The sequence below is a fragment of the Ananas comosus genome, linkage group 17 (assembly GCF_001540865.1).
Source record: "Ananas comosus cultivar F153 linkage group 17, ASM154086v1, whole genome shotgun sequence".
Taxonomy (NCBI): Eukaryota; Viridiplantae; Streptophyta; class Magnoliopsida; order Poales; family Bromeliaceae; genus Ananas; species Ananas comosus.
In genome coordinates, this window is record NC_033637.1 from 828,446 (window position 1) to 883,085 (window position 54,640).

The following is a 54,640-nucleotide window of genomic DNA, read 5'->3' on the forward strand; positions in this document are numbered from 1 at the left end:
TAATTTCTTAGGTTTCTCAAGTAAACACGTTTTCCCCAAGAGGTGTAAATAACTTGAAAAGGCTTAAAGTTTTCTCTTCTTTTCAGAAAGAAAGGAGAGAGAGAACAACTTCTTTTGGTTTAATTATGCTTACACAAAAAATTTCACTCATTAGTTTTTTTTCGTCATTTTACAAAATTAACTACTCAAGTTTCTACAATGTGCACCGACAGGAAAGAAGCAGATTATATATTAATTTTGAGACAAAGGAAAGCTAAGCACGAAATCCAAAGTTTCAAAAACTAAGTGTAACAAAGTAATTTGACCGCTGTGTATTTTATCTCTTAATTTGTCCATATCAAAAGCTGAAGCAGGACAATGTTTTCTTCCATCACAATCGGTTAATTGCATGTTTGGTTTTCAAACTGTAAGACATGTGATATTTTAGTTCTCAAACTCTAATTTATCGTAATTTTTAACGTCAACTTTCAAAATTATTACAATCAAATCTTATAACTTATTTTATTTGATTAAATATTGACGCATTACTAAAATAAAAGTGATATAAAATTTTAGTTATTGGTGCATCACCAATCAAAGCAATGCTTTTTCACTAATATATTAGCGGAACATCTATATTTAATTAATTAAATTGGGTTATAAAATTTAATTGCAGCAATTTTAAAAGTTTGAGCTAAAAATTATAATAAATTTTAAAACTAAGGTAGGTATCAGCTGCCTCATAGTTTGAGGACGAAACATGCACTTTATCCATCAAAATAAGATAATGCGTTTTGGCAGGCCACGGTTGAAGAAGGTAACCATTTTCTACTGGTTGAACTGCTGAATGTTGATAACCAATGGTCTCGAATTTGCAAAGAGAGTCACTTGCATTGAAGAGTAGTACCACATTCTCTCTTTCTTGTTTTTCGAAAAGAAATTCTTCCGACGAGATTATCGTAAACTCTCTGGAATTAATAATCTACAAACAATCCGAGGCGATTTTCCTGAATTTGAATCTGATTACCTTCACTCATGATTCAACAAACTGTGGTAGAGAGAAGCGAGTTTAATACAGATTATCAATGAAGAATATTTGTGAATTCCTAGAATCTTGGTATCTGTAATTTTTCCTTTGCACAATCAAAAAAAGGGGAGAAACTATTGTAAAACAAAAGAATGCCACTAACATACAAACCCATCAGCAACCAGGCGCTAGACTAGTTTTCTTCGGAGCAACGTCGTCATAAACCCGCTTCCAACTAGGCCAAAACATATACAAGAGACTACAGTTTACACCTGTACAGTTTCTGAACGTGAACGTAAGTCCCACTCGCCAATCCAAGATTCATCTCTGCCTAAATGCAAAACGGCAAAGCCAAAAAAAGTGCTGACCAGTAGAGAGCATGCAAAAGTGGCTTGCCGAGCCGTAGCTCACCAGCTGCTCAGCCGGCTGTGTATTAACTGCATGACCGCTGATGCCTTCGAGAATAAAAAAAGGCAAATCTCCTTTTCAACTCTGCCTGTTCTCTGAAGTGTGCTGATTACGCGCGTTCTCATGGATATCCGCAACTAATTCGCGTAGCTCTGGGAATACCGTTACGAGCACGAGTTCCAGCATAGTATATGCCAGCTGCTTAACGCAAACAGTGGACTGCAGTACATTGTACAATTGTCAGGGATCAGGATGGAAGATTTTAAGAGTGACGAAGGTGTTATGTAATTTACCTGGAGAAAATAGTAGATGTCCCTCGCACAGCGCCGGTATTGTTTATGCCCAATTAAGCTCACTAGTGCTGTTGGAGCTCCAGCTGAAAACAAGCATCGATCATGTCAGTTCAATTTGTAAAATATACCATTGATAGTCCCTAGAATGAGAATTGCTGAAGTTCAGCTTGGTTTTGGTCAATCATCATGTCACTTAAATTTGTCAATAGTTAGATAAAAATTAAACTGATGTGGAGCCGTGGAGGTGAATAACTGATGTAAAATTGACTAAATAAAACACCGAGAAACAAGAAAAGCATGTTGTCTTACAGAGCAACAAGTTCTTGACATCACTTGCTCTGCGAGATGCCTCAAGCTGCTGCTCAAAAGAGCTCGGCCTACTGGCTTTATCGCCATACATCCTATTTGTACTTTGAACTGGTCCCGAGTTAGGTTGGTTTTCTTCCGTTCTACTCTGAAATCCTTCCAACCTGGTAAAGAATGTGCCGTTGGGCCAGAGAACCTGAAAAATTAGAGAAGCCCCTATTAATGATAAAGAAAGATAGAACAGAACATTTGTCGATTTTGTAGAGAACTGTACGATAATACGCAAATCTACTGTTTCATCGTTCAGCTTGCTCTTAGTGAAAAACGCGCACTTGCACGCATGCACGTACACACACACATACAAAAGTTAAACATAGAGATATTGCAAAGGTCTTATTGAGAAGCGAACCGTTTTGCCACTAACAATGACTAACAGTTTTGGTTTGTTTATACTTACTATTATAGTTATGCACTTTGCATCTTTCTTTTGAGATATCTCATTTATACAATCACCCAAAGATTTTGGAAAAACTTAAAAAGTTCAATAATCTTGAAAGTTGCAAAATCTTCCGGCCCATATATGCTCCTACCTATCTAATGCGCGATATGAGGTCCCTTCACCTCTTTATTACCATTTCCACCTTTCAGAACATTGCATTTCATGTGCGATTGTATAAACATCATTTCTTGCAACAAAATATGTTTCAACTACTAATCAATTATTTAATCCTAAAAACTGTATAAGACAAATTCAAGGAGAATATTTTGTAAATGCTGGAACACGCCATTTAAAACATGAAAAATTCAAGAAAGCAATTGAGATTTTGAACAGAAAATTTCCTCTGGACAACAAATTTGAGGCATGTAATAGGTTTGCCTTACATCATGTACCCAACGAATCCCTTGCGCAATAACGTCATCCCTTCGAAGCAAATGGATTTGCCTTAGAATCCAATCATCAATTGCATCTTCCATCATCAGCTGCAAAATTTGCTTTGAAATCCAATAAACCTGTCTCCTGTAGAGTATACAAAGCTACATATAAACATCTCATCCTAGCAGTTCAACATAGTACAGCTTAGTCATTTTCCCTGTAAATACACAAGACATGCAACAAAGGTTCTCAGAGCTAACCTTAACCAACCTCTCTGCTTTAGTTGGAATATCTTGTCAACAAGATTTAATAGTGGCACACTTACATTTGGTGGCGTCCACTGCACAAAAGACACTACTATTGTTTAGTTCTCCACTTTGTACACGAACCTGATCGACATATTGAGATCAAGAGCAAATTTGTCAAGAATTCAAATGTTTTTTTGAGACATCATTCTGATCAATTGTTATAAGATTTATATTGCAACAATTGTCAGTGATTACTTCGCAATTAGGTCCTAAACAATATTGCCAACCTTTCATTAAGAAGGTGAATAACTCTTGAATGATGCAAATGCAAGAGAGAAGAAAGACAATAATCAAGAGTTGGAATAAGGATTGCTTAGAGTACTAAAGATATGAGTAAAAGTAGTACCTCAGGAGGCATTCCAACAGGATCTTGAAATAAATCAGGAGATAACAATGCACTCGGACCATCAAAACTAATTCTATCTAATTTATCTAACTGCTGGTTTCTCTGAGATTCCAAACAAGTTTCTTCAATGCGCTTAACAACGCGAGGAGGAAACTCTTTGGAGTTCAATTCATTGTCCGAGTGCCACCCATCATTTACTGCCAAAGGCTTGCCTTCATAGTGGCTTTCGTCATCAGACAAGCTGTGAGAAGTTTTGACATTACTAAAAACACGATTATGCTTATTTGTATCCTCCCCGTTCCAGGACAGTGCCATGCTCTTTTCCCCCAGTGGTGAAGAAGCTACATAATAAGATGGTGATGAGTTAACAACTTTGCGCTTGAGGCCATCTGAAACGCCTTTGAACTGACGAACAATGTCGTCCATAGCATCGTCCACATTAACTGTTGCATGATAAGTAGCTAGTTAACTTACACGACCAGATGAAGCAATCATCTACTATGAAAGCATATATATTAAAGGATATAAAAAACATATGCTGTTTGATCTGTGCAGAAAGTACGAGTATCGGCTTCTGAGTTCTGAGGACACTTCATGGGAGAGAGAGAGAGAGAGAGAGAGAGAGAGAGAGAGGGTGCATTAAAAGGACCCTGACATGCAGTATTAGAAAGGAAGTTTGCATACAAATCCCCAAAAAATATCTACTGACGTATATACCCTTGCAAAACTTCAGTGCAAGTGAGCACACAAACAAACATACATAGATGCATAAACTTGTGTGCACACACATACAGCAAAATACAAATTAACCAATATTGTGCTTTTTGAGCCAAGCTCAAGTAATTCATGTCCTGCTCAAGTTAGTCAAGCTGATAAATTTTCTCTCGAGCTCAGCTAATTTTATTAAAGAGTAAACTCAGAATAAGTTTGATCAACTCGCAAGTCAACGAGCTCATTTGATACATCCTACATACATTAGTATGTGATTGCAAATTGAAAGAAAAAAATTGCGTACCTGCCAATGTCTTCATCACTGAGGTAGATTTTCCAAAAGAATAATTCTGTTAAACAGATACAGAAGGAAAACAATAATAAATTGGACAGTCTAAAGATGAAACTATCGCATTTTGATATGAATAACTAAAATTCATACCTTTGAAGAAGCACATAAAAAGTCCCAAACTTCATGCTGCTCTGCAATATTTGCTATAGACAGAAGTTCCTGACCAAATGAATTAGACTAGCATCAACTCAGCAAATTGTTACATAAACAGAATGCGGGAGGCTAGAGACTGTCAAACCATACTTGGAGATATTTGTCAAGAAGGATACATCTCTGGTGCACAAGATAATCATCAATACTGGATGATAGAAACCTCTTTGGAGGCAACTGTAATGAATAATTGGGTATCTCTTTCAGATAACGGTGCAAGCGCTCAAAATTTCGATATCTGGAAAAAGAAAAAAGTTGAAGTTATTAGAATATAGCACATATGTTCCTCAAATTGGCTATAAACATCAAAAGAGTGTGTGTGTGTGTGTGTGTGTGTGTGCATTTATACACAGACACACTAACAATATCATATATCATTGGTTTTCATCTCCTTACATTCTCCTTACATTCAAACCACAAAGGAGATATTCTATGTGCTCTAGGAAAGAAAAAAATGTTCAAATCTCAAGAAAAAAGACATCACAAGGACTAAACAAAAGCATCCTGGAAGCTTCATTAATGTTTAGTCTGTGCGTGGGAATTCCTGATGCCAAACCTGATGGAGAGCTCGCATCAGTTGAGCATGCAATAGAGACAAATTATATAGTTGTTTACAAATATTTTTTCCAGAATAAATGGATGGCAAGGATATATCTGAAGCACAGAAGATGCATAGTGAAAGCATGCCTTCTTTTCACAAACCAGGTCTTGTTGTCTGTATCAGTTACAGCAATTGAATAAACTGCAAAAGATTTTGATCCAGTTTTCTCAAAATATGCGCCAACAACCTGCGGAGTCATGTAAAGCACCAGAATAAATTTTAAGAAAAGGAAACGGTACAAAGTAACATAAGCTTTTTAGCTTTGACCATTATTTCCAGCAAATAATAGCATATTGGATATTCGCCGACTAGAGGATAACGAATCAACAAAAAGGTACAAATTACTAACATATTCTGTAGGTAGAATGAGGCAAAAAGATCCTTTGTGGAGAATTATGTGCAAAGGCTCTAGCTGGGATTCGTTCGTCTACTTACCTATTTAAAACCTTATACACAAGCATCAACAATAGGATGACCATGCTTGAACAGCATGATACAAAGCATAACATGGAGGAAAACATTAAGCCCAAATATCAACTAACAGATGAATGTAAAAAACTGACATAAAAAAGCACTAAGAGGTGAATCAAAGCCAAAATGCATAACTGGCATGGGATACTGTAAGAAATTCTCACCCGGCACCTGAGTTTTGGGACACTCAACGATCCTTCACTATGCAAAACTATTGCAGCACTGTGTACTTCCTTCTCTTTGCCAGAATTTGGGCTTTCATGTGAAGCAATAGTTTCGCCACTTTTGCCCATAAATGCTATTCCAATATCAGGAGTGCTACTAGATCGTTTCATTTGACTTCGGCTGCGTTTAGTAACTTTTGATGCACTTTCTAGACTATCAGAGCCAAAATAAACCTCCTCATTTGACTTCCCTGCTGCCAGATCCTGTGATGCATGTGGCCTACTATCTACTGCTGCATTTGATCGAGTATTAGGGTTGGATCCATGCATCAAGTTAACCATATATTTATCATCTATATATGTAATCCTTTCATTCAAATTGGTCAATGAATCCTTCTCTGTAGTTCCTGTGTGGGTTATAGTACCTACTCCAGGACTTCTAACCAATCCTGAAGATTTTTCTGCTTTTAAAAGATTGACAGTTTTCTTTTGGTAGTTTCTTCCTTTTGTCCACATGTTATCAAGATTCTCAGGTGCAAGAACTTGAGATCTCCTTTTAGTAGCAGCCTCCAATACCATTGCCCAATCAGCTGGCCTCTGCTGAATATGACTCTCAGAAGCATCGTTTGACTTAGGGTTGCCATGCTCAGAACTAGTAAGCTTGCTTTCTCCACTACTTTTGACCAGTGTTAAATCACTCGATTGAATGGAAGATGTATGTTTTGATTCAGGTTGAGAACCCCGAACATCTCCTTTGGAAACAGGGTGATCATGAGAAACACTAGCAGTAGCATGACTTGACCTATCAGAGTCACCCAATCCGCCGTTGTTATGTTTATTGGATAGGAAGATGTACTCAATTAGCTCATTTATGTACCTGAAAAAAAAAAAATTCATGAAGTTAAAACTTGTGCAAATGCTGCGGATAGCTTATAGAAATTAAAGACTGACTGAACAACAAAAGAGAAATTATTGACTTTTTATGGCTGCATATACTGTCATGTATAGTTGTACAAAGATGAGGCGTTCTTGAACTGGAACACAAAGTGCAGTCGTAAGTTCTGGCCAAATGTCTTTTCAACATTGGATTAGTAATATGCCTTGGTCCATTAAATGCTAGGAGTCAAAACTCTTTAGCAGTAACTTAAATTTCAGCCAAAGAAGCTAGACTATTTCTAGCCAATTACAGAGGTTTTTAAAGGTGGTCACAAGATGGATCTGGAAGTTACAAAGAGCTGTCTAAACTGATTTAAGAGCTTACCCAGGGCTTGCAAAGTTCATGACAGGCTGCAAAACTAGGCATGTCAACAACTCTCTGCTGAAGCAGTGAACTAACGGGCATTGAGCTTCTTGTGCTCTCAGGACTATAGCCAGTATTCCTCCAACCATTCGTTGAAGAACCTGCAGACTTGCAACAATGAGCCCACAGTACTGCAGAGGTTTCATTTTAAGAGAGAATGAACTCAAAGGGTTTAGGTCATACCTTGTATTCATTCTCTGAAGACAACAAAGCAGGGTGAAGTTCATGAGAAGCTATTAAATGATGCTTCAGTCTCTCATCCCTTTCCTCCAATGATAATGTCCCCATGACATCTGCACCTATCTCTGATTGATTTTTTCTGTAAAGGTCCAGCTGGTTTCCTATTAGGTCAACTATATCCCTGTGGATGCATGTTAATAAGGTTCCAACAGAATTTACATATTCTCACAAGCTAATAAAAAGCATGCTGAATGCTAAAGACAAGTGCTGCAAAAGAACCTTGTTAGCAAGTCTACAAGGTTGATCTCTTTGACTCTTACTGAAACTTCACCAAGAACATCGAGAATTAAGGCGCGTATTAGAGCTGGTGCCTCCTTGTCAGGAGTTATAGATGAGTACCACAGATCAACGACAAAATCCTGTAAGATCTTATCAATAAAATTCTCAATCGCAGCCTCAATAGAAGGTGAATCAATCTTCCTCCTCCGTCTTGAAATCGGCGGCATAGTTGAAAGACGATAGTCGTTCACAGATAATTGCCTTCTTGCCAAATGAGATAGATATGTCTGCCTACGCACTGGCGGTGTCCTCCACCGAATCTCCACCTCATAGGACAGATAGCGGAAGAACGTGAGTATGAGAATTGACATTGGGATATTTGTCCACATAGATTTACTTGTATCTGTAAGAAACAAGGATAATATACAAAATGAAATGAAATGATTAAAGAAGCATGTATAACATGCACCACGAATAGAAAGCTGCAGAGGCGAAATGATAATGCCTTCCTCATAAAATTATAAAACAGAGGAAACAAAATTTGTTCTTCTATTCGAAATCATATTTTACAACTCTTTTAGTTTTCAGATAGGTGCAATTACTATGGCTCCTTAATAAACAATACTAAATTTGTGCCTTATCTTCCTCAGGCGTGCACTTAGCGCTAGGCTCCAGGAGCTCTCACACCGTGATACGCCCTATGTCTTTCAAAACTACAAATTGATGAATGATTGACACAAAAATAATGAAGATTTATCATGATTTCATTTGTAGGCTTTGAAACTTCCGACTTTGCAATCTTGACCATCTCCCTTGTGACAAAGGAGATACAGCATATTGACATGTCTATTACACAGTGAAATCTTATTTGGAAGCAACTACATGTTGCACCTCGAGTTTAAAGTTTCCCTAGACCCAACTTAAATGAGGCTAATATTTGTTAATATAAATGAACTAGCCAAAAGATTGAAGCTTCAAGTGAAACTTAAACAACAAGAACCGGATAAACTTGATGTCCAAACCGTAGTTTCGCATTCTAACTCTCTCTCTTCTTTCAACATTATAGGGTGCAAATAAATGGTGCGCCACTGAACTTGTCAAACAAGGACCCCAAATAAGCAATTCATCGTTCTTATTTTCTTTTCGACATTCCTCTTTGGAATCCTAAAGCACAACCTCGTGCCAAACTTTCCAAATTCACTGCTACACTTGCCAACAAACATAATCTACTAAATTCCGCTTGAAAAATCGGCTCGGTGAGTTTTTTCTTTATTCAGAAGTTTTCCGCACACAAGTACAACCAATCTCCGTAAAACATAAGCATATGGTCCTCATTCTTTTCAATTCAACTTTTTAAACAATGGAGGCTAAAATGATCCATATGCTAAATTTCTTTCAATATCTAAAAAAATGATTTGGTTTTTGTTTTACGGAATCAAATCAAAGGGAGAGAAAGAAGCAACTTACGCGACAAAAAGTAGGAGATGACGAAGACGCATATCCCCCACCACACTGTTCGAACCTTCGCCTCCTCGATCAGATCCTGCAACGTCGCCATGGGCCTCATGGCTCGCACACCGCTACGAGATCCCACTCCCGAATCAAAGGAAAAGGCCCTAGGGCTTGACGACCCAAATCCCCTCCCTCGTCGACGCCTCTCGATTGATCCGCCCGAAGAAACAGAAGAAACGGCCTCCTCTTAGAAACCCTGGATGGAGAATTAGGGTTTTTTACGAGCGAATGCCCTCTCAATTTACGAAGAAGACGACCCAGAACGAGGAAATGAGGGGCCGAGGAGGAGAAGGAGGAGGTGGCGGTGATGAGTTCGTCGGACCTTAGAAGCATCCAATGACGAAACTGCCCCCACTCTCCTGAATGAATTTACCTATCCACGTGGAAAATTCCTATTGGCCGAACCCGAGAACCCCCCTCTCCGGTCGTTGTAACACTCAGAGATCATCACGACCGTCCGCTTTATGCACAATCGGTGATCGGACGGTATCTGGCGGGAGATATTCATTTTCGACGCGATCGCTTTAACTGTCGCAACGAGTTGCGTTGTGTTGTGGTTGAATTAACGGTGTTGAATTCTCGTGCGTAGAATATACCACATATGAGAACACGGTCAATAAATACTTTTATATTTGGATTTTATTTATTTTATTTTAGTTAGTTCAAATGCTTGATATTATTGAGAATTTAGGCATTTTCTATGCGCAAGTTGAGATGAATTGTCGCATATTCCGGGTTAACCGATTGTCAATTTTTATGAATTTGGCGGTGTGATGATAAGAAGATTTTAATTTTAATGCTTCGCAAACATGACAAGTGAAACTTTTATTTATTTTTTTTTTTTAGAGAAAGATAGTATGCTACCCGCTTTGTTTATTTCATTTAGAAAGAAACTTTGCTGAAAATGTGAATCAATTAGGATTCGAACTTGGGTCTCGAGTACTAACCATCAAGACTTTTGCCACTTGTTCTAGGGACGGTCGGTGAAACTTTTATTAATTAGATTCAAAATGTGAAACTTTTATTATTAATTAGGCTTTCTGATAAGCAAGCCGTGCCTTACAAATTGTAACCTCATGGAGATCAATTATGATCATAATTTATATTAAGATTGATTTTAACTTTGCAACTCCTCAATGCACGTTCCTACATGTTGCACTCTATCAAAATAATCTTCTACCAAATATTTTTATTTCAAACGATTAAGCCCACTGCGTTGTCGACATGGCGCTGTAGCTGAAAAATTTGTTCTTTGCTCACATTGTTCGCGCTGCATAAAACGCTAAGACCCATTCATCGATTTTTTTTCAGTTTACATTAACCATAAATTATATTGAAGAGCGTTGTAAATGATTTAACGTTCAAAAAGGGGATTAGAATATATCAATAAATTTTAAATCAAGATTAACTTGGGAAGAACTCATAAATATGAATACATACAAATAAGATTGACTCCCGAATACCAACATTGCTTCAACGGTGCCTTAGTAACCAGTATAGTGAGCAAAGATTAGATCTTTTTGTCTGATTTATAAGATTATGTGACAAATTCGACATTCAATGTTATGAAATAAGTAAAATTAGAAAGGAAAAAAAAAAGCAATAAACACATTGAACTCTTAATACAAAAGCCACTTAATAATGCACCGTCCCTAGAGCAAGTGGCAAAGGGCTTGATGGTTGGTATCCGAGACCAAAGTTCGAATCCTAGTTGATTCACATTTCTAGCTAAATTTATTTCTAAATAAAATAAACGAAGCGGGTAGCATGCTATCTATTTCTCAAAAAAAAAAAAAAAAATAATGCACGAATATATGTAACATAAGAGCAGACAAAAGTTCTTCAAGAAGGCCACAATCATAATTGTAACAAATTCTTATTTACCCAGAAATCTTGGCACGATTACTTCGCATCAAACACCTGACGAGCTTCTCTCTGACGAATTTGTCTACTCCATTGATGTTAGGTTAGGATCTCAAAAAAGTGATGAAAAAGAAGATAAAAAGTCAAATTTAACCAAGTTATCAGTGATGTACCCTAACATTCTGCATCCAAATGATTAAAGAGCATTTAATCTCTCTCTCTCTCTCTCTCTCTCTCTCTCTCACACACACACACACACACACCAGAAAAAAGGACTAGAAATGCCAATTAATTCAAAAAAAAAAAAAGAATTTCAGATACAATGTTGAAAACATGATAAGGCAAAACTTGCATAAATAATAGCCAATGGATCACTAGTTAAATGTTGCGACTCATCTGATCCTAAACTTGAAAAATGGATCAGTATTACATTAATTTTGAATTATGAGGCTCTAAGAACAAAAATTGTAGGGCTCTTGCTATGAGAAAGAATGGGTGCTTATCTATGCAAACTGATCCTTCCATGCCCAGAATTTTCTACATGCAACAACAGGTTATATTTTATGGCCTAGATAATGAAATATATTAGACAAAATGTTGAGTAGGGTACTCCTGCTCATACCCATTGTAGTCATAATATAACCTTTCACCGCTAGAAATATTCCGACAAGCAACCAATAATACTCGGCACTCACCGTCTACATTGTACCTGACACACTTGAGATTCTGCTTCTTCCTTCCCTCTCTGCGAAACAAATGGGCCATTTCGAACATGATAAACTTTGAGATTCTACTGGAGATGGAGGAAGTGGTATTCAACTAGAAAGAAGATACACATTTGGAGGAAAAAGGGGGGGGGGGAGCCATAACGAAGAGTTCTGTGATGCTTACATCAATTTTTAAAAAAAAGAGACGTTCATATACCCTATAAAGATATTCTTGTTATGTAAACCCTTGCAAAATCTGTTTTTCGTAGATGCCATTCAAAAATTTCCTGACAAGTATGGCCTTGTACTTTCAGAAATGCTCCATCAAGAAATTTCTTATAATATATTCCCAAAATGAAAGCATGAAAGCATAATTACAAGGGTAACATACAAAAGTTTGATTTTGCAAGGGTATGCACATAAGTAAATGATGTTGCAAGCATCCATACAGCATCAATGCTGATAAAGAGAAACAAAGTGAACTTACGGAGTGTGATTGTTTATGCCATTAATGAAACGAGCAATATTTCCACGTTTATCAGGGCATATAACCAAACTATCAGAGGGATTTTCTGCAAGAAGAAGAGTCATCATACTGTCACAATCATCATGTTCCCTGTTTTTGAGATAATCTACATCACCAGTGTACTCAGAGATAAGTGTCATATCCTTTATATTTCCATCAGCCTGTACGGTGAAACTGCAATGAACAGATGGAACAAATTATGCCAATAAGAAAAACAAAAACTTATCTAACTCACTACAACAATAAGAAAAATTACCCTTCACGTGAATCAAAAACAACACGGAGAGGTGGGCATTCTCCTCGTTTATGCATAGTTCTACAAAGATCGAGAGTTTCTTTATCTTCTCTTGAAAGAACCTTAAAACATTTGGGGTAAAGTTAGCATATACAGAGACAAAATCGAAGAAGGGCCTATTAAGCCTAGCTAGATCTTTCTGCGGTGTTGTTTGGGTAAAGTTGTTCGAATAAGCTCTAATAGTCTTTTTTTAAAATCAAATATCTGCCCGCTGCTTCTTCCTATAGTGGAAGTAGAAGTTTCAAATTGAAGCTTCTAGCGTTAAGGCTTACAAGCACAAGCCTAATTTAATTTCCTGCCGCGGCAAAAACTAGGAATATCCTATTTGCCAAAACTACTACAAGAAAAGAAGCTAAGCCAGGCTGAACAGGCATGAAATTATTGCACAAATGCCAAAGAAATTTCTAACCTGCATTCCACCCTTTTCTATAATCGCCTGGTTAGAAGATCTAGGGACCATTCCGGGCATGTAAGTTAGTTCGTTACTGAACTCCATTTGCAATGCTGTTAATGCAGTGGCAAGGGAGCCCATTTGTTCGAGTCTTTGTGCCGGATTGTCAGTTGGAACAAAGGGCAATATTTTTCTCCTCTTCTTGTACATAACTAAGGAGCGTTTCCTGCGTTTCTTTCCATCTGACAAGAGGATTTAGCAATAAATAGTTAATATCAAACATGAAAGTTTTCTCTGTTCAATAATTTCTAATTCTGAAGAGATGAATGATCTGTCTATAATAATAGAGTTGCATGAAAGCCCCGGATTTTGTCCTTACTTGTTTCAGTGCTTGTAAATGAATTAGCAGCAGATGTGCAAGATGGGTTTCATTTTGCATGCTATTTATTACTAATATCCATTTGATTGATAAAATTTGAGAGGGATTTACTTTAAAAAAACAAAAATACATAGTTAGGACCAGAAAAGATAGATGAAGATGGTTTGGAGATGTCCAGTAGAAACAATCAATTAGTATAAACACCCGTAGCAGATAAGTTGCACGGAGATAGATATGGATGGTTTGGACTTTCGAGATATCCAGTAAAAATCACATATTTAGAACGTGTGATTTCATTCATCTCAAGAGGGACGAAAACAAAAAATAAATCAAAACAACTCAAAAAGGAAGCAGCGAGAGATATGAGAGAGCTGAATAAGATATTGTATCACCGAAACTTGACAAAGTGAAGGAATGTGATCCAGTTACCGAACCGAATGGCTTAACTGCTATTGCTGTTTTTAAGTCTTCGACGTAAAAAGAATTGGAATTAGTTAGAACACGCATGCCATCTATCATAAACCAACCAGACAAGTTACACATTATCTGAAGTTTCGAAGATTAATAAGTGGTAGATACATTATACATTAGCATGATAGCGGAACAGCCGAAAACAGAAAGAAAATTCTGAAATTTATGAAAATGAAACAGCAAAAAAGGGCGGGTAAATTACTCATTCAGCTCCTTAAAAATCAAAGTAAGCTGATTGGAATTAGGAGATAATAGCCACATATTTCCCGTCTATCACCTTGTGAGGTCCCACATTTCATCTCCGCGACAGCTTCGGAGCACTTCTGAATCCGGAAGAAATCTACGATCCTTCTCTGCATCAGTGGAAAACCTAACAGTCCCAAAACCACGGATCAAAACCCCTTCATCTCCGTGACTACAAATTTCATACACAAAAACGGATACCCTAATAACGGGAACCACTCATTCATTCATTCATGCATTCATGCATTCGTTTGTTCATCAGAAAAGGCGATCGAGTAGAAAAGCGCTAGCGGAAGAAGCGATTACTTTGGAAGGGTTTCTCCTCGGCGCAGCTGGGGCAGAACCACGCGTTGGACGGAACCCTAACGACGATCGGGCGGAGGCAGAAGAGGTGGTAGCCCCGGTCGCAGCGATCGCAGAGAAGGATCTCCTCGTCGCGGTCGCCGGAGCGGCACTGCTCGCAGAGGACGTCGGCGTAGTAGTCGCCGGTGATCGGCGGCGCCGCCTTCGCCTCGCGCATCACCTCCGCCATGGACCTATACCGCCGCGGCGGCGGAGGCGGCGGCGCCGCCGTGCGCTTCCGCACGGAGCCGTTCCGCGGCGGCGTCCGGGGACGCATGGATGGAATCGCGCCGTGGAGAAGGGGGACGATGAGGGAATCGGAATCGGAATCGGGGAGGGTTTCGCGGAGGAGAATTGGGAGGTGGAGAAGAGGAGGGAGGTGGTCGCGGGAACTCGAGTGGGGTGGGGTGGGGGGCGAGGAGACGGCGCACGATACGGTGACGTGTCACGACGGCGTTCGGTATGCTAACGTGCGCGGGACGGGCACGGTGAGAGAGGCCGCTTATTTGGTTTTCTTTTTTTTTTCCCCCCCTTTTTTTTATTTTTTTGGCCCCGGAGCTCTGTGACTCCGCAATGAGAATTGGACCGTTGGAAACGGTGGGTACATTTTTGGGATTTCCTTTTCTATTTGGTAAACTCTTGTTCTTTTGAAATAATTTCTATTTTATCTTGTTTCTTATTATTACTTTACAGATAATTATTTGGGTAAGATAATTTTATATGTAAAATTATTATGTTTTCGAAAGCATAAAAAAAGTTGATATTGTCTACTTTTTGATTTTTTAAATTTTTTAACAATAAATTTCAGTGTCCTATATTGAAATAATAATATGATTTAAGCATGACAAATTGGTTGTTTAGAATAATCTTGGGCTCACTTGTTGTACCAAAAATGCATAGAGAAGTGAAGAGATTTTTGGCCTTAAATACTACTTGTTGTTACTCGGCTCATCGTAAATTAATTTCAGCCGTAACTAAATTTAAATATAATACTGTAGTTATATAATTTCACCAGCCATGGAAAAATAAATAAAAAGTTATTTGTTGTGACTTTTTTTTCAATTGACACCTTTTTTGTGTGTATTAGTGCAAATTTTTAGCGAAAAATAAAAGATATTTAATTATGAAGTTAATGACTTTTTATTAAATAAACAATAGTAGAAAATTAGTATTTACTTAAACTTTATTTTAACTAAAAGTCAATTTCAATCTAAAAGATTAGTGTTTTTCTTTTGAAGAATACAGCAAGTTACCCGCTTTTTTCATTTTTTTCAAAAACGAACTTGGCCAAAAATATGAATTATTTAACAACAAATTTAGAACCTTGGTAGCAACTATAAAGTCCTTAGCCAACTACGTTAGATATGGCCGGTCTTTTAAAATTTAGTTACAAATAAACAAATATAGTCTTACTATTAGGTATGCAAATGGATTCGAATTGGTGGAGCACTGGAACTCTCATTCCGATCCGTTCTAAATGAGATGGTAAGTAGGGGCCAAAATAAGAAGAAAATTTTTTTTGACCCGTTCCAAATCTATCCTGAACCTCTAAAAAAATAGAGCAGAAGGTCATAGACTCTTTTTTTTTTTTTTAATATGTTTCGATTCATCAAAAATTCGCTCTAATCCTAGCCCGTCACAAATAAAGTGAAAAATAGAGGTAAAACGCATAAAAGGTAATTAATCCATTCCAAATTCGTTCCGACCAACCAAGGAAATGGAGTAAAAAAGATGGAAGACCGACTGCTTTCACTCCCGGATCCGTTCTGTTTGCATTTCGCGTAAAATCCTGAGAAGCTTTAATTTTACAGAAATATTTATGCAAAGATGAATAGTAAACACGGACCTCATCTACAGGACTGTTTTATTTTTAGAACTTCTTTCCGGGTTCCTTGGAAAGAAAGAGTCTTCGAATATTTATGTTATATATTGAGGGTGAGCCGCCCAGGCTCCGTATAACGTCCCTGCCCCGAATTTGTTGCCTTTGTATAAGGCGTTCGCTTCTTTCTATTTCGTGATAGAGATGGATGTCGACTTCCCCTGTATCTCCCTTTCCAGGAACGTCGGGAACTCGAAAGCCTCGTCTAGTCCGTGGACCGGGTCTTTGCAACTCAAGCCCATAGTCCTTGATATGCCAAAAAACGAAAAGAAAAAAAGGAGTGGTTTCGAACCATAGCGGCCATGGACCGGGTATGTACATAATCTAGTCCATGGACTAGGTTTAAAATTTAAATGGGCCATGCAGGTTTCGAACCTGCCACCTTCGCGTTATTAGCACAACACTCCATAGACCAATTTAATTATTATTTTAATATTCTAGAATAATAAATAAGATTTTTTTTTTTTTTTTGAGAATAGGTAGCACGCTACCTGCTTCATTCATTGAAAAAGTGAATTAGGCTACAGGGGTGAGGCAACGAGGGCCTCGTCAACACGAAAAAAAATAAAAATTAAAAAAAAAATTAAAAAAAGAAAATAAAAAAGATAAAATAAAAGTATATATATATATATATATATATATATATATATATATATATATATATAGAGAGAGAGAGAGAGAGAGAGAGAGAGAGAGAGCTATTAAGGGAGATCGATCCAAGAGTCCATCAAAGACTTGAGCCTGCGCACCACAATTACTGGGTCAAACTGTATGAATAAATAAGATTTTCTACCACATATATATTGATAAAAAGGCTCAAAATTAGCATAATATTCTAATCATGGTAAAGGAGTGATAGAAATAGAAAGGATGAGAATACTGAAAAATCTAGATAAAAGGGTAAAATTCTAATATTCTAAATATGGTAAAGGAGTGATAGAAATAGAAAAGACGGGAAAGAAAGGAAAAATATGGTAAAGATGTAAAATCTAGATAGACGAAAAAGAATATGGTAAGGGAGTGATAGAAATAGCAAAAAACTAAAAGGGGGCATTCCGAGAATTGAACTCGGGACCTCTCGCACCCTAAGCGAGAATCATACCACTAGACCAAATGCCCTGTTTGAAACAATAATTTATTATTTAAATTATTAATTTCTAAACAATATGCTAAAGAAAGCTCCAATTCAAACTTCCTTTGATTTACTTACCCAAATATTTTGCTTCATGGTGAGAAACTCACAGGTTAAACTTATCTGTGTTTCTGAAAGAATTTTTCCAATGCAAGAAGCTGAAACTAAGCATTTAATAAATACAAAGCGTTGGGCGAGTCCAAAAACTAATTAGTTTATAAAGTGATGCTTTTGCTATAACTACTACAAGGATAGAACAGAATATTGTTGGAAAGATATAGATAGAGAATACATCAGATTTTTTTTAAAAAAAAAACCAACTCTACTAAAGATAGAAAAAGAAAAAACAAAAAGATAGAGGCTAATATTAATATTAAGGGCCATGTAACAAAAGAAATTCAGGCATTTTGATTCAGTAAGATATTCTCTGCATATTTCCGCAAAATCCTCAATAGCATGCAAGCTGAAGAATTGACACTTTAGTTCTTCAGTGTTTGCCTGAATTAAACTGTAAGCAAATAGTATATAATGCAAAAGAAACAAGTGACTGAAATTTAGGAAAGTAGGAACTAGCATAATGGAGACCTACTGACTAACCTGTAGGAACTAGCAGAATATCTTACTGTACAGCCAGCATAAGATCTCATGTAAGTGCTACTGAGGCAGCATATCAGAATATTCATCCCAACAGACAAAAAAAAAATGTGAATGAATATACACTACCAAATTCAGATGTCACCTAAAGAATAGATAGCTGATAAATAAGACTGGCAGTTCTTACAGCAAGATAAAATAAAATAAAATAAAAATAAAAGCTGATTCGTCAAGCAAACATGCATTACACTCTAATTACAAACTTCTATAATAAACTCAATAATTATGAGTGTAAAATAACCGTCTATGCAACATCATAGTGAATGTTAAATTGCCAGTCGTATTTTGCCTATAAAAAATAGCATCTTGTAAATATAGTAAGTTAATGCAACAACAATGATAACAAAAACTCAAAAAAAGATAAAAGAGAAATAAAAAAGACGGTACAAAACTTGATGATCCAAACTAATAACCAGCTTGCTGAATACAACTTTCTCATCCAGATTTCAAGACAGAAATACAGTGATAGCTCACAATAAACATTGCTTTATGCCGGCCTTTCCTAGAATTCTAAACAACAAGATATGCCCAATTTTAGTTGATTATACAGAACAAAAAGACGTGCTAAAAATGCATTCCATTGAGTTACAAAATGATCAACTAATCATAATATGAAAAGCCCAAAAAAGATGTTAATGAAAAAACTGCAAGACACTGATCAATGATGACACAATTGCTTCTTCCGTGCTATCCTGCTCTGCACTGATGCAATTGCTTGCTGTTTCTTGAGGACTATTTCCTTTATTGCCTGCTGATACTGCTGCTCTATAATATCCCCAATTCCAATTTCAATTCTAAATCATAATCACTTTCCTCAGCCAAAACCACAGGAAATCATTGCTTACGAAACCAGAAAAGGCCGGCAAATCACTAGCAATCAAGCTATTCACGTCCTTCATATCGAAACACAAACTACCATCATCAACTCTAGATAATACCTCCTTAAGATCCCATTCAGTCACAAATTGTTTATTATCCATATGGGGTAAATACGTAGCAGAAGCTGCAGAATTCTCTTCATTTCCTTCGTAGGAGATGGCGGAAAAAGAGGACATTTCAGAACAACACTCATCCAAATGAATAGCATCCAAGGATATGGGGTCAGTACAAGAAGAAAGTTCATCAAGTTTCATATATGATGGAACATCAAGTATCTGAACATTTTCAGCATTACTTTCAGAAGACCCAAGAGAGCTTTCCCCAGCCTTGACCAATTGGAGATCCTTTGTTTCATCTGTAGGAGTTTTCTCTCCATTCAAATTGTCTGATTGTCGAACAGTAGCGCACAAGGTTTCCATCCGGAAATCAAGTTAGTTAATAATAAATCAATTAGCTTGGAGATAAAATTTACATTCACCCTAGCGAGTTGAAGAACCTTAACCATTTCGGTGGCAACTAAAAAAGAAGTATCAGCGTGCAAGTAAAATGGGAAAGAGATGTTGGTCACACGACCTATATCACCTGAAAAACAAAAAACAAGAAGCCTGAGAACAAAAACAAACATTTGCATATATTTCTGCAAAATCATCTATTACATACAGTTTCAGATGCTAGATATGAAAAGCCTGATTTCAGGAGGCATAAATGTAAATAGATGATTTTGCAGCAGTCCACAATCAATACATCAATGTAAGCCACAATGGAATGAAAGGAGAAATTCATAAAAATTATAATTACCATCCAGATCAGCAATTCTTAGCACCAATTTTACGGTATTGGCATTATCTCTCTCCCCCTTCAATGCAAATTCACCATGTTCCCTTCTCATATGAACCTCCAAAGTTGGTATGCACGAGCCTTTCTCAGAAGAGGTACTAACTACAGAAATAGTAGCAGGACTATCTTCCACATCAACGTCCATGTGAGATGTTGAATGATGCAGGGAAGCGCTTCTTTCTTCTTTGACAACAGAATCATCCCGAGAGTTGGGTATTTTGTGATTGACAGCATTTGATAAACACACAGAATTTGTTTGAGTTCCGTTTGGCCCGTTTAATTGAAGAAAAGGTTCCTTTAAAAGCTCCTGCGCTGATAACCTCTGAGAAGCTGGAACCAGACATTTCTCTATAAAAGCTTTCACTTCAGAATCTTTTACCTTCGAAAGGGCAGCAAGCTTTATCCCCTGTAGAAGCCATTCAGGAACTAAGACAAAAGAAGCAAGTTCAAAGCTAAGCTCATCTTGTTGCAGCTACCCAGCACTAGCTCTATAGTAAGCAAAAGAAAAGGGACTTTCACTTGCAGATAACACTTACTAAAATAACCTTTTTATATACCTGAGCAGAATTTGTGCATTCGCTGTATGGGTACTCGAAGGTAATCATTTCTAGCATGCACATTCCAAAGGAGTGTATGTCTACCAACTCGTTGTATTCCTCATCATATAATTCTGGTGCCATAAACTCAGGAGTCCCTGCATTAATAAATATTAAAAAATAAGAAACATATTTTTACCTAAATTTTGATTTTACAGCCTAATATTACATTATATTTGATTGAAGTACTATCTGTGAGAACTTAATTATATTTTAACTTTTATGATGGGAAAGCATGTAACCTAATGGAGTACTCTGAATTTGATGGGCATATTCCATAACCTTTTGATGGAAACTAATAAGTTTTGACAGAACTAGGTGGAATTTTCTTAAATAGATGACAAATGGCATTACTACTCAATAACTTCCAGCACAAGAAAAGAAATTGGCAACCGGACGGAAAAGTAATACTTTCATACCAGTCACGCTCCTTGCTTTGGTATGTTGCATGACAGTGGCCAAACCAAGATCACCAATCTTCACCTCTCCATGGTTTCCGTTGATAAAAATATTATCACACTTCAAATCCCTATGGATAATAGGAGTGTCCCGACAGTGAAGATAAATTAATCCGTTCAATATCTGTGTAGCCCACCGCTTCACTGCTTTCATATCCACCTTCTTGTGTTTTCTCCGATACCTATTGTACATTAACTGAGTCACCAGGCTGACAAAAATGAATAAAAAGGGGGTAAAATATAGCACCAGTCCCTGAATGGTTGACCAGTTGCATTTAGCTCCCAAAACAATAATTTTTTAACTTAAATCTCCCTGAACTAGACTCGTGTAGAATCCAACCCTATCCCCGTTTGCCTTCGATAGGGCGTAACAAAATTTACTGCAAGTGACAACAACACATAATCTTTTATTTTCTGAAATACAAAAAAGGGTTGTAACAAACTTAGATTTAAGGAGCACCGAATGTCATGCAAACTTGGATTTTGAAACAAAAGACTGTAATGCAAAAAAATTAAGTTCATGAAAGAAAACTTCAACTATTTCCACAAAATCTAAGTTAGCATAACTTTCCTCATGACATGTGCATGTAAAGAAGTCGCACGTCATCCAGTACCAACAGTAGTTAGTGAAGTTCAGGGACCTTTGGGCTTCAAAATTAACTTTCAGATGATCATGCGAAAGTTCAAGGACATGCGATATATTTTATATGTCGATCACAATATTTTTAACAAAAAGGAAAAAGAGGCTGTACTCTCTCAAACTGCCGGAGTTAAACAACTCCGTGATGATATTGAGAGTCTTCTTCTCATCATCGATCCACGAGTTGTAGTATTTCACGATATTCGGATGCTTCAGGGTTTTCAGAAAGTGGATCTCCGAATACAGCCTCTCCAAGTCATTGGAGGACTGCAAAGCATCATCAATCCTAACCTGGTTCCAAGCTACCTCAATTCCGTCCACTTGATCAAATGCCTTGTAGCTATAATCAGTATCAGCATTAAGGATTACCAAACTACATACAACTGCATTACCTAAATTGAAGTAACCTACAATTAAACAATCTAAAAAGAAGAGTATAGCAAATTATGGCAAGGATACACAGTCTTGAATGCTCCTTTCCCTAATACCTCCTTGTACTGTTCAAAAAGATAAAAACTTTAGCTAATGCAGAGGACAAATAATCAAATTAAACACAAAAAACATTAAAGGAGTGCGGAGAAAAAAATTCTTACACGAACGTAACGCCGAGTGGGATCGACCTCGATTACGTCAGGATCGGGCGGCTCCGGCGCCGCCGCCGCATCCTCCACCCCTTCCGACGCCACGCGAATCATCGCCGCCACGGCCGCAGAACTCTACGGAGCGGATGAACACCAACTTCTCGTCGAATTCTACACGATGAAAGAGAAAAACCGATCAGAAAACGCAGGATCGAAGCCCTAACGTCGATCTCATCCAATTGTGGATCGATCTAGGGGTCAAATCTAATCCAAGAAAGAGGAGAAACTGAGAAGAAAGGGATCCAAATCGCGAGAGAGAGAGAGAGGGAGAGGTAGAGGAAGAGGAAGAGGAGACGAACCAACGCTGCTACGAAACCCTAGAGTTCGAGAAGCGATTCTCCGAGACGCAACAAACCGAGAGAGAAGGGAGGAGAAAAACGCGGGAAAGCAACCGAGTTTGCTGTTACGAGCTTATCCTTTTATCTCCATTAGTATTCAACATGCAGGAAAATGAAAAAAAGGAAACAATTCGGATTTGATTAGGAATAGTTTTAATCCAATGGATATAAATAAGTGGTAATGAAAATTAAGAGTGGTGATATAATCAGAGGAAGTAATTAAGATTTTGTCGAGTTTATTTTTAAGAAACTTAGTTGGCAGTATCAACTAATATCTAGTTAATTAATTTTTTAATACGATTATTTATTTGGTCTAAATCTAATTATTATTTATACACTTTGATGTTATTATTTTTATTAGGGATAACTTCAAAAACCTACCATGTGGTTTCGCACTTTTTCACTTTAGTACTCTGTGGTTTAAAGTGTATCAATTTGCCTCCATGTAGTTTCGTTTTTCTCTTTTTATTATCAATTTTATTATTATTTTTTCTTAAATCAGTGACAAAGTTAAAATTAAAGGACACTAAAGTAAATATTCGATAAATCTAGGTGGGTATCTAAAGTTTTTTTGTATATAATTTAATGAAATATTAAGAAAAAAACTGCCGAAAAGATAAAAACAAAACCACAAAGGGGCAAATTAATACATTTCAAACCACATGATACTAAAGTGAGAAAGTGCGAAACCACAGGGAGATTTTGAAGTTTTTCCTTTTTATTATGTCTAATTTAAGTATAAAAATAATAAAAATATCAAATGCAATATCTTAAGTATAAAAATAATAAAAATATCAAATGCAATATCTTATCTTGTGGACCGACTTACGTATTTGAATAGTCTTCATTTTTTTGGGTTATACATCTCAACCTTTTCTCATTTTAATTTAAATTATTTCATGTAGTTGAATTGAGATTACCTTAATTGTGGATTTCCTGACTAGTCTAGTAATACATAATGGATCTATTTGCTTTCTAATTTCAACAGAATCTCCGTTTTAATCGACCAAAAAGAACGTCATTGTAGACCCAACAGAGGACTAATTTGGAAGCTTTTTGTGCCCCACTTCTCAAGAGTAAGAACCAAATTGAATGCTTTTCCCATGTTGTTAATTAAGTAATAAAGCAGTTTACCCCATCTTCCTTATTGTTGCCGCAGCATGTAGTTCATGTACATCACCTGCATTATTGAAGATGACTCCAACTTGGCGAGCCTATTGGGCAAATTGATACATTTTAAACTCAATAAAAAGTAATATGCTTCATAAACAGTATCCTCTTCTCACAAAAAAACCCAAAAAAAAAAAAAAAAAAAAAATTCCCACTTGAACCCTCTGAAAGAATCAGCTTTGTAAGTAGAGAAGGTAATAGCATCATCAGAGAATGAAATGAATAAAAATAAAAAATAAAAAACTGGTAAGTGAGAAGGCGGCTTCATCTGCAATTACCTTAAAATAATGAGGGGTGTACAGCTAGAAAACACCTCTGTTCTACTCTTATACTATTTCCATTTTTGACAATTTTCAACACTCTACGATTCAGCAGACAAGGGGAAACCAGAGAAGGTGAAATTTAGGAAGGAATCAAACAAGCATGAATAGATAATACAAATAAGTATCACCTAAACTCCCTACCATCGGTTCCTTTTTTGGTGATCAACTTGAAATCCTAAGCTTTGATTAATACTGTGTGTGCATATACCTCAGGCCATCGATGAGGCCGTGCAGGACCCACGAGCATTGTATCTCTCGAAAACCTTTTTGCGGTTCTCAGACCACCACACTTCCGCTTGCTGCTCTTTAAATCTTCTTCGACTGCAGGATGGAAACAAACATATTCGAACTACTAATTCTCGTACATTGCATGAAATTAAAACCAAAAAAAATCCACAAAAATGAACATAGAATTGAAACCACGTAGGAAATCAGAATTTCCCAATTACCTGAAACGAACCCTCTTAATATCCCGAGTTCCATCATGTAGGGCCGAGAGAGTAATATATACGCCCGATTCATACTGTTCGATCCACTCTGCCCCGACTTGATTACTAGTTGAAATTGAGCTTTGAGACTTGGAACCATTTTCACCGTCTTTAGTGAACTTAGCTTCCCTGCAAACATTGTCATCTGCAGGACTGTCTAATTTTAGCATCTCTTTGTCACCATTGGACTCACTACCCTTCATTTGTTCGTCTACTCCATTTTGAATCATTGTTTGGATCGATCTGTTCATACTAGCGTGATGAGTATTATATGCCTCCATGCTTGATTTTCTCTCCTTACCTTCGACAACACCTTGAGGCGATCTTTCTGCCATATCTTTAAGCTACATCAGGGAAAAAGAGAAAAAAAAAAGGAAAAAGAAAATTTAGAGACTCCAACTATTAGAAGATTATGGCATTGGTGAGCAAACAACAAGTACTAAATATTATCAAACAAATCGAGTGTTATGAATCAAGTTACTGAAACTCCTAACAAGAAAACCGACACCATGAAATAACTGAATATTACCTGTATTGTTAGGGATTTTATAACTTCTTTCGCAGCATTGGATTTAGCAGATTCCTCTGCAGCCACCACCATAGCCTCTTGGGCTTTCTTTGCTGATTTCTCCAACTCAATTTCTTGAAGATCACAACGGTGTCTCAAAATATCAACCTAACCATATACACTAGATAGTCAGGTAAGCTAGTATTGCTTAAATTATAGACCCATCTGTCCTGGATGAACCTTAGGTCCCATTTGATTCATGGTTTGTAATATTCCTGTAATCGTCCATATTTTTTTTCAATTGAAAATTATTCAAATAATTACCATTCAACTCATGTTAGGTAATTGTAAAAAGTGTTAGTTAAGTAGTGGAATCATTGTAGGTTCCTCGGTTGTAGAAATACTAGATTATCATGGGTTAGGAGGTATTCTCATTTCCATACTTGATGGGAATCATTAGTATTCCATAAATAAGAATATACTAGCTCTTAACAATCTCCTAACCCAAGTGACTTGAAAATTTACTAAAAAAAGCTTGTCATTCCAAATATAATATATACAACATTCTTGAAATATTACAAACCTTGAACCGAACAGCACCTTATGTAAGTGCTGTTGGTGTTCATTATAACTGTTTAAGAGAAGCATGAAGAGCGCTATTACTAAAATCTCAACAACAGCTTTTCCCAACAGCCAGAAGTAGAAGCTTTTAAGTCAGAGCACTTGATTTTGGGCATAGAAGTTCTTTTTAGCTTCCTGCCACAACTCAAGTTTGTTTCATTCTCCTACTCCAGTAGAAAAGCAGCTGTATAAACCAGGCCAAACAAGCACCAAGTCCCAGAAGCATATGGCAGAATGCAAACCTGAGCTTGCAATTTTTTGATTTCTTGCTCCAGGAGCTCATTTGCTTTTTTAAGATTATCAGCGGCACTTTTATAGAAAGAAAGGTCTTCATTCAAGGGAACTGGTGTTGCAGAACGCACAGGGCTAGGATTTTGTGAGAAGGGCGAAACAGCTCTTGAAGAATTTACAGATTGACCAACCAGTGTCCAAACTGCTTTCGAATCCGCAATTTTTGAATCAATTCCACCTGCAAAAACTATGTCTTTTAGTTGCAACACTGAACTAATTTGAGGAACCAGGATAATAGTTCTCTTCCAACTTTTAGCTGCCTTCATATCCAAATTCTTCATCACATAATCTTTGTCAAGCCTCTCTTTGCTTGAGATGTAAGGAGTAGCATCTTTCTTGTTATTGAAAGTTCCACCAAAGGCCACTACTTTATTCAATTTTACATAACAAGAGTCACAAACACGATATGGTTTTCCAGGGTTAGGAGACAAAGCTGCTCTAAAAGACTTATTGGAGGTGCATGGATGGCAGTAGACAAGTCCGCAGTTGTAGCAATTATGCCTCTTTCGAGTAAACCCAAATGGCTGTCCACATAAGCCGCACCGAGACTGCTCTGAACCTGAAACCCATTTGTGTTGGCAAATAGCAACAGTGAAGTTTGCACCACAAGCTATATATCTAACAGATCTATCCCTCAAAGCCTCAACTTTTATAGGTGTTTTCCTATCTTCAATATCGCCATGGCCCAACCTCCCATTGGCTCCTCTTCCCCATGTAAAAACTTCACTCTTAGTTGTCAAAACTGCAACATGGTGTGAGCCACAAGCAATTTCTGCAACAGCTTCCCCAAGAAGCTCATCTTCGACTAAACAAGGGAGCTTCCCATCAGAACAGGGGTCTCCAAGCTGCCCATAAACAGCACTGCCCATGGTAAAGACTTGTCCATAAGTTGTCAACCCAATAGTGAGATTATGCCCACAAGCTACCTTGTGAAAATCGCAGTCAACTATTGAAGCAACACAAGTAGGCTTAAACCGTGGCTCCCTGTCGCCATGGCCGAGGCGGTACTTGTCTCCATCTCCCCAAGTAAACAACTTTCCAGATGAAAAATTCACACCGGAATTAGTACTTATACCCTCTACAACGGCAGCAGTGTGCCATACACCACAGGCAACGGAAATCGTCTTCAAACCCATAAAATATTCTACTTCTTTTGGATACAAAATACTTTCTTGGCTTCCATGACCTAAAGCACCAAAAGTTCCATCGCCAAAAGTGAATAGTCGCCAAGTTGAAGTGATCAAGGCTGTATGCCAGGTGCCACATGTAACATAAGCAACATGAAGCCCATCAAGTGGTCCTGAAACTCTCTTGGGTATCCAATGGCTTATATTAGTACCATGACCCAATAGCCCTAGATTGTGCGTTCCATCTCCCCAAGTATAAAGTTCACCAGTTATGGTAACAGCACAAGTGTGGAATTCTCCGCAAGCAACAATCTCTACATTACAGTCCGATAACGATTCAACCAGATGAGGGTGAATAACATCACTTCTAACTCCCTGGCCAAGACAGCCGCCAAATTCTTCACCCCATGTAAAGACCTCTCCTTGTTTTGTAACAAGGGCAGCGTGATGTACTCCACAGGCCACGTGGTGGACGTCTAGAAGTAAGTTTGATTCCAAGGGCTTAGGTAAAAGGAAATCTGCTCTACAACAGGTAGAACTGCTAATTTTGTTAGAAATATTCCCAGTGGAACTATTACAGAAAACCTCACCCCACACATATACATCTCCTAGAGATTCGCAGTCATCTTGTATAGAACCATGACTGGATGTGCTAGGAGCACTAGAAACACTCGCTCTCAAAATATCTGATGACTCCCCTTTTATGTGCATATTGTGTCACATTGGGTCTTTCTAAATAGTTAACATTTTACTGCTCATGTTTCGCTTGTTGTAATGGAACTAACTGAGAGTACAATGCTAACGGAGCTGTTGCTAAGAATATCGGAAATTACATGTCTTTTATCCTGCAAGAGTAATATCGAGACAATGTGAACCACAAAATGCAACAAAGAAACAAACTGAAAAGAACTTAAAGAACAGAAAAAAAAAAAAAAAAAAAAGAAGTAAATCCTGAATAGCTAGTTATATTTCATACTATATGGCTGAGCAAGTTATAAAGAGGGTACAATTATAGTAGCTGATCCAGTTGTTGAGCAACTTTGCTACATACCTTCCTTACTATCATAGAATCAATAAACTCAAATCCTACAATCATGTACGCTGGCAAACACAATAACACAAGATCTACAGTAAATAGCTAAAAGATCATCACACCTTCCTTACCTGCACAATTTCAACAGGACGATAGCACCATCAATACCATCAAGTTTAACATCACCAACCACAAAATTCTATAACCGAAGTCGCCAAACCAACTATTTTAGGTCCTCCAAAGCACATTCTCATCAGCATCTAACTACATTCCTAAGTTTTTCAAAAAAACTTCTACTCAATACACAAGATAACACATAATGGTACTCAAAATTCACACTCACAACACAAATTCATACTCTGAAAAGCTAAACTACTCCAAGCATCCACTCGTCGCTCCACATTCACATGGTATCATCTCAAACCAATCAAATTCACAACACAAAAAATTCTAAAAAAATAAAGGACAACGAAGTAGAACTCAAAGGGAAAGACTTACCCCGCCATAGATTTGAGATCCTTCCTCTTAATCTCAATTAAAGCCCTAATTAATGTCGAAGGAACCCTAAGGGTCCACACGAACACTGCTCGAGGAACGACGAAGAGAGCTCAAACAGGGAGCTCAAGCACTCCGCGAGCTTTTTACAGTGGTAAAGCGCCGCAATGCGGGACAGAGTGGAGCGGCTCCGCCGCCGCGCTTCCGCTGCGGCGCGTGGCGGTGACCGGAACGCAGCCGCGGTGGGCAGAACGCGCGGCGGCGTAACGGAGGCGGAGCACCGGATTCGAGTCCGTTACTAGTAGTTAAGAGGGGGTCTCAAAGAGGAGTTGGACAAATAGTGGGGTACGGTCACCGTGAGGTCAGAACACGCGTTCCGATGAACCCCTATTGGTAATATCGACCGTTGGATCTCGTGAACTCCTACGACCTGTACGGTCAAATTGAGTGACACGTGGGCTGATCAGTTTTGGTGAAATTGCTCTTGATGAGCAGAATAAAAATTTTAAATTACGAAAGTACCCTTCGATGTGTTGGTGCTGACGTGGCTGCAGGCTCCGTACATGTCCGGCGTAGTCCACTTGCGGACGAAAAACGTGGCATTTTCAGCAAACCAAATAATTTTTTAAAATTTATTTATTTTATTATAATAATTATTTATTTTAGAATTTGGATAATTCGGTGAAATTATCGTGCGAATGTGAACTCAGGCTCGACGAGAGATCGAGGTCCATCATGTGCTGGTCAATTTTTTTTAAAAAAAATAACTTTATTTTACTCGGGATGTAGTGTAGCTCCATAATAGATACCACGATTAATTTAATTCGGATCACGGGTGGTTAACAGCGTTGCGTACAGGTAGTAATGATCACACATGTTGAAAAAAGTTTGCAATGGGTGGTGTTACCTAGATGTTAGATTTGTATCTAGCTAAGCTTGGCTCTCCAAGTAACTTATTTTTGGTTAAATTGCACATTTGGTTCTTAAGTTACAGGATACATAACATTTTGATCTTATAATTTAAATTTATAATGATTTATAGTTTAAACATTTTAAACCAAAGCAATAAATCGAATGGTGACGTATCTACTACAACAGCGATATAATAATAATATTATAGTTGATGATGCAATAATAATTAATATGCAACATCACTGATGCATCATAATACGGTTGAACTATAAGACTTATAATAATTTAAATATTTCGAGTCATAAATTACATTTCATTTTCCTCAATTGGATCGGAATTTTTTTTTTTTGTAAGAATTCAAAATCCGATGTGAATGAGGTTTTCCAAGTTTGGACTCCCTTGTGAATAAAATGTTCTTCGTAGATCGAACCAACAATATTATCACATGAACTGCAAATTCAATCAACATAATTTTTTGTTTCAATTTCTTAACCGATTTTACTTTACCCAACTTTAGCTTAGACTTTACTTTTAAATCAAACAAATAGAAATAATAGCGATTATTTGTAATTATACTTCTCAGTTATTACTTACTATTGGGAATTTAGACAGTGTATTAATGGGCCGGAGCCTTATTATAAATCTCAGAAACGGAATCTTAGTTTGATCTGCAACTGTTACTCTTTACGGCCCAGTTAGTGTTTCTTTTAGCTTAGACGTTACAGTTACAGCGAAAACCTAGAATTATAACTATAAAAGAGGCCAAATATAAAACCAAGTCCATGCTTTAAAAGTGAATATGAACCACCGACCGACCGACCGTTCCTAGGTGGTTGGTGCTCGAGACCCAAGTTCGAATCCTAGTTGATTCACATTTCCAACCAAATTTATTTCTAAATAAAATAAAGCGCGTAACAGATAGCATGCTACCTATCTCTCCAAAAAAAAAAAAAAAAGAGAGTGAACATGAACCACAAGACAAAAGAATATAAACATTTTCTCCAAGCAATTTTTTTTTTTTCTTTTTTGCTAACTTAAGGAACAACTGTTAGAATGAAAAGTAGGTGAAGATTTTTGCACCAGCACAATCAACTTCTTTTACGGGTTAAGATAAGTAGTCTTTAGGTTAACACTTTAATAACTCATGCTAATATCCAAACAAGCTCTTAATTGCGTGATGCATGAAAGATTATATTATATATATATATATTATATATATTATATATATTATATATATATATATATAGAGTCCGACTATGGTACTTGTAAAAGTACCAAGCACTTTGTGCTTGTGAATTTTTTACCGTTAGATCTACGACTTTGATCATTTTTATCCGTTAGATTTATCTATTCAACCAACCACCCACTTAACCCAAGGGGCCCATATCATCCTAACCGTACATCTATTAATCCAAGGACTAAAAACTTACAAGCACCAATGACTTGATACTTTTAAAGCATAGAGGAGCTCAATTATATATAATATAATATATATATATTATATATATATATATATATATATATATATATTATAATATATATATAGAGTGGGGCTACTATGCTATCGAAGCACGAGCCTTCCGTGCTTTCAGCTCGTTTTCGATGTTGCGACTTTCGAATCGTCGATCAGCTTCGTTAAACTTGATCTAGAGTATTCGGAGTACCTAGAAAACAATTTTATTATTTTTCGATATAATTTGCCTAGTGATCGAATGGGCTCAAAATCAACAAATTTCAATGGTCGTAGTGAGCCGTTTGCAAGTTTAACAGTGTAGAAATATCCAAATCACGTGAAATTTTGATACAAAATTCTTCTATACTATATAAAACAAGATCAATATCTTTGATTTAAAATTTTAATGTCATATTATTACATTTTGTAAGATTTTTATTTTCAGCCGTTGATTTTGAGCCCCTTCGTTCACTAGGCAAATGATATTGTAAAATCATAAAATTTATTTTCTAGATACTTCAAATACTCTAGATCAAGTTTAACGGAGCTGATCGACGATTCGAAAGTCGCAACTTCGAAATGAGCTGGAAGCACGGAAGGCTCCGTACTTCCCATAGCATAGTAGCCTCACCTCTCTCTCTCTCTCTCTCTAATATATATATATATATATATATATTAGTCGCATCCGGCGCCTTGAAAACGAGAGATAACAACGACCTTAAACCAGGAAACATCAAGATGGGGGCATATGAAATGTAAAATCTTTTCCTTAAACAATTGACTTCAGCATTTTCAACTTTAGTATTTTAACACGTATTCAGAAAATGATTGACCCAAACCGATGCAGGATCCGTCTCCAACCGCCGGCCCTCACACGTCTCCTAATAGATTTATGTGTCGTAGGCATGTATGACTTGTCGTATTTTCCTCTTTTTTATATTCCTTTTTTTTTAGGATATATATTTCAAATGTCAAAAAAATACAAAAACAGATATGAATGATGATTGAAAATAAATTTTTTTTTAGAGAACAATGGCATGCTATCTTTTCGTTTATTTTCTTAAAAAATAAATTTAGCTAAAAATATGAAATAATTAAGCTTCAAATTTTGGAGCAATTGAATATTTTTTTTGAGAAAGAGATAGCACGCTACCCGCTTCATTTATTTAAAGTATGAACTAGGCTACATAGGTGAGTCAACCTAGGCCTCGAGAGAGCGAAAAAAAAAAAAAGGAAAAAAAAAAAAGGAGAAAAGGGAAAAAAGGAAAAAAAAAAAAAGGAGGGGTAGTTGTTTCATAATACACTAGAAAAAGAGCAATTGAATGTTACTTCATAATACACTAGAAAAAGAGAAGGAGAGAAGAAAACAAAATAAATCGATTAATATCCTTCTCCGAAGTTCAAACAAACAATTTCTCAATAAAATACTCCTCCGGAGCTCTACATAAAGCTCCATGCTCACAGCAGTTTATGATTCTTCAAAGGGGTAGTTTGAGATTCCCAAGAAATTCAATGCATCATGGTTTATGATTCTTAGATTCATACCAACCGGTTGAAGCTAGGGGTGGAAACGAGCCGAGCTCGAGCGAGCTTATGTCAGCTCAAATTCGCTGCTTAAAATTAATTTTGAGCCTAAATCTAGGCTCAAGCTCGGCTTGAAATTAATTCGAGCCGAGTTCGAGCGAGCCTAATTTCGAGTCGAGCGAGCTCGAGCTCTAAACGAGCGATTGAAATTCTCGACATTATATAATCAATATGTTTAATTTTTATAGAACATTACCTATAATTTGATGCAACATGTTCAATAGTTCAAATACAAAATATTATAAGAAATGTGAGCTAGGGTGACTGTCTGACTGGGTGAGGGTCAGAGAGAGAGAGAGAGAGAGAGAGAGGAGGGGAAAAAAATTAGGGATTTGAAAATTTGAATGTTATCATGTTTTTAGGTTATGTGCAACAGTGAAAGTCTGAAAAAAGAGTGTGTTATGTAATTTAGAGTTGGACTCAATTGCACAGTTGTACTTGTTGGATTTATTTTATAGCAACAATAATGGCCCAAATTAATTAAAGCCTATACATAATTAATTATATATATATATAATTATATATATATATATAATATATATATATATATATATAGAGCTAGGCTGGTATACTATCGGTAGCACGGAGGTCTCCGTGCTACCAAGTTGTTTTCAATTATGCGGCTTTTAATCGACATCAGCTCCGTTAGACTTGATCTATACTATTAAAAGTATTTGGAAACTAAATTTCATATATTTTCGACATCATTTGGCTAGTGATCAAAAGGTTCCAAAATTAACAATTTAATGGTAGATATGATGCGTTTTTAAGTTTAACGGATGTAGAAGTATCCAAATTAGATGAAAATTAATTAAAAATTCTACTTAACATCAATAGCAAGACCAATACTTCGATTTGAAATTTGAATTCTTTGTCACTGTTTTTTATGAGATTTTCATTTTCAGCCGTTCATTTTTAGACTACTCGTTTGATTGGTAAATGACGCCGAAAATTATGAAATTTAGTTTCAAGTACTTTCAATAGTGTAGATCAAGTCTAACGGAGCGATCGTCGATTTTGAAGCCGCATCATGAAAACAACTTGGTAGCACGGAGGCCTCCGTGCTACCGATAGTATACCAGCTCTATATATATATATATATATATATTATATATATTATATATATATTATATATATATATATATATATATATTTCGAGCTTTCGAGCTTTTCGAGCCTAATTCGAACGAGCCGAGTAATACTCAAGCTCGGCTTGAAATGAATTTCGAGCCTTTTATTTTGTTCAAGCTCGGCTCATTTAATTTCGAGTCGAGCTCGAGCGAGCCGAATATCGAGCTGAACACGAGTCGAACGCGAGCCGGCTCGCTCGTTTGCCAGCCCTAGTTGAAGCAGTCAAAATATTGCATGAGTGGAAATCAAGCATTCCAAACAAATAAATAAATAAATAAATAATGGAACAAATAAATTTAAGCTGCACAAGACAATGGAAAATTGGGCAGGGGGGTGGGTGAGTCCAACTTTATTTTTAAAAAATTAGCATTTAGATTTGGGTTGCTGCTTTAACCTCCTGCTTTCTCCACTGTAGAATGCTTCCAATTACATTTAACCAGCTATTAATTATTATTTTTCTTGTTCGTGTTCACATCTAACCATGTTGTACTCTTTTATTTTCCTCCCACATTATCGTTCTTTCCGTATCATTGAGAAAGATCTTTCATCTCCTTCATTTATGGATGTGCTTTTCAGATGCCTCACACGCCAAAATTGTTACAGCTGTTGCACAGAATTATAGATGTAATCTAGCGTTGACCATTAAAAGTAGAATAAACTTAAGCAAACTAGTTTTCACCAACATAAACTCTAATGGGCATTTACTGGACAGAGATGAGAAAAATTCAACAAAGATGGATCAGAGTTTTAGTGTTGAAGAATAGAAATATCCACCTAAAGAATTAGGTGAAGATCATGTATACAACGTCGGGGTTTCCTAGAGACAGATGTCCTGACCTCTTTGCGCCTTTTTTCTTCCTGTGAATTTTGTCGCTTTTTGAGAATCCCCTTATTCCGGTACTGTAATCTAATTCATTTGTGTAATAAACGAAGCAGATCGCACACCACCTTTTTTTCCCCCTAAAAAATAAAAAATAATCATGTATACAATGTCAAACAAACAGACACTTTTAGTTCACAGCTAGCACAAACACGGAAGCAATGAACAATTTAAGTATTTAGCTCAAAATTGTTTCAAAGAAAAGTTAAAAAGAAGTATAATGAACTCAAACCAATTAGTGAACCACAATCCAGCCTATTAAAATGGACCCGGAATTCGAACAAAATGGCCGAGATTAAGATTCGAAACCGGGCCATGTTTCTTGATTGTGAGTTAGTTCGCGACCCAGTTCTATTTGATCTGATCAGAAACACAAAAAACAAAAAGATCTTAGACTTGAATGACTTAGGAATAGGTCATGCTAAAGCTGGGCCTAAGCATAATGCCGTGGGAATCTCTCTCGCTTCTCTCTACCTGTCTCAATCCACTGATCAGGAATTCCACATTGGTCCTTTTAAACAAATAATGAGGTCCCCGTCATTGCTAGTTGCTATCCGACCTTTTAAAGATCAAGCAAGTTTTCACATGATCCAACAATGTGGCCATTACTGTTTATGACCTTCTCCCCCTCATCTCTTACATCTAAGAAAGCCATGGCCTTCATTGTTCTCTCCATATTACTACTCTTAACCTTAGTGAGTGCTCAAAACAAACAGATCAATATAACCTTAGGCTCCTCCATCACGGCCGCCGACGGGGCCGGTTGGCTCTCGCCATCCGGCCGATTTGCCTTCGGATTTTACCCCAAAGGCCTGACAGGCTTTGCCATTGGAGTTTGGCTCGCAACGTCCCCCAACAGGACTATTGTATGGACGGCCAGCCGTGATGATCCTCCCCTCACCGACGGATCCATCACCTTAACTTTCGATGGACGGCTCCTCTGGGGCGCCTCTGGTGGCCAAGAGAAGGCCATATCCCAAGCCTCCGAGCCGGTCACCACGGCTTCGATGCTCGACAACGGCAACTTTGTTCTTTACGGTACGAATCAACAAGTCATTTGGTCTACCTTCAGTTCTCCGACAGATACACTCTTACCAGGACAGAGCTTAGTATCTGGATCAGAGCTATACTCTAGTGTCTCCGAAACCGATCGGTCGACCGGAAACTACCGACTCAATAACCAAAATGATGGCAATGTTGTGTCGTACCCCGCGGGCACGCTCGATGATGCTAACAATGCATACTGGGATACCGGTACTTTCCAAATTGGTTTCCCCATTACCCTTGCTCTAAACAGCAATGGCGTCCTATACATAACGGGAAATAACGGTAATTACAGTAAGAATTTGGCACAGGCTACGACGTCCAGTGGAGTCGATGTTTATTACCGGGCGATCATCGATGTAGATGGGATTCTTCGGCTTTACTCGCACACCTTTGGAACAAATAACGCCTCTACTACAAAGGTTGAATGGGCAGCGCTAAATGATCGATGCTTAGTCCGGGGCGTTTGTGGGCTTAATAGTTATTGTGATCTCGGCCCTGATGGCGAACCCAATTGTCTTTGTCCACCGGGCTTCGAATTTATCAACTCTAATCAAATTTCCCTTGGTTGCACGAGTAACTCCACCAGCGTTGGAGACTGCTCAATGATAAGCTCAAACGGAGGTGAAGCCGGATTAGTGATGGCTACCATGAATAACATAACATGGGCGGACATTCCATTCTTCATTTTGCCATCAACAACAAGCTTCGATGACTGCAGAGCCGCATGCTTGGACGACTGTTTCTGTGAGGCAGCACTGTTTCGGGGAGATGAATGTTCGAAACAAGTGCTTCCGTTGAAGTACGGACGGGTGGGGAGCAATGATACGCTATTCATCAAGGTAGGAACAATGAATACCAACAATCGAAGTACAACTAACGATAAGAAGAGACAGTTCAGTTCGAGAGCTCTGATTACAACAGCAGTTTTAGCTACCTTCCTGGCGGTTGTGCTCACCATCTGCGGATTTCTTATCTATAGAAATCAAAGGGTCAGGAGGTATAGAAGGCCATTGGAGTATGACAACACCAGTTTTGATGAGGAGACTCCATTGAGATCATTTTCTTTCGAAGAGCTAGATACAGCAACAGATGGCTTTAGGGAAATGCTAGGAAAGGGAGCCTTTGGGAGTGTGTTCAAAGGGGCATTGGCAAAGGGAGAGAAGGTTATTGCAGTGAAGAGACTAGAAAAGATGGTAGAAGACGGGGAGAGGGAGTTCCAAAGAGAGGTGAGAGCAATAGGGAGGACACACCATAGAAACCTAGTGCGTTTGCTCGGCTTTTGCAACGAAGGCTCTAACAGGTTGTTGGTTTATGAGTTCATGAGCAACGGCTCACTCGCGAATCTTCTCTTCAGGTCAGAGAACTGCCCAGCTTGGAAGGAAAGAGTTAAGATCGCATTGGATGTGGCCAAAGGGCTTCAATATCTTCATGAAGAGCTCGAGAGTCATATAATTCATTGTGATATAAAGCCTCAAAATATTCTCATGGATAGCTCGGGGACTGCAAAGATAGCAGATTTCGGGCTCGCAAAGTTGCTGATGCCAAATCAAACAAGAACCTTCACCGGGATTAGGGGCACAAGGGGGTACCTCGCACCAGAATGGTACAAAAATGCGCCGATAACTGTAAAGGCCGATGTGTATAGCTACGGAATCGTGTTGTTAGAGATTATATGCTGTAGGAGGAGTATGGAAATGGAAGAGACAGGGGAAGAACATAGTTTGCCAGAGTGGATGTATGAATGCATGACGGCCGGCGAATTAAGAAACGTAATCAACGATGAAGTCGTCGACATCGCTGAGTTGGAGAGGACGGTGAAGGTGGGGCTCTGGTGCGTTCAGAACGAACCCGTCTTCCGGCCTTTGATGAGGAATGTGATATCGATGCTAGAAGGTAATATGGAAACTTCAATTCCTCCAGCTCCAGCTTCTTTTTCATGATGTCAGAGCGAGCCGTAGTCATGTAGAGTAGCAAAATTGTGTGAAAAAGAATGAAAACTTCGGTAAATATATACTTTTTAAATACTTATTTTCACGCGCTTGCAGCAAACATATATACTGTTGATTTAGGATGTAATTTTAGTAACGCTACTCTAAGATATTAAGGTTTAAGCTTCCTTGATAAATTCCACTTTCTTTTCTTTATTAGATCCCATATACTTGAGCAAAATATATACTTCTTTTCCTTACTTTACATCATTTTATATAAACAAGTTTGGTGTAGTAAATTCAAGCAGTCTCGATATGATAATGTCAATTACAAATTCCAGGTTTTTTTTTTTTTTGTTCCGAGCTAACAAAAACAGTAAAAGGCCACTTCAGAATGCCAACTAAGAATATAATTGGGGATTATATGCAGTAAATTAGCAAAAGTCGTCAGAATAAAAACTTATCCAACCACACAAATCGATATTAATTCCGTGGATTCTAAAGAGATACGGTGATTACCTCACGCGTCGTAAGAACAAAACCGAACGAAAGGAAAATGGGAGGAGATTAGGGTTGGGAAAAGGAGTTTGGAATTGGGGAGAGTCGTGGGATGAGGGAACGAAGGGCCCCGATGTCGTCTTCCCTAAATCCAACGGACAGCTCCTAAACCGTACTATTTGTGTCTCCTGCCTAATACGAAGTCGGCGGAGCGCGAACGTTCAACCGCCGACTAATTAATGCTGCAGTTCTTTTTTTTTTTAACTTTTCCGCTACAATTGAGGCTTTACAAAGCCAGGCCAAGCCCAATTGGGGTGTTAATCGGCCCAGCACACTAAAGGCCCAATACCAGCCCTGGGCCGTGCACAAAGCTGTGGGCCCGTCCTGATCCGGAGTCAGTAAGTACGTGGCATAGTACCTGCAAAAAAAAATTGCGGGTAGCCCGCATACCCACCCGCCCACCCACGGGCCGGTATGGGTAAAGATTCCGCATACCCACTCGCCCATCCGTCGGTGGATATGAATAAAATTATTGGCTATTCAAAATTTTATAGATAAATTTTATTCATGCCTAAATAATCCGCGGATATAACGATCCGTCCGCGGGTTATCCACTTCGCCTGTTTATCATGTCTATATATATTATGTAGAGGATGTACACGCACTATGCCACGTACTATAACTAGGTAACATCAATATCATTAGGATAATGCCATGCTCTCTTTTACATAAACAAATAATCTCGCGCGGAACAGATAGAGAAGCATGCTTTTCGCTCCTAAATTTTAGTTGCCAAGTATAGAGGTGACTTAATGATGCTGTAACATCTTAATTTTGCTGTCTCGGACACAATACTCTAATTTTTTTTAAGAAAAACAACGCAACTGAGAATGATACGGAAGATAAATTTATTGAATATACTAAAGATTCAATAAATATGATTTGTCGTTTTTTAATTACTAGTGTCTCTGTCCATAGAAAAATAGTAACGAAAATATACGAACCACCACCTTATCTTATCGCCCACTCTACAAATATATATAAATCACCTCCCCCGCCACCTCTTTACCACATGATCAAGACACTACCTCCACTCCATTAATTCTCCTACATTTCCCCATCACATCCTCCCCCTTACAAGTCACCACCACCAACCTACTACGAGAATAACTCACCACCCCCTCCTAATCTCCTATCTATCACTAGTAAGCTTCACCTCCTTAGGCAAATGTTCAAGTAACAATCCTTTTGCTTTTGTTAATCTTCCTAGTAGGTTAGTAACTGGCGCTTTACTCTCTCTCCAGGATTTGAAGATACTCTTCAATGTGGCTCTTCATGATGCAAGAGCTTGATAGCAGAGTGCAGAGACATAGAGATCGTCAATTACGGTTGGTAGATATTAACTATCCGAGTGAGGAAAAAAAGAAAACAAGAAAAAAGGTTATTATTTTTTTAAAAAAAGAAAGATAGCACGCTACCCATTTCATTCATTTAGCATATAAATGCAGCTACAGGGGTTGAGGCAACACGGCCTCGGAAAACATTAAAAGCAACCAAAATAAAAAATACAAATAAAAACTAAAATATAAAACTATAAAAAATTGATACTTGTACTCCTCACTCAAACCCAAGGCACTAAGAATTGCAAAACTCAGTACATTTCTCTACTCACGTCCCGTATTCGTCTAATAGTCAAAAAAAAGAATCAAATGATTGGCTCTTAAAAATAATATTATTTTTTTTTCCGCCAGATCGTTCACCAATAGATTACGTCCCTTGCTAAATCCCTCGCAGCTGCCTCTTGGCGGTGGTTTTCATCCAGAAGCTCTCAAACATTCCTGACCTCCATCTCAATTTTGGAATGTGCCTATTTTTTAGGATGTTGTACATAAAAAATCTACTGATTACGTATCTAACCGACAGATGATCAACAGTTTTTAAATCGTTGCCACACATTACGTACTGTTGATTCCTTAGCGCAAGTGGCAAAGTGCTTGGTGGTTGGTACTCGAGATATCAAATTCGAATCCTAATTGATTCACATTTTCAGCTAAGTTTATTTATAAATGAAATAAACGAAACGAATAGCATACTACCTATCTCTCTCTCAAAAAANGGCGCTTTACTCTCTCTCCAGGATTTGAAGATACTCTTCAATGTGGCTCTTCATGATGCAAGAGCTTGATAGCAGAGTGCAGAGACATAGAGATCGTAAATAAAGGTTGGTAGATATTAACTATTTGAGTGAGGAAAAAAAGAAAACAAGAAAAAAGATTATTATTTTGTTTAAAAAAAAAAGATAACACGCTACCTATTTCATTCATTTAGCATATGAATTTAACCACAGGGGTTGAGGCAGCACGGCCTCGGAAAACATTAAAGACAACCAAAATAAAAAATACAAATAAAAACTAAAATATAAAACTATAAAAAATTGATACTTGTACTCCTCACTCAAATATAAGGCACTCAGAATTGCAAAACTCAGTACATTTCCCTACTCACGTCCCGTATTCGCCTAATAGTTAAAAAAAGAATCAAATGATTGGTTCCTAAAAATAATATTATTTTTTTTCCGCCAGATCATTCACCAATAGGTTACGTCCCTTACTAAATCCCTCGCAGCTGCCTCTTGGCGGCGGTTTCCATCTAGAAGCTCTCAAACATTCCTGACCTCCATCTCAGGTTTTGGAATGTGCCTACTTTCTAGGATGTTGTACATAAAAAATTTACTGATTACGTATCCAACCGACAGATGATCAACAGTTTTTAAATCGTTGCCGCACATTACTTACTATTGATTCCTTAACGCGAGTGGCAAAGTGCTTGGAGGTTGATACCCGAGATATCAAATTCGAGTCCTAATTGATTCACATTTTCAGCTAAATTTATTTTTAAATGAAATAAATGAAACGAATAGCATACTATCTATCTCTCTCTAAAATAAAAAAAAAATTATGTTTCATGTACTTCTCTCGAGAAAAGATCTATACTTCTTCATCCTGCCAGAAGGCCTAAGAAATAACACATTAATCATTGTTATATGACAGTAACAGGTTTTGGCAAAATTCTCTTCCTCACTCTTTGTGTTTTCTAGCTCTAATTCCACATTTCCGGGATTGCGCTTATGGGCCAAATCACAAACTAGAAAAGAGTGAGTAGCCCACAATGACAGAATCATAAGAATCCACCAGAGTACAGTACTGTATAGTACTGTGTTACTTTAATAAATTTATAATTACGAGAATTGTATAAAGTATATTAACTAAGCTTATAAAAATAAACAATGTATTCAATTTTAAAAGTAAAAATATCGTTAATTGATTCAAATCAAACAACTTGAAAAATAAAATATGCATAGTAAATCACAAATTAGAAAAGAGTAAGTAGTCAAATTAAAATGATTTATAGTTCAAGTAAGTTCAATACATTTTTATTAAAAAAAAAATCAAAAAAGCCCAAGTGCACGCTGGTTTGTCATCTTACTAATAACCCGGTCTGAATTTGTATTGGCCTAATAGTTTTTGGGCCAACTAACACCTCTTAACCAAGCAATCAAGTACATTGCAGTTAAAACTAGGGTTTTTTTATAGAAATTTACTCAAACAACACTTCTATGAAATCTTCGGCTAGATCAAGAGCCATGGCGACAAGCATTGTAGCGCTGTGCAGGATTCATACTGCCCAATTTGCCATGCGATATCGCACTCTGCCGGTTCGGCACAATCCATATTACATTGCTACCTAGACTAAAGTTATGATCCAAAAAAATTGCACCTTTTGTCTCAAAAGAGGTCGCAATGCACCTACCCAATTTTGATCAAGTCGTAACAAAGTCATTATGGGGAAAAAATTGGTCCACTTACTTTGGCATTTGTCATGACCTGTCTTTCTCCTTGTCTTTTTACGATCCTTCAAATTCTTCTTCACCTTCTTTCCAGTCTTATTTTAGAGACTCAATTAAAAAAAAAGGGAAAGAAAAAGAATAAAAGAAAAACTCGTGGGTTTCCTGGAAACTGTTGAATAAAGAGGTGCTCCCCTTTCACACATATCAAGCTAAAGAGTAAGCACTAAAAGGACATGATCAATATTATAATAGGCTATGGACCTTGAACAAGACAAAAAAATGAGTTACCCTAGAGTCAACACTTGAGCTCAGTAGTCAACAATTGAAGCACCAAGTTAGGTCAAATAGGTTGTCTTTTACCATCTATTGTTTCTACTAAAAATAAAGTATTATTTCACAGCCTAATTACTAACAACTTATTTAATTCACTTTCTAGCTCGTTTATGATTGGGTTAGGTATTACTAGCCTTAAATTGCCATTTAGATAGACCCTTAGGAAGTAGATCATGGTTAAAGTTTTTTAATCCTTTTTTTATAATCTTTCTATTCCGCTATTGGAGTTTGATAATGCCCAACATCATGTCATGCACAGCTTAAATTCACCAACTATTCTGTCCCAAGATTCGCGCATTATATTTTAATTCAAGCCTGTATTCTGTGATTCATCCTGAGCAAATCCTAAGGCGCGATAAAAGGAGCAAATTTAGTTGAGACCGTCTCAATCAAATTTTCATATATAGAAAGGACTCTAGAATGCAATCCAAAAAAAAAAAAAGAAAAATCTAATTATTTCACTCTATGATTTCCTTCTTCTCCTGAACTTTTTTTTTTCTTTTTTTTTTTTTGAGAGATAAATAACACGCTATCCGATTCGTTTATTTTATTTAAAAATAAACTTAGCTGGAAATATAAATCTACTCCTAAACTTTCGCAATAAGTGTGGAAAGGACTATGGCCCCTTGACTTATATGTGCACAAATTTTTCACATAAATTAAACTCTTTCATGTATGATTGGGCGGAGTTAATATTATATTTGGGCTCCGGGGGACATGGGTCTGATCGGTCACGAGCCTACGAAAGCAAAACAACCATAGAAACTGAGAGGAGTGAATTAAAAAAGGGGAATAAACCCAAATTAACATTAATGCGTTTTTCCTAAAAAAAAAAAACAAATAAAAATCGGGTAATCAGCATTATGTCCTACCACTGGAGAAATTATTTCTTAATTTATTATCCTAATTATCCTAATTATACATACATATATATATATATAGAGAGAGAGAGAGAGAGAGAGAGATGAGCTAGGATGCTATCATTAACAAATAAATTCCGTTGCCACTTATTTGTTTTCGATAGTGGAGTTTTCAAATCGATGATCGGCATTATTGAGCATGATCTATATCACTTGAAGTATCTAGAATCAAATTTTAAATCTTTTCAACATTATTGACCTAATGATCAAAGAGTTTAAAAATTTGTAATTTTAATGATCGATATTTAGCATTTTCTTATTTAACAGTGCAAAAATATCCCAATCAATTGAATTTTGGTTAGAAAATTTTTTAAATTATTTACAACAAGATCTATATTCTCGATCTTGATTACAAGATTTCTATCATCACTTTTAAAACGATATTCATTTTCAACCGTTCATTTTGTGTCCACTTGATAGACAAAAGAACAATATCGAAAAAGTATGAAATTTCGTTTCTAAATGCTTCCAGTCATATAAATCATGTTCAATGGCGTCAATCGTCGATTTAGAGGATTCATCATCGAAAAAAAATGAATGGCAACGGAGCCCATTTGCTACCAATAGCATTCTAGCTCAACTCTCTCTCTCTCTCTTTCTCTTTCTCTCTCTAGAATGTCATGATATTATATAATGAACTTTAATTAGACTTTATTTGAATGCCAAACTAAATTATTCATTTATATATATCTTACTCATCGTAATTTTTTTATTATGAAAAAAAATTAGGACTATGATCAAATGTGTAAATAGAATTGCATATTCGGCATTTAAGTTATTTTTTCAAAATACAGTAAATCAGTTCGTAGGTTTTAGGTTGTAGTCTAACTTATTTTGCATATCAAAATGGAAGGAGCTTTCTTTATTATTCCTACTTTCGACCCATAAAAAGTTTTCTCATGAAGAAGAGAAAGTCCATAAACACCACTCCCATGATTGAGCATTAGGTCCAAATCCACTGATGAGAACATAGGTCTATAAACAAAAAAAAGCAAAATAAAAAAATGGGAAATTTTGAATTCATCTACAATTATTTGTCCTATGCATATTAATATGGCCTTGACCCCAACAACCCATCATTTACACAGTAGATGGATGGTAATCAAGCATGGAAGCAATCTATTACATTATATGAGTAATTAAAGGATTAATTTGGTAATTTCATTTTTAAGCTTTTTTGCTTTATAAATTATATTGTATGTTCTCAAGCAACTATGATTATATGATTTTCTCTGTACTGGTAAGTAATTCAGTTTACAAGAAATAAAAAAAATAATAATAATTTCAACATAGCAAGCACGTCCTATGCAGAACCATTGACAAACGCTGCTCTGAAGTTCATGTAAACAGATTATCTTGAATAGGAATTTGTCACTTGTGGATGCGTATAGTAGTAATATTATTAACATGGACAAATTTTTTAAAAAGAAAAACCCAAAGGACTCTACGAATGTGTTACACACCATGCGCACCGAACTTAAAACCTGCCGGTCTCGGTCCACTGCAACAATGTCCGCGTTCTCTGACATCTCTGACGGGCACTTTTCATTCGTCCAATCTAAAATGTGAAAATAGTACAAAATAATTAGTAATATTAATATGATAAATGCATGCACAGGCTCAGTAATTTGCTCCATTTTCCACGCCGAAGACCAGGAAAGGCCCGGAACACTGAAACTCTCCCCTATATAAAGGGTCCGGAGACTCGTAGTGGTACTGCAACAATCAACATATCCAACAGCATCATTCCAATTAACCTGATGGAAAGAAAAATGCCTCCCACCAAGCGCCTCGTTACCTTCTACATTGCTCTCATCATCTCTTTAGTCCTCGCTTCCGACTGCTGTAATGCCGCCTTGCCTTACTACTCCCCACGTCCGAATCCATCTCCGACAGTACCCCTAGCACCAGCTCACCCTCCTCTCAGCCCTCACCACCGCCGCCACCGCCACCACCACCACCACCAACATTACCCCCACGAACACTACGCACCGCCTCCACACGGCCTACCGCATTACCCTCCGGCTCCGCCGACCCTTTTACCGCCTGTCGTATCCCCACTACCGTCTCCGTATCCTCCGCCGCACCGCCACCAACATCCTTACCCTCCGCAGACGCCTCCGCATGGCTTGCCGCATTACCCTCCACCTACCTACAAATCCTCTCCTCCCCCATCCCACGTCTCCTACTCCAACTCTCCGCCTCCACCGACACCGGTTTACGCAATTCCGCCTCCGCATGGCCTGCCGCATTACCCTCCACCTACCTACAAATCCTCTCCTCCCCCATCCCACGTCTCCTACTCCAACTCTCCGCCTCCACCGACACCGGTTTACGCAATTCCGCCTCCGCATGGCCTGCCGCATTACCCTCCACCTACCTACAAATCCTCTCCTCCCCCATCCCACGTCTCCTACTCCAACTCTCCGCCTCCACCGACACCGGTTTACGCAATTCCGCCTCCGCATGGCCTGCCGCATTACCCTCCACCTACCTACAAATCCTCTCCTCCCCCATCCCACGTCTCCTACTCCAACTCTCCGCCTCCACCGACACCGGTTTACGCAATTCCGCCTCCGCATGGCCTGCCGCATTACCCTCCACCTACCTACAAATCCTCTCCTCCCCCATCCCACGTCTCCTACTCCAACTCTCCGCCTCCACCGACACCGGTTTACGCAATTCCGCCTCCGCATGGCCTGCCGCATTACCCTCCACCTACCTACAAATCCTCTCCTCCCCCATCCCACGTCTCCTACTCCAACTCTCCGCCTCCACCGACACCGGTTTACGCAATTCCGCCTCCGCATGGCCTGCCGCATTACCCTCCTCCTACCTACAAATCCTCTCCTCCCCCAACCCACGTCTCCTACTCCAATTCTCCGCCTCCACTGACACCGGTTCACGCAATTCCGCCTCCACATGGCCTGCCGCATTACCCTCCTCCTACCTACAAAACCTCTCCTCCCCCATCCCATGTCTCCTACTCCAACTCTCCGCCTCCACAGACACCGGTTTACGCAATTCCTCCTCCGCATGGCTTGCCGCATTACCCTCCACCTACCTACAAATCCTCTCCTCCCCCATCCCACTCCAACTCTCCACCAATACCGACACCGGTTTATGCAATTCCACCTCCGCATGGCCTGCCGCATTACCCTCCTCCTACCTACAAATCCTCTCCTCCCCCATCCCACGTCCCCTACTCCAATTCTCCGCCTTCACCGACACCGGTTTACGCAATTCCGCCTTCGTCGCACCCGCATCACAAACCATTGCCGCCGTACCACACCATTCCCGAGCACGCGCCGCCACCGCAGCAGCATCACTACGGGGTACCACCGCCGCCCTACAACTAAGACCGGAATAGAGGAAGAGCATCAGAAAGAACAAGTTGATTATCTAGAATTGTATAACGTGTTCTTGGCTATATTTCGTGAAGAGTAGTGTGTGGTTCAGTACGTACGTAGTATCCCAGAATACGGAATAAGAGAGGAATGTTAATTCGCATTACCGATCAGGCATATAAGTCCTAGATTTGGTTTAGCCACGGTGTCTTTGTCGCGATTGTATCGTAATCACTTTCTAATGCAGCGTTTGTTTTATATTATTTAATGCTCTGCCTCAGTTTCTTTCATTTTTTTTTTTTTCCCTGGGTTCAATTTGTTTTGGTTTGACCGAGCCGGTAATGAGCCTGGACCAGTGAACATATAATAAATGTAGGCCCCTTCCCGGAGCTAACGCCGTAATCCCCAATGTTGGACACACCATTACTAAAATAGATGCATTAATCATCGAGTTTATACAAACATTACTTCTTCAGAGAGAGCAAAAAAAAAAAAGGAATTGGAATTTACACTTTACAGTAGAGAATCAAAGGGGAATACATTGACTAATTTCTAGTACAAAAGCTTAGATACAAAGTTCGGAAGCAAAGCGACCCGATATATATGAATTACTGCTTCTAACTCAAATCATGCAATTGCTCCTGCATCCGGGGCGTTCGATGCGAGAAAAGAACGGTGAGGATTAATTCGAACCCAAACCCTAGGCATCATGCAGGGACCCAAACTGACACTGTGGTCAGAGGCCTCGATTTCCAGCACAAAGCCAACCTACCCATCTCATGCTTCACCCCATACCCTCTATTAAATAACCCCACCAGAAACTTAGCTTGAGAAACATTACAACCGCTCACAGGAATAGGCCTAAAACCCTCGAATCCATGCAGCCCCTCACCCAAAGCCCACTTCTCTCCAGGCCCATATTCAACCCGGCCCACACAATCCTCTATTTTGGGCCCCAACATGTCCCTCTCAACAATCCTCAGGCCCATCTTGTAGCCCCCGCAGAAGCTGCTTCCGAGTGAGTCAGCAGTAGTAGAGAAATGGTGCAGTGCCTCGCAAAAGAACCCCGAAAATGAGTCGAACGCGCTCTTACTACATCTGAACAACTCATCCTCTACTAACACTACCAATCTGGGACTCAACTTTTTTACTCCAAGAAGAAAGCTTTTGAGAGATCTGTAGCTCCTACTCGGGCATTGCACTTGGTGCATCATGCAACTAACTATTAACGTTCTTTTACTGTTCAGTTCAATTCTCTCAATATCTCCTCCATCGTTCATTGAAATCCAATCAAAGTGGAGCATTAAACCGATGGATTCGGCGAACTCTGAAAGCCGACGACCGGTCCGGTGGACCGAGTCCACCGCGTCGCCGTCCTTCACGACGGCGGTGATGCGAAGCGAGCTGGCCGGGCCCCGACCCACGAGGTCCGCCATTAACGGCGGCCATTGGATCCCTTCCATGACATCGAAGTCGATGACGTGGACGTCGTCGTCACCGTCGGTGGCCTCGAGAATGGCCTGGTTGGCCGCGAAGTGCGCGAACTTCACGTACGGCGAGAGCTCCTGGACCATTTGATGGGCCGACATGTTATGGACTGAGTCCGAGCGGCCCAATTTGGACTCATTCCGTGGGCCGTGATGGGCCGTCCTGGACCGCAGGCCACGGGCGAAGTAATGGGCCAACCGGTCGAACGAGCCGGTCGAACCGGATTGGGCGAGGAGGAGCCGGTCGAGGCGGTCGAGCACCGACCGGGCCCGGTCGGAGTCGGCAGACTCGACCGCGTCGGCTGCGGCTAAGAGCAGATCACTCGAGCTGTTCTCTTCCATGAGCTCTTCTTGAATTGCTACTAAGTTCTCTTCGAGGGATAAAACGGGCCCTTGGAAAAGCCAATTTGCGTGTGGGTGTTCCTCACCGAGGTACGTATGCACCGTTGGATCCGTGCACCCCACTGGATCATCAGAGATTGATTCATCGTGCTCCGTTGAGAAGGAGAAGAGAGGGGTTTGGGGATATGCAATGGCCTCCATTAATGGCTTCGGTTGTGGGACACCGCGCACACAAAGTAGCTTCTTCCTTCCTTGTGATCTTAGAGATAAGAGATAATTATTATATACACGAATCCTATTGGGTGTGAACTCTCCGAAGTGGGCCCCACACGATGCCAGGGTCCTGTCACGGTCGGGCCCACAAAGAAGTTTTTGGGCTGTTATGGGGTCGGCACTGGTTTCTTTTAGCTTCATAAAAAAAAATTATATAGGTGTATTTATTATTATTTAAATGTATTATATATTCGGCAACGTATTGGTGTTGTGTGTGTGTGCGTGTGTGTTGGGAGGAAGAGGTAATGTGGGCATGGAATATGCCGATCGATAGCGCTCGTCGCTTACGTTAGCCATTAGACCGAGGACAAACACATTGCCGTATATTCTCCCATTTTTGGGAGCAGTGAAGTGATCAGCAAATATGAATGTAATAAGGATAAACTTTAATTTATTATACTGTAAAATTATACTTAATTATTATTATTATTATTATTTTTTGAGAGATAGGTAGCACGCTACCCGCTTCGTTTATTTCATTTAGAAATAAACTTAGCTAAAAATGTAAATCAAATAGGATTCGAACTTGGGTCTCGGGTATCAACCACTAAATCTTTTACCACTTGCTCTAGGAATTGTCGGTATACTTAATTATTTTATTGTTTTGTGTATTTTATTATGTCATGTGGTTTCAGAAACTACACTTAATTATTATGTGATTTCATTTTTATTTCACAGTATAAATTTACCATAGTATTATCACCTTATGATTTTTTTTAAAAAAAAAATACGTTATTCTTCTATTTGACAGCATAATTTTTTAGTAAAATAAAAATAAAACAATAGAATAGCTAAGTATAATTTTTTGAATCATATGATGACAAAGTGAAAATGCATTAAACTATAAGGAAACAAATTGAAGTTTGGCCAAATAATAATAAAGTTGGCATTGTGTCTCTACTATATGAACACCTCGCCAGTTCTAATGCACAAAGAAACATTTTTAAATGATTATTAGCTATAAAGAAACAATTATAAGAGCTCAATTGTGAATATTGATCAAATTTGAGGTGTTACATATGCATACGAAATTTCTCTATGAAACATTTGAGAAAATACAATGTGGAAAATGACATGTATATAGCTTCACTCTACGATTTATAATTGGAATTACACCAAACTGCATGTCCATATATATATAGATTTTTTGGGAATGAAAGCGAAACAATAATGTCGCCTAGTAATGAATTTGAGAAGAAAACCCCAAATTAAATTGAGATATTCTTCTTTTCTAGTTCATGACTCTTGCGTTGGATTCTCCTTTTAGTTGATCGCATACGGCTATGAAGCTAAAATTTATGTACCCCAGTACACATTTATGAGTCAGTTGATCGAATGGAGGTGTAAATGAAATATAATTAGAGATGCACGCACTATAATAAATACAGTAATTATAGTTGGATTCTATCTTAGTTTTGTTTTGTGATGCGTAAAAAGGAATTGTTGCTATGTCAAATAAGTTCATCTAAGCTAACAACCACAATAACTTCTTTTTCCTTTTTCTTTCTTTGAAAAAAAGATAACATATTAACTATTTCATTCAATAAAAAAATGAATTTAGCTACAAGATACCGAGGCAGCTAAGGCCTCCATAAGAGCAAGAAAGACACAGAAAACAGATCGAAAAGAGAAGAAAAATTTTTCAGCAAAAACTAACTTGACATCTCCCTACAGTTGAGGTCAGCCTTTTCCCCTCTTCTCCCAGTCTGTCCAAAAATTTACGATCTCCTCAAGAACACGATAAATATTCCTTTTCTTATCCTGAAAAATAATACAATTTCTTTCTAACCATTTTATCTATTATGAGGCCGTTAGCTTATAAAGTTCTTGCTTTTTCTAGCCATATTACCGACAATAACAACTTCCAGAAAAAGGTTTTACCAAATATTTGGGTGTTACTTTTCGGGGCAAAAAAGAAGCTATGGATGTCAGGCTTGAGTAGTCACGATTGCTCATCATGTACTTAATTTGTTTACCCGACAAATCAATATGTCCATTAGAAAATGATCATCTATGTACTAATCAATTCAAAAAGGCTTAGCAGGGTTTTAACATCTTTTTTTTGTTTTCTGTTATTTGATATCTAATCTCAAAGTTCTTGTTTAACATTTTCCCTATGTAAAAGAGTACTACAGAAGATTCTTACATCTGCATAGTTGTTTGAACTAGTAATTCATGACGTGACAATAGTTCCTAAGCCAAGCACAAATAATATCATAATACATATAATTCGAAAAAAAAAAGGTAAGAAAAACTCTCACAAATGATTGGATTAAACTTATTGCTTATTAGTGACACAAAAAGAGTTAAAAGGCCGGCAAGTTGAGAGCGCTTCACATCATTCTCATATTCATAAATCATAATCATAAACATATATATGTATATAATAAAGGCAAAGCTTTTTAATAGTTCATAAAAATATAGTATCACACAAAACATTCAGATACCTCCTTTCTTCCACAAAGGGACAATTTCTTGTTCACCAAAAAAAAAAAGAGAAAAAAGTAGGAATATAATTCCAGTACTGTATGATTGAGTCCATTCACAGTTACATAGCTGTCTTGGTTAAGTATTATAAAGTGTAATGAAAGCTCCAGCACTAATTGCCTTTCTTTAATTTTCTCTGTGTCCTTCAAGATGAAATGAGTGGATATATAGAGAGGAATGAGTAAGTACACACAATGCACATAGGTTGAGTTGTAGTTGTACTCTTACTTAGATCCTTCCTGGTGTTTAATAAGACTTTAAAAAGATGTAGTAGTGTTGATGCTCCCTCAATGCAGTGCTGTCCCACTCCCACAGTCCCCAAACAAAGTCCACAACTTGGTTGGTAGAGAATATGGCTTTCCAACATCACCAACTACCAAGAAGGACAAGTAGCAGTTGGAGGAAGCTTCTGGTGTGAACTGTGAACAGTAACAGGCTCTCAGCAGCAGTTTTGTTGCTTTCAGAAAAATTATTAGCAAAGAAAAAAAGAAGAAGAAGAAGAAGGGAACAACAGTTTCTGTTGCTTTCTCTGATCTCAGCATCAAGAAGTCATTGTGAAGTTTATTACTAATGGCTTCAAAGAGGTGTTTTCTGAGAGGTGGTGTTTAGAGAAGTGTTGTTTCTACTAGAAGCTTTGATAAGTAAACTGATCCCAACAGCTCTCTGCAGCAGCTAAAGTTTCAAGTTTTTTAATCTTTAATCTTCAGTTTTGAGCTCTGAAGCGCGTTTCATTTTTTAATTTTTTATATATATATATATATAAGCGTAAATTTGCACTGGTCAAATGTACACATACTGCTTTTATGCCCCTTTTTGTTTATGGGTTGTAAATTCAACGCTTTTTAAAACATAAAGTCGGAAAGGTGTACAAAAGTTTATTAGTTAGTACTATATCTTGTATTTCATCAAATCATAAATTTCATTGATGCAAGATTACAAAAAATCTGCAATCGACAGATTCATTCAATTTACACAGACATTAAGTCCAAAAGAATCAAAATAGCAAAAGCGTAACAAAATCTCACCTTAATTACTAATTTTGTACGATGACTTTGACGGGAAGTTCAAATTTTGCATGATGATTCCATAACCCTGCTAACGAACAAACTTTGCTAAACATATTTAACAAATTAATTGCCCACTACTAATTAATACAAAAAACTAGATTAATGATAATATATAGCGCAAGTCATTCTTTAATCCTGATAGGGGAGCCAGAGCTTGGGCCCAAACCATATTGAAACAGCAGAGTAGAAGATAAAATAAAAGGCTTGTTAATTAAGAAGTTAATAACACATTTATTAATAGCTATGGAAAATACAAGGTGTTCACCATGTCGGTACACTGTATAGCAAATTGCACTCTGATTAGTTATGTCCCACTTTCGCTGTTATACGTTGCCAAATTCCAACGGTTTCAATAATTGGGTGAATTGTTTATCATCTTAAAATTCAAAAAATAAAATAAAAAAATATAGTGTGAGGGGGGTGAGAGGAAAAGTTAACAGAGACGTGAGGTCCCACATCCAGTTTTAAGTAATTTGTTAATACAATTGTGTTAATAAAATAGTTAGGTACAGTACTCGATCTTGGGCTTTTAAGAGTTATAAGTTCCAGTTTCGTGCGTGAACTTTAAAGCTGAAATTGGACATTACAAACTTTAAAGGTATCTCATTTATTGAATAAAAACTATTGCTTGCATACGGTGAACTCGTACGCTGTACATAATCAAATCAAACTTAATTAAAAGAAAAAGGAAGTGCATTAAACATTGGGATAGTGAGTACGCGGTAGTAACAATTTGGGGACATTTATTTCCCATTATTTGGTCACTGCAAATTTACAAGATGATGCATGCCATAACATAAAATTGCATTTTCTGGGGCAAGCTCACATACGTGTCCACAATACTAATACTAAGACCGCCCACACAAAGCATACGCTTGCTTCCTTAAACTTCTATTTCATAGAGCAGCACACATCACTTCCTTTTACAATATAAAGTGAATCTCTCACAGCAAAGTAAATGGATCTAGCATTGCGGATACGAGACCAACGAAATAATTTACCAGTTAGATAAAATAAGTTAGATGATTTCGATTTCTATAGTACCAGCCACCACATAAAAATAGACCAGGTTGTACAGTACACATCTCTTTACAGAGTTATAACAGATATATCAAACCTAATGTAAAAGTATAGGAATGGCTATAGTCAACGATATCGCACCAATAACATTAACCTAGAGTTTGGTCCTTTACTAATTGTGGGTCATCTACAGTCAAATATGTCGCCTATAGATATTATCACAATTAATGATACAAACAACAACAATTCCACAACAAGATTGTATCATCTGCATACAATATTCATGAACCATATTCTTCACCTGACTAAGTCCGTTGAGTATGCCTACATGAAATCCATTGAGTCGTTTAGAGACTGACCGCTAGTAGACTGGCTGTTTGAAGAAGCCTGAGACTGAGATTGATGAAGATGCGGAGGCCGATGACTGCCCAGCTGGGGCAACTGTTGCAGCTGAGGGATATAAGAGGGCATGGCTCGCGGAATCCCTCCATTAAAGGGATTGAGTCTCACATTTGGAAGTTGGCCGCTCGCTATCTTAAGCCGCTGCACTTCTTCTCTCAATGTCTCGTTCAAAGCTGCATGGAATTAAATGAACTTTCACCTTTCACAAGAAGTATCCTTTAATGTTGTATTGGATTAGTAGATATTTTATTCAGTCAATAAACTCTGAGACCGTAGGGAAGTGCGACTGGAAAATAAAATTAAAGACATACCATCTCGAAGCTGAGCCTGTTGTTCCATAGCCTGTAAACGCAGTTTGAGCTCTCTGTTCTCAGTAGTTAAACCGGTCGTTTCTCTCTGAATTATAAGAAAGTAGTAATTACAAGGAATATAGTAAAATATTGAAGAAAAAATTGAAAATTAATTTGAAATATAAAATTCCAAGTGTATAGTTCTACTCCTGTAGAAAAATAACAAATAGCAAAATGAAAAACAAGGAGATAAACAGGAAAGAAGAAAAGAAACGACCAATGAAAACAAGGATATTCATTTCACTTTTGGTTCTCAAACTATGAGGCGGGTGATAATTTAGAGTTTAAGTATTAAAGTATCACCCCTCACAGTTTGAGGACCAGAAGTGTAATTTAGCCTATCTTCTTTGACTAACGTGATTCAATAGAGTGATGACTCACATAGAAAGGGCAGCAAACTTTTTTGGATCTACTAAAGAAATTCAGTAACTTTCAGCAAGTCAAGAAAGCAACAGAAGACGGAAAGGAAACCATAAAGTTACAAGATGTTAACTCCTGGTTGAAAGTTACTCGAGCGACAAGCCCATGATGGACCTCACTAGCATCCTTAATCCAAATATGTTCAATTATACCCAGTAACAACATTTCCAGTATTCCAACAAGTTTTGGCATTTCAAACAGATATCTATTTTAGAGGAATGAATGAAGGAACCTTTTGCTGGTACCCCATCCAGATCACATTTCAGTTATAGTATCTACACAATAACAAGAGGAAAAAGATGCCTTACTTATCAGGCACAGCTC

The 54,640-nt window shown here is 37.9% G+C and overlaps 8 protein-coding genes, 1 long non-coding RNA gene and 1 other non-coding gene across 13 annotated transcripts in view; 2 read left to right on the forward strand and 8 right to left on the reverse strand.

The window, feature by feature from the left end:
- Positions 982-9,589, reverse strand: LOC109723472. 2 transcript variants are annotated; one of them, XM_020251847.1, is made up of 15 exons: positions 9,217-9,579; positions 7,750-8,152; positions 7,474-7,651; positions 7,252-7,391; positions 5,991-6,867; positions 5,442-5,542; positions 4,848-4,992; positions 4,695-4,763; positions 4,557-4,602; positions 3,542-3,984; positions 3,148-3,227; positions 2,896-3,031; positions 2,017-2,209; positions 1,708-1,790; positions 982-1,633 (listed from the first exon to the last, which is right to left on the reverse strand). In XM_020251847.1, the coding sequence occupies exons 1-15, from the start codon at positions 9,314-9,316 to the stop codon at positions 1,493-1,495; spliced, it is 3,135 nt and encodes a 1,044-aa protein (XP_020107436.1). In that variant the 5' UTR covers positions 9,317-9,579; the 3' UTR covers positions 982-1,492. The 2 variants fall into 2 exon arrangements, with proteins under 2 accessions (XP_020107436.1, XP_020107437.1); XM_020251848.1 differs by lacking the exons at positions 982-1,633; positions 1,708-1,790; positions 2,017-2,209 and having other exon boundaries at positions 2,897-3,031; positions 3,148-3,276; positions 9,217-9,589.
- LOC109723218 (probable Histone-lysine N-methyltransferase ATXR5) lies at positions 11,122-15,045 on the reverse strand. Of its 2 annotated transcripts, XM_020251506.1 has the most exons (6): positions 14,443-15,043; positions 14,171-14,263; positions 13,062-13,285; positions 12,614-12,714; positions 12,319-12,531; positions 11,122-11,869 (listed from the first exon to the last, which is right to left on the reverse strand). In XM_020251506.1, the coding sequence occupies exons 1-6, from the start codon at positions 14,753-14,755 to the stop codon at positions 11,710-11,712; spliced, it is 1,104 nt and encodes a 367-aa protein (XP_020107095.1). In that variant the 5' UTR covers positions 14,756-15,043; the 3' UTR covers positions 11,122-11,709. The 2 variants fall into 2 exon arrangements, with proteins under 2 accessions (XP_020107095.1, XP_020107096.1); XM_020251507.1 differs by lacking the exon at positions 14,171-14,263 and having other exon boundaries at positions 14,443-15,045.
- TRNAP-AGG lies at positions 17,405-17,476 on the reverse strand. The gene has a single exon. It is a non-coding gene; the product is annotated as a tRNA-Pro (tRNA).
- LOC109723217 (probable serine/threonine-protein kinase WNK6) lies at positions 18,540-22,288 on the reverse strand. Its single transcript, XM_020251505.1, has 7 exons — positions 22,147-22,288; positions 22,013-22,050; positions 21,666-21,893; positions 20,875-21,095; positions 20,417-20,553; positions 19,821-20,265; positions 18,540-19,604 (listed from the first exon to the last, which is right to left on the reverse strand). Exons 1-7 carry the CDS (start codon positions 22,246-22,248, stop codon positions 19,399-19,401), a joined length of 1,377 nt encoding a protein of 458 aa, XP_020107094.1. The 5' UTR covers positions 22,249-22,288; the 3' UTR covers positions 18,540-19,398.
- On the reverse strand, positions 22,537-28,884 carry LOC109723216 (probable E3 ubiquitin-protein ligase HERC2). Its single transcript, XM_020251503.1, has 7 exons — positions 28,592-28,884; positions 25,885-27,905; positions 25,043-25,189; positions 24,475-24,857; positions 24,234-24,346; positions 23,667-23,746; positions 22,537-22,617 (listed from the first exon to the last, which is right to left on the reverse strand). Exons 2-5 carry the CDS (start codon positions 27,769-27,771, stop codon positions 24,235-24,237), a joined length of 2,529 nt encoding a protein of 842 aa, XP_020107092.1. The 5' UTR covers positions 27,772-27,905; positions 28,592-28,884; the 3' UTR covers positions 22,537-22,617; positions 23,667-23,746; position 24,234.
- LOC109723584 lies at positions 33,882-38,234 on the reverse strand. 2 transcript variants are annotated; one of them, XR_002219708.1, is made up of 3 exons: positions 38,043-38,234; positions 34,443-34,628; positions 33,882-34,271 (listed from the first exon to the last, which is right to left on the reverse strand). It is a non-coding gene; the product is annotated as an uncharacterized LOC109723584 (long non-coding RNA). The 2 variants fall into 2 exon arrangements; XR_002219707.1 differs by lacking the exon at positions 33,882-34,271 and having other exon boundaries at positions 34,311-34,628.
- Positions 35,186-37,742, forward strand: LOC109723583 (G-type lectin S-receptor-like serine/threonine-protein kinase LECRK3). Its single transcript, XM_020252017.1, has one exon. The coding sequence runs from the start codon at positions 35,202-35,204 to the stop codon at positions 37,533-37,535; it is 2,334 nt and encodes a 777-aa protein (XP_020107606.1). The 5' UTR covers positions 35,186-35,201; the 3' UTR covers positions 37,536-37,742.
- LOC109723190 (extensin-1-like) overlaps positions 44,829-54,640 on the forward strand; it is a 15,620-nt gene continuing 5,808 nt past the window's right edge. Inside the window, exon 1 of the mRNA XM_020251472.1 lies at positions 44,829-46,199. Coding sequence (XP_020107061.1) covers positions 44,882-46,199 — 1,318 coding nt within the window. The 5' untranslated portion in view covers positions 44,829-44,881. The remainder of the gene's footprint in view (positions 46,200-54,640) is intronic.
- Positions 46,981-48,537, reverse strand: LOC109723191 (nodulation-signaling pathway 2 protein-like). Its single transcript, XM_020251473.1, has one exon. It carries the CDS (start codon positions 48,496-48,498, stop codon positions 47,176-47,178), a length of 1,323 nt encoding a protein of 440 aa, XP_020107062.1. The 5' UTR covers positions 48,499-48,537; the 3' UTR covers positions 46,981-47,175.
- The window catches only part of LOC109723193 (transcription factor VIP1-like), a 12,127-nt gene continuing 10,615 nt past the window's right edge, over positions 53,129-54,640 (reverse strand). Inside the window, exons 3-4 of the mRNA XM_020251474.1 lie at positions 53,858-53,942; positions 53,129-53,719 (exon numbers count right to left, since the gene is read on the reverse strand). Coding sequence (XP_020107063.1) covers positions 53,469-53,719; positions 53,858-53,942 — 336 coding nt within the window. The 3' untranslated portion in view covers positions 53,129-53,468. The remainder of the gene's footprint in view (positions 53,720-53,857; positions 53,943-54,640) is intronic.

Excerpts from the sequence above, each read along its gene's own strand:
- LOC109723472 (XM_020251847.1), bottom strand. The coding sequence starts at position 9,316 with ATGAGGCCCATGGCGACGTTGCAGGATCTGATCGAGGAGGCGAAGGTT. Across the intron at positions 4,764-4,847 it reads TTCTTGACAAATATCTCCAA|GAACTTCTGTCTATAGCAAA; the intron begins GTATGGTTTGAC and ends TCATTTGGTCAG. Across the intron at positions 3,985-4,556 it reads AGTGATGAAGACATTGGCAG|TTAATGTGGACGATGCTATG; the intron begins GTACGCAATTTT and ends ATCATGCAACAG.
- LOC109723583 (XM_020252017.1), top strand. The coding sequence starts at position 35,202 with ATGGCCTTCATTGTTCTCTCCATATTACTACTCTTAACCTTAGTGAGT.
- LOC109723216 (XM_020251503.1), bottom strand. The coding sequence starts at position 27,771 with ATGCACATAAAAGGGGAGTCATCAGATATTTTGAGAGCGAGTGTTTCT. Across the intron at positions 25,190-25,884 it reads TCAAAAAATTGCAAGCTCAG|GTTGATATTTTGAGACACCG; the intron begins GTTTGCATTCTG and ends GTATATGGTTAG. Across the intron at positions 24,347-24,474 it reads ATTAAGAGGGTTCGTTTCAG|TCGAAGAAGATTTAAAGAGC; the intron begins GTAATTGGGAAA and ends TCCATCCTGCAG.
- LOC109723217 (XM_020251505.1), bottom strand. The coding sequence starts at position 22,248 with ATGATTCGCGTGGCGTCGGAAGGGGTGGAGGATGCGGCGGCGGCGCCG. Across the intron at positions 21,894-22,012 it reads AAAGGAGCATTCAAGACTGT|CTACAAGGCATTTGATCAAG; the intron begins GTATCCTTGCCA and ends TACTGATTATAG. Across the intron at positions 20,266-20,416 it reads AATGCACAAATTCTGCTCAG|GGGATAAAGCTTGCTGCCCT; the intron begins GTATATAAAAAG and ends TGGCTTCTACAG.
- LOC109723218 (XM_020251506.1), bottom strand. The coding sequence starts at position 14,755 with ATGCGTCCCCGGACGCCGCCGCGGAACGGCTCCGTGCGGAAGCGCACG. Across the intron at positions 14,264-14,442 it reads CGAGGAGAAACCCTTCCAAA|GTTTTCCACTGATGCAGAGA; the intron begins GTAATCGCTTCT and ends TGGGACTGTTAG. Across the intron at positions 13,286-14,170 it reads GAAATGTGGGACCTCACAAG|ATGGAAAGAAACGCAGGAAA; the intron begins GTGATAGACGGG and ends TCCTCTTGTCAG.
- LOC109723191 (XM_020251473.1), bottom strand. The coding sequence starts at position 48,498 with ATGGAGGCCATTGCATATCCCCAAACCCCTCTCTTCTCCTTCTCAACG.